Source organism: Cygnus olor, chromosome 1 (genome assembly GCF_009769625.2).
Source record: "Cygnus olor isolate bCygOlo1 chromosome 1, bCygOlo1.pri.v2, whole genome shotgun sequence".
Taxonomy (NCBI): domain Eukaryota; kingdom Metazoa; phylum Chordata; class Aves; order Anseriformes; family Anatidae; genus Cygnus; species Cygnus olor.
In genome coordinates, this window is record NC_049169.1 from 23,947,615 (window position 1) to 24,019,703 (window position 72,089).

The 72,089-nt window shown below is 38.9% G+C and overlaps 1 protein-coding gene across 1 annotated transcript; it reads left to right on the top strand.

Moving 5' to 3' along the window:
- Positions 1-17,564: 17,564 nt before the first annotated feature.
- SLC13A1 (solute carrier family 13 member 1) lies at positions 17,565-41,257 on the top strand. Its single transcript, XM_040545386.1, has 15 exons — positions 17,565-17,663; positions 20,101-20,229; positions 20,929-21,065; positions 23,926-24,113; positions 24,704-24,761; positions 24,851-24,917; positions 25,414-25,577; positions 30,117-30,236; positions 31,468-31,566; positions 31,656-31,757; positions 38,101-38,204; positions 38,858-38,967; positions 39,613-39,774; positions 40,717-40,854; positions 40,987-41,257. Exons 1-15 carry the CDS (start codon positions 17,565-17,567, stop codon positions 41,125-41,127), a joined length of 1,818 nt encoding a protein of 605 aa, XP_040401320.1. The 3' UTR covers positions 41,128-41,257.
- Positions 41,258-72,089: the final 30,832 nt, after the last annotated feature.

Below are 72,089 nucleotides of genomic sequence, written 5' to 3' on the forward strand. Positions count from 1 at the left end.
AATGTTGTTTTGCAATGATTAGGTCTGCCCATGACCAGCTCTGCAGGTCTGCAGCTGGCCTTCTCAAAAGTTTGGGGGTGCACTTCAGATTTGGGATTTTATTTTGGGTAAAATATCAGCCTTTTTGGAGTTTGGCTGCAGGGAATGGAGCCGAAGCGTGTTACCTCCATGTATGCATGGGCATGGGGAGGCCTGTGCTTCTGCCTGCGTGGTCAGGCTCCACATGACCCGTGTCCCAGGCTGGTATGTCTTGTCCTGGCCGCAGGCTGCCCTGTGCCTCAGGTCCTGCAGAGCCAGAGCAGACCCCGACCAGAGCCAGAGCTCTGTCTTCAGAGCTGGCTTTGCTATTTGGCCTCTCAAGAGAGGAGAAGGGTGAGGAAGATATTAACAGGGTTAGTGGCTTTTAAGTGGGCTGCGGCCATTCCCAGTACGGTTCCTTTTCCCTCCGAGGCTGAGCAGCAGTGTCCAGACAATCTCATCCTGAGCACTGGCCACCAAAAAGCCATTTGGCCAACACTGTTGAGGAGCCGTGAGCCAGGCAGATCTGAGGTCTGATTTGTTGGTAGCGGTGTTTCCATGCTGTTTCTTTAAATAGAAACTAGGGCAGCTGCAGCCAACTGGAAAGAAGGAAAGGTGGGGAAAATTGCTCCAGAGTAAGAGTGCATCAGGATGAGGAAACTTCGAGAGCAGGTAGTGGGGGAGCAGGGCACAGGGTTGGGAACCTGCCAGGGACAGAAAGGGCTGCGAGGAACAGAGCCGGCCCTGCAGGGCCTGAGGAAAGCCTCTCCAGATCACTGGGGTCTGCGCAAAATTTCCTGCAGACAGGAAGCCACAAAGATGTCTGAACCAAGCCCAGAATAAAGGACTGAGTCAGAGAGGGAGATATGTATAAAAATCAATGTTATGAATGTCTTATCTAGCTGTGTTTTTTTTTTTTTTTTCTTTTCTAAGTCTTAGAGCCTTTTGATTGCCTTTGAGGAGCCCGCTCTAGGGAACTGGCCTAGGGAGGGAACTGCAAAGCTGAGGACTGCTTTCAGTCTCCTCACCCAGCTGTGCTCAGCTATTCCCCAGCCCCAGCAACACAAACTTGAGTCTGGCTGAAGACCAAATCGGTGTAATGCAGCGCTTCTCTCCTTGGTTGCTCTGCAGCCTTCCTGTTGTTAGATCACCCTGACACTTTGCGGAGGAATGTGGAGGCATTGGACCTTGTGACGGAAGAATTTACAGACTGCTTGATTAGCCAGGAGAGAGTTTTCCAGAATCTGACAGAAAGTCTCATTAACCCCCCGTTATCGTTTTTCAGAATACCTTGGGAAATGGGTGTGTGTGTCTGCATACACACACCACGTATATATCCTGTAAGGGACAGCTGTCATCGCCACCCGTAGCACATTTGGCTGCAGTGGGTTGACGGTGCTTGCTGTCAGTCTGCTTCCAGAGCGTGAGGACCCTAAATGAAATGGGACGTGGATGCTGTTAACCCACACAGCAGAAATATCCACTGGAAACTGTCTCAGCCTCAGCAGCAAGAGGAGATAGATCTGGTTTCGTAAACCTTAGTTCAGACTACCGTCCCTTCTCCTGACTGGGACCACTGCCCACAGCTGTGGGCAGGCAAGAGGAATTTGGCTATTTGGCACTGACAACTGGGGCTGACGTCCCATGTGTGGGATGAGCCAGCCTCGAGCTGTGCCAACCTTGGTAGAGGAGACTGAGGTGAGAACATGGGAGGTGTATTGTCCCCCGCCAGGGACTGGATATAGTGAGTGTGAGTGGCTGGTACAGTGTCAGGCTGGCCTTGAGTGCCAGAGTTGGGAATGTCGTTCTAGTTTTCCAGAAGTACTTTTGTGTATTGAACAAATAGGCGTGTTATAATGGGATTTTAAACTGTTGACGCAGGTAGGACATACGTTTTTTCAGAAAATAAGGGAAACTTATCAGGGATAGTAAGTTGGGGTTTTTGTTTGTTTGTTTTCTGTGAAAGTTGCCGCATGACATAACAGGAAAGGGAAGAAAGGGTTAATTTCATTGAAATGTGGACAATTTGTTTAAAATGTATCCAACAGTTGGCCAAGAACTTAATTTAAGCTGCTGCTGTTTAGTTTGCTTTGTAAGAATGCAGCCCTTTGGAGCCCAGAGCTGCTGGTATTTTGCTACCTATCAGCATACACAAATACAATCTTTTCTTCCAAAGTGTTTCCTTCTGCCTGTTCATAGGTAAAGTAATAATCATTCAGGACATGCTTTAGAAAAAAAAAAAAAAAGGATCCTGTTCTGAAGAAGTCTTACTATTTATTTATTCATTTATTTATTTAATTATTCCACTACGGCTGGATGAAGATTTTGTGGGGGGTGAGGAGAAAGAGAACATAATCCAGAATTTAATTTGCAAGAACCAGAAGGAGGGGAAGCTTGTGGGGATGTCTAGAGCTCATTCCTACAATCTCAGTCTGTAAATCTTTTACAGAGCTATATATGTAAGTTGGCTGGATGTTAATCTTTGCAAAGATTAAGAGTAAAGGTCATGACCTGAAGCCAAGTTGGAGGGCACAGTGATTAATGTCTCTCCATAAGTAATTTCAATAAGGAATTCCAGGGTGCCACACTTTATATGTTTTTGGAGTTGTAATATATCTCCTCCTTCATATTTTCTTGGAAATTGGAAATACATGGCTAATGAAATCTTTCATATGAAAATTGATACTATTGATTTATAAGACACAAAAGACATTTCTGTTTTCTGGTGTGTTAAGTATGCTTTGTGTCCCTTCTGTCCTAATTTACACCCACTAGATCCGGTGATCTGAATTCCTTGGCCTAAGCAGATCCTCCAGGCAAGTAGGTCATTGGAGCGGAACAGTAGAGCTGGCCAAGGCCGTGTGTTTCCAGTTCACATGAGAAGTTAATATCAAAACTTACCTTTGTTTTGAATCAGAATGAAACTAAACTAAGAGCAAAAAATGCTGCAGGTTAGAAATTAGGGGGGGGAGGGGAGCCATCTATTCCAAATTCCAAAATTCCATCATTCCAAAATTAAGTTGTCCATCTGTTGTTGGCATTGGCTGCTGCTGAAAATTTAGCCTGGCTACCTGAGCAAGTTTCTATGTGTCACTCTTACTAATACTGCAAGACCTAGTGTATGCACTCTCCTTCAGGTAAAGGAGCAGTAGTTCATTCCTGCTTCATCTCTGCTGCACAGAGGTACTAGCAGACATGCTGTAGACCCGCCTCCAAACTTATGTTGAAATTACTTGTTGGAGAAGCCTTGCCTACTGCTGATGTACTTTTGTGAGCGTCCATTGACCCTGGAGCCTGGAGACTCGGCTACGCGTGGCCGAGGTGCCTGGAAGCCGGGGAGCTCCGGGCTCTGCCAGGAGTCCAAGTCCTGCAGAATCCTGCTGAGGACTCAATGAAAACACATCACAAGGACCAAGAGGCTTCTGCAGAACGTTTCAAGAGATGGTGTCCAATTAAACAGCATATTTCAAACGTCCTAGCTCCTGCTCCTACAGCTTTTCTTACACAGTTATTTTTGTGGGGAATTGCCGCAGCTTCTCTTTCCCTCCATCATAATGAATTCTGGGGGTGATGCGAATGTCCCCTAGTTCTGCACTATAACTGATGAACAGATTTGTTATTTATTAGGTGCTGGCACCACTGTGTACTTGGAGCTCCTGTTGGGTTCAAAGGATGACATGGATAGGCTTTCAGTGAACGACTGCTGAAGTTGTGAAATGCACACACAGGGAAAAAGAAACTCTTAAAACATCTTAAGATCTCAAGTACAGGCTCAGAATTACTTCTAATAACAAAGTAATATCATTTTTCTGTGGTTTTCATGTATGCTGTTAGGCATAATTAAGAAGAATTCTGACTCTTTCCACAAAACCAGCATGGCCCTACAATATTAATTTACAGTTTGCTTTGAACTTGAAATAAGTAATTATTTCAGAATAAGGGAGAATGGGTGGGTGCTAACCAAACCTCATGATTAGTACTCCCTGATCTTTCAGGCTGTTAGATTTCAATACTGATTCATTTTCAAATGATGCAAATTGGAAGAGCCTTAAAATATGGTTCAGTGCAACTCAGGACCTGCTTTCTGTATTTGGTCTGTTTTAAAAGAAAATATTAATGGTTAAACAATTATTAATATTTTCTCTTATGTACTTTTGCTTTATTATATTAATAAATACATTACTGGATGCAGAGAGAATCCTGTAATTCTATGGTGAGTTTTTACATCAGTCTTTGATTATTGAAATATGTTTTCTTGGAAATATATGTTTCCATTGAAATATGTGTTTTCCTGCACTGCTGATTAAATAACACTGATACAAATATTCTCTCTTGTTATGTAACTGCACTTGTATCCCACAATAAACAGTTTTCTTGAAATAAAAAACACTTGCAGCATAGCACAGGAAATCTCATGTTGCCTATCTTATAACATGTTAGGGGGATTACTTCCAAATTCAGTGAAACTTCTTGTAAAATACTGAGTTGCAAACACTTTGTTTAGCTAAGTTAAGGTAAACACTTGTTAATTCATGCAGATTAGTTCTGTGGGTATAACAGAATTTACATCTGGTCACTTTTCATCTCAGTAGAATTAGCCATTTTAAAAATTACTCCACGGATGACTTTTTGCTAACACTCCATTACTTCTTCGGGTAGTCCCAGTGATAACACTGAAAACAATCTATGAATCTATGCAGACACGGCTGTGAAGATGAGAGCAGAGCCAGTCTCCATCCCACCCCAGTGGAAGGTTGTGTCTGCAGCCTTCTTCCACTGCTGCAGTTTCAGCCTGAAATTTAATCAACTTTGTTAGCAGAAAGATTCTTCGCCATACTGAATGAGGCTGATGATATGATGTGTGTGCTAGTATCTTACTCTCTCCTCCAAGCAGTGTCTTGCTTCACAAGCCTGTTCCCTTTCACTGGAACTGCCTGACTTAGGGCATGCAATGTGACCACGTTGACTACTAGCAAGGCACTCAGCCTCCTGTTTGCACAGGAGACACTCCACCAAGCCAAGCTTGTACGGTGCTTACTAGGTACTGAGAGAGCTCCCACTGAAAGAGTGAAAAAAAAAAAGAAAAAAAACAAAAGAGTATCTTCAGAAGGCCCCCAAACTGCACAAGTCAATTTTACTTTAATTCTAGTTTGTTGCTACTGCATGGGGAGATGGGAGTACTTGTGTGCTTTGTTTTGCTACTAGATTTCATAGATTTTTTTTTTTTGAGAGTCTGGATTACCAAGAATCCCTGAGTAAACATGTCTGTGTGTTTATTGTCCAAAATTAGTGAAAGATTAGGAAGTAAAATCTTGATTAAGATAAACCTATCTTTGGTGTGACTATGAAAAGGAAATATTCTCAGGACTGTATAAACTTAAATGACTGCTCTGGTTTTATTGTTGATAAATCCTGGTCACAGGAAAAGACACAAAGGATGACTGAAAAATGAAGGAAGAGATTAGAAAAACAGTACTGAAGATTAGCCAAAATATATGCCTGTCAATGAGAATACTTTGGATGAGCTCATTTAGCAGTTTGATAAACTTTATAATGACAAGTACATAAGATTATTGGAGGAGAAGATATACTTCAAAACTCAGAAGTATTACGAAGTCAAAACTTTACACATAAGTAAGCTTGTAAGATTATTTTTTTATGTGATTTTGCATGTGGATGTTTAGGAAAAACATACACCATTTTTGGAGAATAAATTATTAATTTCAATTTTGGAGCCAAGGCAGGAGAAGATCTAATAAAGAATTCCAAAAATCTGTACTAAGAAGAGAAAATAGAATTAGATTCCTGTGGCATGAATGTGGAGAGCATGTAGGTAATATAATAGAAGATTGATCAATAAAATAGCTCTTGGGAATATTGAAACAAACAAAAAAAACACCAATATTTATTTTCTCACAAGGTTAAATTTGATGGAGAAAAATAAATCTTATGTCTTTTAAAGCATATTAATAAAATGGAACAAAAAATATCTTCTATGGAACAAGGCAAACTGCAAAAGTTATTAGTGACTGTAAAATGAAAAAAATAAGATTAAGTTTAGGAATGATCATTTAAGGATAATTAGTCCAAGAAATTTTACTCAATGACATTGATCAGTTAAAATTTCTTACACACATTTTTTACAAACTATCTTGATTCAATTTTGTATTTCCCCAGAATGAATGTAGTACTCTTCTTTGCGATAATTCTTCTTCTGTTCTTCCAAGGAAGTGGAAGTTGAACATTGTTCTGAGTATAAATCAAAGATAATAGTCAATGGTTTTGCCTGATTAAGTTCTTTCCTCAACAGTAACACAAACTGATCAGTCATCTCAGACAAAAGTCAGCATGGCTTATGACATTAGCATGTCATCAACACACAGACAACATCAATTGCAGAAAGTATAATTATACCACTTCCAGTTAGCTGTCATCACTTGAAATAATTAAACAACAAAAAGCTGTTAAGCTAGCAAACAACTGATGAAATGATTTAAATATTTTCCCTTCTCATATTGCTTCCCAACACATATCATTATGGTACAATGCTCAATATGACTCAAATTTTAGTTGATGGAAGACCACATCAAGTAGATTTTGCTGTCATGAAGGAAAGCCCCCTGCAAACAAAGCCATATTTTATAGTCAACAGTGCCAATCTAGGCAGACTTTTTTTCCTGCTTATTTTGCATTCTGTATGAGCTGAAACATGCAGCCTTTGAAAAAAGAAAGCTCTTTTCTGGGAATCATATCGTGCCATTAATTTTAAAACAAAATACATCCTCCAAAATGATGAAGATCAAAAGCATAGGATGGTTTTTAATCAGGTGGCACCTGAATATTTCTAGCTCAGATTGTCTGCTGAAAAAAATATGAACTAGTTTCACAAACATATTTTGAAACGTGTTGTGTAATCTAGGAGAGTATTATTAGCACCTCATGCTCTGAAGAGGTTTACAAATTCATATTTGCTCTAGCACAGGCTCTGTCACTTTATTACATGAGGAATGTATACCATTGAGCGGGGAGAAGTCTGAAACATCTGTACTAAAAACTCCAGCAGACCATTAGACCACGCATGGCAGTTAGCCACTCTGGTATGCACACGTACTTGACCAGACTTTGGGAGCGTCTGTTCTGACAAAAAGATTTGCCCGTGCAGATCCTCTCTAGGTTAAAGATTTTGGTCCTCTTGATGAAGGAGGGTTCATACAGCACAAACTACATGGCCATCATTCAACAAGCATAAACATGGAAATCATATTTTCTTTATAGGCAGCTCTGTAAGGACACTTTTCATAGAGTGCAAGAGCTCTCAATTCCCATGTGTAAGAAATGAAGCAGGAAAGGCAGGAAAACAGACTTCACCTTTGAAGAAAGGCTGAGAAAGCTGGGGTTTAGCCTAGAGAAGAGAAGGCTACACGGAGACACACTGCAGCTTTTCAGTACTTAAAGGGGGCTTATAAGAAAGATGGAGAGAGACGTTAGAAGGGAGTGTAGTGATAGGACAAGGGGGAACGGTTTTAAACTGAAAGAGCATAGATTTAGAGTTGATTTAAGAAACAAATTCTTCACTCTGAGAGTGGTGAGGCACTGGAATAAGTTGCCCAGAAAAGCGGATGCCCCATCTGAATTTTTCAAAGTCAGGTTGGATCGGGCTTTGGGCGGCGTGATCTAGTGAGAGATGTCTGTGCCCATGGCAGGGAGGTTGGACTGGGTGATCTTTGAAGATCCCTTCCGACCCAAACAATTCTGTGATTCTATGATTTGATTTTAGGGAGACAGAAAGTTGTTAAATGGTGAATTAGGTCTATATATGATGTAAGGTTGGTGTTCTGGTTTTGTGCCAGAGTCGCATGACAGTAGATCAGAGGAAGTGTCTCTTAAAGAATGATACTATTGTCTTTTTGGTCACTGAGAATAATATGCAGGAAACTGGAAAGTTTATGAGTTTTCTTTCTTTTTCTTTTTTTTTTTCCCATTATGTATTGGTTGCCAGCAAAGAAAGTTTGCCAAGAGCACAAGGCAGAATGATTCTTCCTTAAAAGAAGCACATTGGACAACCATGTACACGAGCCTGGGACATTCAGTGAAGCCTCTAGAAAGATGGTGGAGCAAAACATGGCACAAAGTGCAGGGATGGTGGTTCCTTCATCAAGAGGACCATACTGAACACAAACGAGAGGTCCTAGACAAGTAAATAACTGAAGTTGTGGAAGCTGAGTAGCAGGTTTCCCAGGCAGGTTTCCAGGATGGTCTTGGAATCAGTCTCATCCGGTTAATGTCATAGCATCATAGAACCATATAATATTCTGATTTGGAAGGGACCCATAGGGATGGATCATCAAGTCCAACTCCTGGCTCAACACAAGACCACCCAAAAGTCAGGCCATCTGTCTGAGAGCACTGTCCAAATGCTCCTTGAACTCCAGCAGCTCAGTGCTGTGACCACTGCCCTGGGGAGCCTGTCCCAGTGCCTGACCACCCTCTGGGTGCAGAACCTTTCCCTAACACCCAGCCTGACCTTCCCGTCCCAGCTCCATGCCGTTCCCTCGGGTCCTGTCGCTGTCTCCAGAGAGCAGAGCTCAGCGCCTGCCCCTCTGCACCCCTCGTGAGGGAGCTGCAGGCCGCCATGAGGCCTGCCCTCAGCCTGCTCTGCTCTGGGCTGAGCAAACCCAGGGACCTCAGCTGCTCCTCATACGTCTTGCTTCATAGACTCTTCGCTATTTTTGTAGGCCTCCTTTGGACACTCTCTAACAGTTTTATATCCTTATACTGTGGCACCCAAAACCGCACACAGTGCTCATGGTGAGGCTGCGCCATCACAGGGCAGAGCAGGACAATCCCTTCCCTTGACCAACTGGCAGTGCTGTGCCTAATGCACCAGGGTATGGTTGGCCCTTTTGGCCAAACATACTACACCAGACAGAAAACAACCTTCCCAGCACAATGGTTGTGCCACTCATTGCTCCTTCTTGGTCAGTGCCCTTACAGTTGTAACAGACACTTCTGAAGTGCAAACAGACAAATCAGAAAAATACTGTGTTAGATGCATGCTACTTTTCCTCATACTAAGCAAGTGGGAAAAAAAGAGAAAACAATAAGGTAAACACTAGCTAGGTTTGCTTTGTGAAAATAGGAACTGAAAGTTGTGAAGTGCAGTTTTGTCCATAACAATAGGTTTTCAGTGCATCCTCTCTGCAACTCCCACAGAACACCTTCTGAGTTTACAAGCAAACTCAGTCAGAACCCAAGTCAAAATTTATTCATTCACCAGTGCCAACCACGTATCTTACAGGCCAAATTCCCTCAGAAACATGCTAGCTCAGTGTCTCAGTGTGCAAAAAAACAACCCCAAAATCTGTGATTATAACATTTAATTTATTCTTAAGTGATCAGCTCAGCCCCATGAGTAGTATTCAGAATAAATTTAACAACAAACCTACTCTCGTGACTTTAAAATATTAATAACTAAAAAGAAAAGGTAGCCTTTGAAGGCTAATTTACTGTTTTTTACTGTTACAGAACAGACAGTTCTGTAGACAGAAGTATCTTGTTCTATGTTTAAGCTTTCCCTTCTAAAAGCAAGAAAACATGAACAAGGCAGGTTTCCATCAGACGGTGCACTAAATTATATTGATCATACATGAGAAAAAGTTGTGCTGAATAAAGACCAAAATAAGTGAAGATACTGCATAGGAACAAAGGGCATAATTACATAGAATTCACATCCTCAAAAAATATAAATAAATTAAAAAGGAACAAAAAAAAGGAGTTGTGCCTAAATGATTTAATTCAAAACTGGAAAAGTCACAGGAAAAGCTGAAGGCAAAATAGTCGTGTGCATGTGTTTATATATATATACACATACATATATATGTGTGTGTATATATATATATAAAGCCAATTCAAAATAAATCTTCATGTACTTGATAAACTTACAGACAATGAATCAGTTCCAGCCAGGAAACACTCTCAGCAGAACTAATTTACCAAAGGCACTGATGAAGCTAATTTGCTTCCAGTTCTGAAGCTAACTTGTTTACAGCTAGTTCAGAGGTGGAGATAAACATTATCAAGGAGTTTGTGAGAAACAAATTCATATAGATACAGACTTTGTATAATGAGTATACTCAAGTAACTGGGCCTTTCTAAGCTTTCAGGGTGTGCTACATATATGAGACCATTATCTGGGCTATTGCTTTAAAATCATCTGTATTTATATTATTATACATTTGTATTTTACATTTATACAGGCAATATATATATATATGTAGTTTACATGTAAATTGTGTTTTGGAAAAACTACTTCATATCACTATATTTGCTGCTGGCCAGTGATTCTGGTGGGAAGACATATAGGAATGGAGGCTACCAGGATGAATGAGTATAGCAGAGGATCTCAGCACTATCTAGCATCATTAGAAGAGAGGATTCAGCTTCAGAAGGAAGAAAGATTACACAGTAATTGCTGAAGCACTTGAACTGATTCAAAGAACAAGACTGTGAGTACAGGTCATCTTGAAAAATCGTGGCAATAATGTCCTTCAAGCACAGTGGGTTTCTATTCAAAACTAAAAGGAGTAATATACTGTGCTTACAATGAATAGTGAAATTTTAGTCTTTAAAATGTTTAAAGTCATTGTGTTTTGCTTCTTTTTATTTTGTTTGCTTTTATGCAGTAAGTCTGGAAACATACTCAACACATGTCAAATTCTGTCCATTCAGAAATACAGCCTGAATGTAGGTATGAAATGTGTCTCTTCTTTTCTCGCTACATGATGAAAATAGATTTCATCTGGTTTCTATGAACTGCTTCTCCAAACATTGTCAATAATCTCTTCCAAAGAGCTATCACTTTCCCAGCAGTTCTGTAATTTAGGAGCAGAAATGCAAAGAAAATTGGAAGGAAAAGACTGAAGGTATTTTTTAACTATGGCTCTTTAGCAAATCAGGACAAGATCACAGGAACACATCAACCAAACTATTTCAGAAGTTTCCATCCTTAATTTGGGTTAATGTCACATGTTGTCCAGAGTCTTGAATCTCATGCTATTAGAATTCTTTTTTTTTTTTTTAATTTATTTTTTTCCCTCTGTGTGCTCTGCATGTTGGTTTACCCCCTTTTCCATACAAATCACATTGTCCCTGATAGCATTCTGCTAAGGTTAGAAGATACTGTTCCTTAAGAGACAGTTTAAAAAAAGACCAAGGGGTGGTAGTGGAAGGAGTTTTAAATACATCAAATCACATTTCCATAAGGATTTACTAACTTAGAGAGTTTTTAGGGCATTTAGAGTTTGTTGGAGCAGTTGTTTGCCATCTTGTTGGATATGTACTTAGAAATGGGAACACTTCAGGATGTGATTTTATCCCACCAACACCCCTAAGTGCTAAATCTTAGATATACTATTATATTTTCCCAACATCTGGTGCTTTGATTCCTTTGTGTTTTTTACAAAATCTTGATCAAGGCCCAGCAGATTCATAGCATCGTTTCTCTTCACCACTGATTTGATGGGAGGCCCTGTGTGGTGGGAAACACCTGTGAATACACATCCAATTCTATCACTGATCCTCAGCGTAATACTGATTGTTTTTACTTCCCTGCTTTCATATCTGTAACAGGGAGAAAAAGAGGGAGAGGGAGTTTCTTTCTCTTCAAATGTGTTTTCTGGGGATGTGAATTAAATTTTCAGTCCCAAAAGCTGTTAGGCTTTTCAGGAAAAATAACGAGGTGTAAAAATGGGAAACAGCCAGGCAAAATTTCCTGAGGTGGTTGAATGCCTTGCAGAATATGGAAGATCTTAGGAAATTAGTACTTATGATTTAATTTCCTTGCTTTCCATTTAGTAAACATTTATTCTCAATACCATCTTTCAAAATGTGTCAGTCAATGTTGGGTTCATACTAAAGATATTTATTTCTTCTCTAGCAAAAAAAGAAACCCTGTGATCCCTGCCAGTGGTAAATAAATACACAAATAAAATTGGAGATGTTGCAAACATGAGTGAGGGAAAGTTAATTATTCAATAAAAATTAAGTTAGTAATTCTGATGCAATCTTTTTATTGATAGATATTTGCTATATCCTGTTTGTTCAAACTTTTTAAGACCCAAGCCAAACAGAGTTATTTCTTTCTGCAGTGCCCCAAGTCTTTTGCAGTCAGTCATTCTTGACTCCATAAAGCTAAGTTTTGCTGTTGGTGGTGGTGGTGGTTGCTTTTTTTTTTTTTCTTTCTTTCTTTCTTTTTTTTTTTCCCCAAATAGTCAAAGGATAAAACACATCTGTCCTAGCATGAACATGTAAAAGCTTGATATCTTGCCCTAACGCACTTGCCTAGGGCTTTTTATAATCAGTGAAAAGAAACAGCCATCTTAGAGTGAAATTCACCTCAGCCTGCTATAGACAGCTCAGTTAAGCAGGCTGGGAGTACTTATATCTCTCTGCAGATCTTGAAAAAAAAAAAAAAAAAAGGTTACTGTAACTAGTTTAGACGGGTCCTTGTAAAATTATGAGAAGTGAATCCCACCACAGTGCTTGCTCAGACCACTTCTGGAGCTTTCTTCTCTGCATTACATTTTTCAGAATGTGGTAATTTCAGAATTCAAGCTCTCAGTTTCTTATATGAAAAAGTTTACATTGCTGATAATGCCTCTTGATTTTGTTATCAGTGAATATCCTCAACATTTTTTTTTGAAAGCATAAATGACTCAAAACCTTTGAGAAGCTCTTTTTCAAATGTTACTTTGCCTGGGTTGTTCTTCCACTGATTTCTTCCCTTTGGTCAATAGTTTACCCCACCTTATAGCTCTTGTAGTGATTAGTACATAGCCTTCCCATTACAATAATTATTTATTGGTATAACAAATGCTTTGCTGCTAGATTAGAAGTGCTGCTGTAAAATGTTGCTTTTCGTCTCATTCTGTAAAGGTATCCTGTTAATCCCAGAAGATCAACATCTGATAAGGATTTTTTTTCCTGTTTTCTATCCCCATGTTTCCAAGGATCCTGCCCTGCAGAAACTGAAGTGTTTCTTTTAGTTTTGGACAGTAGTATTGACATTATATCTGTGATGGTCAAAAGACAAAGGCAAAGTAAGATTGAGAGTGTCAACGTAACTTACAAGGCCTTTGGCAAGGTGTGGTGGATTGACTTGGTTCAGCAGCCAAGTACCACCCAGCTGCTCCCTGTGCCCTCCAGAAGGACAAGGGAGAGAATAGGAAGAACAGAAGTGAGAAAAATCATGGGTGGAGATAGTTTAGTAAGCAAAGAAAGGAAAGGGGAGGAAAGAACAACAAAACAAAACAACAAAAAAAAACCAAAAACACAAGCAATGCAAAGGCAGTCGATCACTGTCCACCTCCCCCAAGCAGAGCAATCCTCAGCCAGATTCTGAGCAATGCCTGTCTTCTCAAAACATCCTTTCCCTTAGATTTTATTGCTGAGTATGACATCATATGGCATGGAATATCCTTTTTGTTATGTCCTCTCCCAACTACTTCCACACCCCCAGCCTGCTTGATGAGAGGGCAGAGTGGCAAAAAGTAGGAAGTCTTGATGCTCTGCAAGTACGGCTCAGAAATAACCAAAACACTGGTGTGTTATCAACTGTTTTACTTACAAATCCAAAATACAACAGCATACAGGCTGCTATGAAGAAAATTCCACCCCAGCCACACACAGTACAATCTTCACCACCAGCTACATCATGCTTAGGTCCCACACTATCTAGTACTTCCCCTTTAACAACCACCCTCTTTCCTGTCCGTTGATATATATGCAAATATCATTCCATCTAAAGGCCACACTTGTAAATTTTTCTTTAAATGTCCATTGACATTTTTTATTCCAGGACTTTGGCTCCATCTGATATGGTGGTCACTCAGGACAGGAGGAGTGGCATGCTGTGTTGAACTATTGGGCACCAAAGCCAGGTCAGGTTGGGTCACTGCTGCACTTGGCTGGCTTCTTGCAAGTCTCATTCTCTGCTGGTTCAGGTGATTCCTGCTGTAGTACTTCTGATTATACATAACTCAAATCACGTGCTATTTTCCCCCAAAGTTTAATCTTCTTGAGGTACACACCAGAGCTCCCCATCCTTCCACATTACCCATGAAGTGCACACAGTTCTTTGAGTGAAAGCAATCCCGCTAATGTGTTTGCCTTTTCCCAAGGGAAGAGGGACACATGCTGTCTTTCCCAGTCAGTTCTCTGCATGTCCTAGGGGGACCTTATCTCCTTCCACAGTACAAAGGTTTTGGGAGGGGTGTGTAGGGGCAGGACTAGGTTGGTTATTTGATCCTCTGGCTACTAAATTTGCATCCCAATGCTTGTATGTTTCAGCGCTCATCTCTTTCAGTGTAGTCTTTATCAGTCCATTTTATTGTTCAATCTTCCCAGAGGCTGGTATATCATAGAGAGTGTGGTACACCCAATCAGTGCCGTGTTCCTTGGCTCAGGACTTAATGAGGTTCTTTTGGAAATGAGTACCATTCCCTGACGTGATTCTTTCTGGGGTACTGTGCCGCCACAGAACTTGCTTTTCAAGGCCCCGGATAGTGTTTTGGGCAGTAGTACAGGTTACTGGGTAAGTTTCTAACCACCTGGTGGTCACCTCCACCACACTAAGTACATGACCCTTGCCTTAGAGTATGCAGCAGTGTGATTTAATTGATCTGCTGTGCATCCCCATACAGGGACAGATGCATTCTCTCCCCAATAACCTAGATAATAATCTACCTGAGCATGTCTGTTGATCCATTCTCAGGTTACTTATGAAGGCTTAACTGCTCCAGAAATGTGTCTCAGCAGAAACACGGAAGGACATCTCTGTCTTTCTTTTTAGCTCCCAATTTTGCTCTATCTCTAGTGGTTGACTGTAAATCTCAGACCAGGGATCTGGAAAAAGGCTTGCGAATTTGGATGCTAATTCTTCAGGCCATTTTCTACTGTCTCATCAGGAATAATTCACCTGGATTAGTATTGATTGGAAGTCTCTTTCTCTGTTTTGTTTTAAAATCCATAAGCCCATTTCCATGCAACATTTTGTTATAGTCGTGATGGTCTGGGAATACTGGATAAAAACAGCCTTTTTGGTCTAATAAGAGCTGGAATGTATTACTCTTGTGTACAAACTTTGTTCTCTCCATTGCTAGATTATGATTCAAATAACTAATGAAAATACGGGCTAGAAAATTAATCAGAACAGACCACTTCAGGTATTTGGAATGTTGTATAAGTACGAATGTGAAATATTCATAAGTACTCTTCAAGAACAACTTTTTTATTTTTTTTTCCAGTTGTGCACCCAAATGTAATTTCCCCCTAGAGCATTTCTTCGGCATTTGTTTGTGAATTTCTATTAGTTCATCTAAAAGGTGTATTAAAATCAAATAAAATACATATATTTGATATTTGATTACTAAGCTAGTTGCCCCATAAATGAAAAAGAACATTAGATTGGGTTTGCCTGAAATATATTAGCCGTATTTCATTTCCATGTATGCCTGACCAATTTGCTTGAAACTTGTAATCCTCCACAGTTTTTCAAATATATGGCATATCAGAAAGTATTCAAATACATTGTAAAAGTTCTCAGATTACTGCATGAATTCTCACCAATGAATTATGGGTGAATTTCATCTGGAACTCTTGACTTATGTATGAATACATATATTAAATCTAAATGTTCATCACTCCCATCAGCACCATGCCCATATTGCATTCCTTTTCCCTTATTAAAATTAATTTCATTAGAGAATTGACTGTCATTTACCTTTGTGAATACTCAGGCAAAGAAAATGTTGAATACTTCAGCTCTGTCTGCAGTTTGCCTTCCCTTCTGTTTATTAAATCCTTTTACTCTCCTCTGTTTTCTTCTTACTTCTGACATTTTAACAGAAATTTTCCTTGACATCTACAACTGAAATATATTTCACATATGAATCTACATGAATTTATTCTCCCATATTTATGTTGTTCCTTTATAGAAGTCCTCAGACACATGCCATTTTTCCCAGATCTCATAAAATTCCATTTGCATTTTCAGATATTTGAAGCTTTCCTGATGCAGGAACCATAATTTCTCTCTGTGCTCACTGTCTTTGAAGTCTTTGAGTAGGATAGTTTACCATTATATACTTAGAATAGCCCCTTTCAGAACCTACCAGTTCACCCAAACTCTATCCCTTACGTTATCTTCTCAGGAGGTCTCAGGCTCAGTTCTGAGTTGCGTCAAAGCTGTTTTCCCAGTTATTTCTTTCTGTGCATTATCAAAGGCTGTTATTTTACAATTACTTTCACCACCAAATTATTTTCCATCTTTGGGTTGTCAATCAATTCCTTCTTGTCAGTTAGATTTGAAATGCTGCTTCACTAGTAAAAACAAAGTCCTATCTTCAGAAACTGAAACTTTGTCCCCAACACTGGCAATCTGTGCACCTGTTTTGTCTGTAACCTCATACGAGGGATCCATATAATCAAAAGTTATACAGATTTTAAAAATCTGCCTTATTAACTGGCCTTTTGATGCTTCTGATTGTAGTTCAAAGACTCCTTCTCGTCTCCTCTTCCAATCTTCTGTTTCACTTAAGATCCTAAGCATGAAACAGTGTTCTTTCCCCTTTTGATCTTTACCCACAGATACAAAACTCTTTCATACTTTTTCTTCCCCTTTATTTGATGCTATTCTGTTGTATAACAAACACGGTACAATGTTTTCTTTTACTGAAAACAGGAAAATTCAGGCAATAGGATTTATTCATTTTTGATCGTCTCATAAACTCTCCCATTCTTAGTCTTCCTCAGAGCTTTATGTGATGTACATGGAACATCTTATCCTGTTTTCTCCTGTTTCTGTGAGAAAACAGGATAAGATGAGATGAAAAAAACAATCATACATTCTTTGCCAGACAAGACAGAGAGAACCTATTTTTCTCATGTATTTCAAACTCTAGGAAGACAGAATCAATAGAAAGAATAAGGCTGGAAAGGACTTCTGGAGGTCATCTAGTCCAAGCTTTTGCTCAAAGCAAAGTTCAGAGCTAGATCAAGATGCTCAAGACCTTGTCCTCTTAAGTTTTGAAAATCAGAAGATTTTAACTCTGTCCAGCAAAATGATCTTCTATATGTTTTCACTTCATGACATAATTGGGCTTGAACATATATGCTATGTATATTGGATGTTTCAGTTTCCTACAGTAGCCAGCAGTGACTGGGAGAGCACCTGAAATGTTTGGTTATCTAGTTGCCTAAAACCTGTTCTAATTACATAGATTTGTTATGAGGAAAGGCAGGGGGAGAAAGTCATGAGGAGACAGGCATCTAGCCTTGGTTTATGATGAACACTTATCTTATCAACCTACTGTTAATAAAGTCACTAAAACCATAAAAAGCAAGATTTAATTTTAACTTGGTTTACTGGCCTGCTTTAGCAATGGCTAAAGGTGATAGTTTGGAAAAATATTAATCAGAGTTAGCTATTTAAAGTCAGACCTATTTTTTTCAGCAGTTTCTACAGGAAAGTTCATCATCAGCCATCAGCCATGAAGATTCTTAACTACCTCCTGGTCTACCGAAGGTTTCTGCTCATTGTCCTCACCCCACTGCTTTTACTTCCACTCCCACTCATCATCAAAACCAAAGTAAGTGACCTGCTGTGACAGGTAATTATTTTGCAGCTGTATGTCAAGCTTGAGATTCCCAGATCTTTTCAAAATTACTTCATTATGTTTGCACTGTGGATTTTTGTTTGTTTGTTTGGTCAACTCGGAGTATTTTCATAGAAATGTATAGAAGACAACAGCTTTAATGTAAGATTCTGTGCTGGTTGCATGAAGCTCTGAATTATATATATTTTTTCTTGTTTAGGAAATGTTTTTCTCATTTAACATCACCCAGACCACCTTGAAAATCCTGTCCTTACTATTACATTTTGGCTACTTTTAATCAGCTCTGTATGTTTGACAGTGGAGTTGAACTGACAGATGAAATTACCTTTTTATTTGATGATAGATTTTGTTAAGTTCATCATATACTGTGTTGTCTGACAGCAAATGACTGGAATGAATGTTCTGAGAAATTCCCTCTGGTTCCTAAATATAGCATAGGTTATGGCAGAATGCCTTAGTTTTATTTCACTTGAAATAAATTCTGCTGGCATTCAGTAACCCTTGTGACAACTCCAGGCTGATGGAACAGCTATCTTATTGTATTAGTGCTTCCATTTGGCACAGCCTGATATCAGCAGAACGAAATGGAATTCTCCTGTGATGCGTTATCACACATGCATTATACATAACATGTATAACGAAAATACATTAAAGTCCAGTTCAGAAGTCCTTGCATCACATATAGATAGCAGATACAGAGCAACAGGCTTCACACTGTCTCACTTCACAGTTTCACTGTTCCTCTCAGAGCATTAAGAATCTGCAAAGTTCTTAATGTGGTAGTACTTAAGTGAGATAAATATTTGTTAGATGATAAGTGAATTGGCATTCTTAAGTTGTTTCATATATAACACAAGCTTTCCCAAAAATAAATGCTAGACATAGATGACTGACTTGGATTTAATCTTGATTTCAGTAAGAGGTTCCCATCCCCATTTCATTCAGATCCTCTTCTACTGTAAACAGTCTCTGTTGCTGTTAAGTAGTTTCATATCCTAACCATTGACATTAAAAGATCTAAGCCATTTTCTTCAAGAGCAGAAATATAAATCAAAACTACAAAAAATGGGCTTCTAGAATTCTAGAAGAAACTAGGTTCACTTAATCTCTTTATATTTGGCTGCATCCTCAGTTGTTTCCATGTTGTTTACTCTGCCTCAGCCTAGACTTTTCTCATTTGTTCTTTATTAGCAAAGAGATGGCTGCATTTTACTGGCAGCACTGAAATAAATCCTGTTTTCCAGAATTCTGAATGAAAGTCACTTACTAAAATTACAAGTCTTAAGAACAGTAACTGTGTTTCTTGTCAGGCTTGGACAATGTTTTTCATATTAGATGTTATTCTCACCTTATTGATACTGGTGACAAAATTTAATTGATTACAGAAGAGCCAAAATTTGACTTATTATTGACTGCAAACACTCCAAGAGGTTTAAAAGTTGCATTCTGTGTGCTTGCAGCTGCAGAATGTTTGTTATGTTTGCTTGTAACAGAAATAGTACATGTAGCCAGCAGGAGCAGGAAGGTGATCATCCCCCTCTACTCTGCTCTGGTGAGGCTGCACCTCAAGTATTGTGTTCAGCTTTGGGCCCCCCACTACAAGAAGGACATTGAGGCCCTGGAGCATGCCCAGAGAAGGGCTACGAAGCTGGTGAAGGGCCTGGAACACAAGTCCTGGGAGGGGCGGCTGAGGGAACTGGGGTTGTTTAGTCTGGAGAAGAGGAGGCTCAGGGGAGGCCTTATTGCTCTCTACAACTACTTGAAAGGAAGGTGTGGGGAGCTGGGGGTCGACCTCTTGCAGATAACTAGCAATAGGACTAGAGGGAATGGCCTCAAGTTGTGCCAGGGGAGGTTCAGGCTGGAAATGAGAAGACATTTCTTCTCAGAAAGAGCAGTCAGGCATTGGAACGGGTTGCCCAGGGAGGTGGTGGCGTCACCGTCCCTGGGGGTGTTCAAGGAAAGGTTGGACCTGGCACATGGTCATGGTTTAGTGGGTGATATTGGTGGTAAGGGGATAGTTGGACCAGATGATCTTGGAGGTCTTTTCCAACCTTAATATTTCTATGACTCTATTATTTATGTTCATTCATGGTCCGAGAAAGCTCCAGAATGAGCTATACGATTAATTGTGCGTGAAGGAAAAGGAAACTGTCTTTTTTTCTGCCCTTTCATAAGTGGTAGAATTTAAGTCTTTCAAAAAATTCTTTAGAAATATTTACAGACTGTTTTGTACCTTAGCAAGATTATCGATAGAAGACAGTAAGTACCCTGAATCCAGGTCCCTTGACTCATACTAGTTCCAGGTGGAGGTAATCTCTCAGCTGACATAGCTGTACTTTTTGCAATTGTGACTTTTTTTTTCCTTCTGTGTGATCCACTCCTGTTTTCACTAGTGTTATTTGTATTCTAGGAAGCAGAATGTGCATACACACTGTTTGTAGTTGCCATCTTTTGGCTCACAGAAGCTTTGCCGCTGGCTGTTTCAGCTTTGCTCCCTGCCTTTATGTTCCCATTGTTTGGTATAATGGAATCCAAGGAGGTAATCTTTTTCTTTTTCCCTATCATACTATAGATTTCAATAACAAAATCTGCAAAGAAAGAACAGGATGGGTTAAATCCATGGATTTGCTGAGTGCCAGTCACAGTAGGCCTATTTCAAACTCATGTGATTTGTCCTTAGGACTAGTCCATATTTCTTTTTTACTTTTTTTTTTCTTTTTTTCTAGGTTGTGATTCAGTGCTTAGATGCCACTCAATGGGAAAATGCTAGATAGATTTAAGATATCCTTAATGTTACGGAAGCAGTATGATACAGTAAAGACCCCGTGTGCAAAATCTATCTGCACATCAAAGAGACGACACCACAGATGATGATATTTTAAATCTCTATGTTTAAAGGTGTTCTTTTCTCTGTTCAATAGGTGGCTATGTTAATAAAAAGCAGCATTTCATTGGTTATTTAGATTGTATGTGAGACGTGACTGATGATCTTAGGTTGTTTATACGGCAAGCCTTATTTTTCTTTGGGTTTTAACACTGTGTTCTTTAGTGCATTGTTATTTGGTTTAAATTAAATTAAGAACTTTAATGAAATTTTACATGAAACCTTTAATGAAAGTTTAAACCAAAAATCTGTCTCTGTATGCATTTCAATACATATCTGTATTGAACTGATAATATCAAATACTAACAGAAAGTCACCATCTAATTAACAAAACTTTTTTTGTTTTTATTTCAGGTGGCATCTGCTTATTTTAAAGACTTTCATCTGTTGCTAATGGGAGTAATTTGTTTGGCAACATCAATAGAAAAATGGAATTTCCACAAAAGAGTGGCTTTGAGAATGGTGATGTTGGTGGGTGTCAACCCTGCATGGTACGTGCTAAACAATGTCTTGGAGGACATTAATACTTGTGGAAAGCTTCAAATTCCAGAAATAATTGCCTACTGATTATTCTGCAGTAGATATCCACCCTTTCTTTTCTACTGAAACAAAGCAGATATTTGAAATGATATGATTGATTTGTAGGTGACACTTTATTATTTTGCTGAAATACTAATTATAGCACTGAAAGTTCCCTACAGTGATTCTGCTCATAATAAGGAACCTTCTAAACAGCAACAACAACAAAAACTGATGAATATGTGAATAATGTAAGGGTCCTGTTTCCTAATAATGGTTAGTACTTTCCATACCTGATGCCTACAACCAAAAATCTGTGCTATGCTTTATATTTATCTGTATTTCAGTACTGTTTGCAAAATTCTGGAAACTTCACAAATACAAGAAAGGAGTTGAGATACAGAAGAGGGAAAATAAAGTCATAAAAGTTGTGTTGGCAAAGGAAAAACACATGAAGCACAATGCCTCTATTTGTGTTTTTTCTTTGTCAACTTGTGAAGAAAATATCAAAGGAATAGGAACTCCCCCAGCTGGATGAGGTGATAAGAGAAATGAAATCTTGCACTCTTTACTGACTTGCTATCAACATATATCTTATGAAGTGAAAACTTTTCTTTGCTTGCAAGGAAAACTTCTAGGAAAGCTTTAGGCCCCCAGATTCATCTGTCAGCACACCAGTGAGGCTGCAGATAAGATCTGTAAAATGAATCTGGCTTCCCAGAATATACAATGCTTATGACTTCTTGTCAGAAAACAGAAAGTGATGGGAAGTAAAAAGTCAGAAACTTTCTTTCTTTCTCTCTTTCTCTCTTTCTCTCTTTCTCTCTTTCTTTCTCTCTTTCTCTCTTTCTCTTTCTCTTTCTTTCTCTCTTTCTCTCGTTCTCCCATTCTCTTTTTCTCTCTTCTTTCTTTCTTTCTTTCTTTCTTTCTTTCTTTCTTTCTTTCTTTCTTTCTTTCTTTCTTTCTCTTTCTTTCTTTCTCTTTGACAAAATACTCCTTACATTCTCTTTCTACTGTATGCAGTTATCTTTTGGATGAAATCTTGAAAGGGAGAATACAAGTCAATGGTGTGCTCCACTAACCGAACGCTGCTGAGGAACATGCTGTGGATACAGAAACCTGCATCCAGCTGCTGAAGATACCTGGAGCAGTTCCACAGATAGCTTTGTAACCCTGAGGAGGCAGAATCCCTCCTATCTCAGCTCTATCACACTTCCTAATTATGGTAACAGGATAAGTTTATGATAAGATGATCTGTGAAGGAGAGGATCCTCCTGCCTCTCAGCATCTGTTGCTCATAAGCTATATGCCACTGCAAAGTGATGCACGCTGTTCTTTGTGCATGACCCCCCTCCTCCACAAGCAAGAGTCCCCAGACAGTTTGTGCACACTGGAGCCACATCCAGCCCAAGGCAGAGATATCACTGTAGAAGTTTCCTGCAGTAGAGGACATGGGGAATACAGTAGTGGGTGTAGGATAGCAGGAGTGTTTTCAGCAGGACCAGTGTTTTCTGCATAAATGTTTCTCCTGAAAACAGAATTCTTCCCCAACTTCCATCTGAGGACCTAATCAAGAACTGAGTAAAGTTAATGGGATTTATAATAGTGCTGACAATTTGTGTTGAATCAGGTCTGCCACTTGCAGTTCTGCAGATCATTTTGTCGTTATGCAATTAAAAGTGCACAGAGGAAAGACAGGGTATCAAGGTATTGAACTTTTTGTGCCCATATTGAGAAAAAATGCAAGTTTGAAATGTTTTTGCCATTAGCTGAAATGAAAGGCTATAAGAGAGGCATTTTGAATGCTATTTTTATGTCATAATACATTGCTTACATTATTTTCATATTAAATCTCATTTTCATGTGCTGAGTAATCAGCACACAAAGCTTTTGATCTAGGCCAGACAAAGAGCTTTTCAGGTTGCACAAGTGACTTCTCATAAACTGCTGTAACACCACAGTCCCTTCACTCATGTTTGCTGCCTTGCTATGGTGATGCATGGCAGGTGTCCTGTGACATTGCCAACACCTTGGGACAAGAAGCCAAGAGAACTACTCTCATTTACAACTCCAAGAGATGCATTTAATATGGCAATGTAGTCTGTATGTCAGATTTAACCTAAAATCACCAGATGTGACAGAATATTTGTTTGTTTGTTTTTTAGTGCAAATCTAGAGCGACTCTATTAAGGTAGATGCAGTTCCTATTTTGAAGCAAACTTAGCACAAGCTGCACCAAGAACAGACCAAGACTTATAATGACCTTCTCTTATAATGACCTTCACTTTCCTATTTAATATGAAATAAAACTTTTATCGAAGACTTTGAGGTGTAGGTTAAAAACTAAGTGCCACCTACTGAATTGCTAGTACTTCTCCCTATAACACCTGGACTGATGTCCAGAGGACTCACAGCCTAAGCGACTCACAGCCCAGAGTTTTGAGCTAGCTTGTACAATACAAGACTAATAGCATTAGCAGTATAGCCATTTTAAGTTTTATCTGAATTTGTGACATGCATGGCGCTCTTTCTTCAGAGGTGATTCATATACAGCATTATTCTGTAAATAAACATTATTTCTTCCATTTCCATTTATATTTATATTTTCCATTTTATATTTATATTTGACCCGTATAACTCTATTTCAGTGTGAAAATATCTTTGATCAAAATCATTCTAATTCATCAGCTTCCTCAGGGGTCAGTTACAAGCTGTAAATATTTACTGTTTCTTACGTTCAAGCTTTCTGTTGAAAAAGCTTTCCATTTATATTAAACAGCCTGGTGATAGGAGGTGTTGCTGCAGCAAACAGACTCATCTCTCCTGTTCCAGGCTTACGCTGGGTTTCATGGTGAGCTGTAGTTTCTTGTCGATGTGGCTCAGCAACACCTCTGCGGCTGCCATGGTGATGCCGATTGTAGAGGCTGTAGCTCAGCAGATCACCACAGCTGAAGCAGAAGCTGACGCACTGGAGATGTCTTACTCTAACGGCTCCACCAACCTGGCGCTGGAGCTCGACGGTAGGCATACGGTGCAGTTTTCGTTTGCCCACCCTCACTCTGCAGCACGCCATACACCACATAACACGAAGTTGAAGGGCTAGGGAAGTAATAACATCATTATGTGTTTTGTTGAGAGACATCTCTTTGATTACTGTGCATGAGGCCTCTCACATTCACAAAGATTAATTAAAACTGAACAGGTGCAGAATACGGCAGGAGAGGAGAAGACAAGAGGCTGGCTTGTTCAGCCTAGTAAAATGAAGTCTGAAAAAAAATATGACTACAGGCTATAAATACACAGAAGGTTGAATGTTAGCAAGAGAAAAGAGCTCTTTAAGCTCTAGGGTAACATTGGAAGAACAAATGAATCTAAACTGGTTAAATACACAGCTGAATTGTAAATTAAGAGAAGATTTCTGATCGTTATGAGATTGAGACCCTGGGGTAATATGAGTTGTGGAGGATTAGGGCACAACTTAGCTGTTTTGCACTTGTAAATGTATCCATGGGATGATACAGAGCAGTTGCAAGGAATGGGACATGCTGATAGAGACGTTCCAGTTTTGTACCCCTAAACACTTATTTGTCTTTCTGTCAATGTCTTACAGAAAATATAGGAGAATGTGAAAACAGCGACTGGACAGAGAAAGGCAAACAAGTTAATGGGTAATAGTTATTCATTTCCTAAGTTTTCTCTTAAGAATTCATCTAAGTAGAACATCTGTTTATTGCAATTAATACTTATGTTTTTGCAGATATGACAACGATATGAGTAGTACTGTGTGCACAATTGAAAAGGAAAATGAAAAAGAAAAGGAACAGGTATGTAAGGTATCTTTTCTTATGCTGCTAATGTGTGCAATTTGGTTTTAACACAAATCTCACTCCTATGTAACTCCTAATATGGTGCTGCTAGCAGTGAAGCTAGTTTTAAGTTAATAAATATATGTGTAGATACACATATACATACAATTTGCTTACTTTGTTATTTTGTTAGTGGGTTTGTGCCTCCAAGGTGTTTTATATAATTAAACCAACCTCATCAGAGAACAGATTCCATATATCAGGTGTATATATATCAGTATTTATAAAGGAAGTTCCTATGTAAAGACTGAGGCAGTTCAGGCAAAGGACTTCAGGGTTTGACTCTCCCTTCTTTTCCTTTGCATGAATAATTGCACTGCCACTGCAAACCAAACCACACTTCGTATGGCTGTGTTACCAGCAAATTGTTTGACTGTTCTGGGACATCCTTGAATCCTATTTTTGTGCTTGATGATGAGCCCTTATATGTTAATCAGTCTGTATTCTTACTAAGCAGAACCTACCACCTGCTGAAACAGGGAGAAAAAGCAGAGAGGACAAATACAGTGGGATTTTCAAAGTGATGTGCTTATGTATTGCTTATTCTGCTACCATTGGAGGGTTGACAACAATCACAGGAACATCGACAAATTTGATTTTTGCTGAGCACTTCAATACGTAAGAGACTATATTAAATTATTTGTATTCTTCTTAATCCAGAATTTTAACTGATCTTCCTTGAGTTCTCAAATGGCTCCCCTGAAATGCATTAGAAACCTTACCCTTTGATTTCATCGTACTTGATTCTGTTACTTTCTTTTCTTTATTTTTGTTAAAGGGTTAAAATGAAATTGCATGGTTGTATTTGACTTACATGGAGATCTGTTAGCGATTATCCAATGCATACTAAAGGATGACCATTCTTTGGTTGAGGAGTACTCCACTCTTTGAGTATCTGCGTGGAAAAGAATGGGATTTTATGAAGAGAAAAACACTACTAAGTTCAGGTCCACTTAGCAAAAAGAATCAGGAGACTTCCAGGAGACTATGCTTAGTGCATTGCTGAAATGAGAAATTTAGGTCTGTTAATCAAAGAGAAAGCAAATCATTTCAAGCCAATCTGAAACTTTATTTTTTAAAGGAACACTTTGGTTTGAGATTATTAATTTTTTTTTAATATTCCTTTTCTAATTAAAAGTACTTCAAAATTAAATTTGGCAGGTGTTGTTCCAGACCTTTTGAAAAACCAATAGTTCTTGTTTAACTTTTTTTTTTTTCTTCTGCAAATTACTCATTGCCAGAAATATTCCTACTCTAATTTTAACACAGAAAAAAAATAAACCACAATCCTGTTACTACCCTCTGCCCAATATTCTGTACTGTAGACAGCAGAACAGTGAAACCTGTATTCTGTGAATGGATGAAATTTGCCTTCAACATACTGGTAAAGAGAGCTGAAGTGGTACGGTCTGTAAAACAGTCTGCACCAGACCTTGTAGCAACATTGTTGATAGCAACAATGGAACAGTACGGAAATTATGAGAGATTGCCTGTTATTGGGGCAAAACAAACAGGGCAGATTGTGGCATTGTAAGTCCTTCAGACTTTTAAACATGTAAGTTTAAACATATAAGTTATAAACTTACAACTTTTAAACATACAAGCGTTTCTGGTTCAAGCAGGCTTCATACTCAAAAGCCTAGGAGAGTCCAAGATCAATTACTAGGCATAAGAACTGTTCTTGTTCATTTCCCTGAAGTTGTAGGAAACCTGAAAAAAACTGGCTTGCAGCTGGTTTTTCAGTTTGTCTTAGCTGTTAACAATCTCTTCAAGAATGCATAAGCAGATTGCTGTTCTCTCCCTGGGTCTTCATCCTCTGCTAGGAGCATGAGGTGTACATGGAGCACTGTGTGTATAATCCAGTTTTATACCCCACCAGGTTTTTGTTTAATCTTTACACAACCACTGGGCCTAATCCTTAACTTAAGCTGTATCTACCACCTAACTGTGCAAATATTTTTTCTCTTTAACTGTCCTGCACCCCTCCACTAAGAGGTCTCAATTGTATTTATGTCCTGTCTGAAGGGGGAATTGACCCATTAGCATGACTTGGACACATCTGCAGTCTACCTTTTTGCATTATAAGCATCATAAGGAGGATAATTCATAAGCATCATAACAAGCATCATAAGGAGGATAATTCAGCAAGAGAGCTGTATACACCAAGAATATGCTTGGGTCTCCACCTCAGTGACAAAACACTGAGGAATTCTATATTCTTCATAACTTCTCAATTTTAGTATTAAATAAGCTACGATCAGTGTTTATTGTTCTCCCCCTTCCCTCCTTTTCATTTGTAATATGAAAAAGATGAAGAGGAAGATCGTATTTCTGTGTTAGTGTTGCAATCTGTGCCTTGCTGGGAATCCTCAGCCTGCTGTTGATTTAGGACATGCAATTAAGCCCTGTTCCACTGAGCAGAAGCAAGCACTGGCAACAACGATGCTAAGCATCCCTGCCAGTGAGACCAACTTCCCCAAGGGCTGCTTTTCAAGACAGAATTGTTACTGATCCTCTCAGGGTCACTCTATTCATTCTTTAATTGTGCACAAAGAGACACTACAATATAGTGTCTAGAATATATCCAACTGAAAAAAATATATAGATATTGGCTCTGATACCAAGAAGCTGATTAGAGAGCTGGTAGGCTAAGCATTACTCTACTCACCACTTCCCACGAGATACCCAGAGGCCTTTACTTGCCAGGGGGCATCAGTGAGGATAAGTTGGTCCTCACTGCTCCCTGAACAGATCCTTAGTGGTGCTGGGTCCCTTTCTTCTGACTCCATTTTTGTTGTTGTTTAGTATTTTATCCCTTTCTGTATTGGTATGTTTCCTGTTGAATCATTCAGGCTGCTACAGTCTGCCAAGTACCTCATATCTGCAGTTTTACCTCTCTTATCTTACGTACCTGTGCTGTACAGACTTCCTCACAGCTCTTTCACATGACCAAGCAGTTTCTCCTGAGCTGCAATCCAAGGTTTGCAACTGGGCTGTATCAGTGGCGCCACGGATCCTAGGGCCTAGGCAGCTGCACCCAGGGGAAGGCTGTGGAGAGGTTACAGAGGGAAGCCTGTCATACACAGCACTGCCAAGGAGAAAACTGAGCTCTCCTGTGCTTAAGGAAGAGTAAATCCTGTAAGGAAACCTTTGATTCTCCAGTCAGGCTCACTGACAGTTTCCTCAATTTCCCCAATGCCATTCTGATAACTGAGTTTGACCTTCCAACGTGAAGAATCAAACTTTGCCAACATTACATTATTTTCAACCTCAGCAATTTTATAAAAGTCATGAAAAGAATAATCAATCTTGTCTGGATTTGTTCTATGAAACAAGTTTGTTGGCATTTGTACTGTTTCCCTGGAAAGAGTGCACTGTTACTGACCACATCACTGCAATATAGGAATTATTAAAATCAATCACATTTTCATTTTCTGCAGAAAACAGATCTGGAAAACAACTAGTTCAGTGTGTCCTGTCCATCCTTGCCTCAGGCAAGACCTATAAGCCAACTATAGCAGATAATCCAGCCAGTGCTACTTAATAGATATTTTTTGTAACCATTTATATTTATTATCCAATCTACCTGAGAAATATTTGCTACTGAAATGAAGATTAGATAACTTTATTATTAAGATTACTATAAATGCTTAAATATATGTTCAGCACTGCACAAACTCACCGTGAAACCTGACCGACATAAATTAATATTTTATAATGGAGTTGACCCTTTAGTATAAAGTTGTCAAGAGCTTGTTTTCTGTTCAATAAAGAATTATCAAGCATACGTCAAAAAATAAGATCATAATACTTAGCAAGTGATGAAATGCTAAGTCATTGCTGTGCTGATGTCATTTTTCCTATCTTGGAATACGTACATTCAAAAATCAATGTGGCTAATCATGTAATAAAAGCTAAATAGCCATGTAATCTATAAATTCTAATTAATAGCCATTTTCACTGTCTCATCACTATGTACAATTGCAATTTACCACGTCCATCTCAAGAAGTGGGTAGGCGTTGTAGTTTAGTCCCAGCTGCCACTTTAATTGCAATATATGTCAACAGCATAACAAATATAGATTAATCCTAAAAATTGCATAACATGTGAGATAGCAGTTATAATAAACATTTATTGTCTCAATGACCTATGAGACCATTGCATTTGTTTTTCTTCTAGCAAGGCATGAAATACAAAAGATTGCATAATAATTGAAAATAGTCATTGCAGCCTCCTTCTGGACATTGTGTTTTCCCTTCCATCTGATTTCTGCATGAAGGAAGAAGACTATCCAAGAAGGCTGGAATTTTCTCACTTGTAGCAGTAGAAGCTCTCTCAGCAGAGCTGCAGGGGCTCAAAGATGAAAAGAAATCTGTTCATAAAGTAAATCGACAAACTAAAGATAGGATTCATTATTCTGGCCTTCTTGCCTATCTGGCATCTATCTCATTCAACAGTAAATTTATTTCTTTCAGAAGACCCAAGCCCATTTCTCCTTTTTTGAAATGCACATGGCAGGGAGAGATGTGGTTGTCAAACCCACATCTGCAAACAGCAGATGAAGGCAGCCTCAAAGAGACAATGTGACTTGAGAGATAATCTACCTGACAGATAAACATCCCCACCTTTTCTGGAAATTAGTAATAACAAATTTCTTTCTAATGAGTTTTGAATACCTTATGGAACCTTCAATAATAAACGTCTCAACATTGTCTCCACTGTTGTCTTCTAAGTTCATTGGAGATTCAAGCATATTTGCTTGTGCTAAAAGTCTCCTTTTAGAGAGCAGCTTTTCTTCAATTCTGCTTCTTTCAGTCCCAGTGGCCCTTAACACTGTGAGTGGCCCTTCCTTGCCTCCTGAACAGGTTAGACACACCTAGATCAGTGGCATATACACAGATCTGTTGATGATCTGATGCTAAAGCAACTGTGGCACAGCTGCAGGGACAGTTCCTGTAGTAGTCATGATGATCAGGAACAGCATAGGAGGGTGAAGGAAGAGGCCACCAGAGGCCACCTCATGCTGAAGGCAGCTGCCAGCCAGAAGCACTCTCTTGCAGCAGAGGGCTTTCTGGCACTTCTCTCAAGTCTTCATTCCTCATTCCTTTGCAAAGCTTAACTAAACTTTTTTTTTTTTTTTTTAAACTTTCATCCAGACGTTACCCAGATTGCAAGTGCATCAACTTTGGATCCTGGTTTATCCTTTCTATCCCCATCACAGTTGTTATTCTGGTGCTCTCCTGGGTCTGGCTCCAGTGGCTTTTCCTTGGGTTTGAGTAAGTAAACGATGTAATCAATAAAAGTAAAGGTTGATGATATAAAAGATGCTTTATACCAGGAGTAAATATTCCACCTAAGTATAACAGGCTTGTTAAAAAGATAATTCAGCAACAGCGATTTTACATCCTTGATTAGTAGAGCTGCATCTCTGGAAGGGATAAGAATGCTCTAAAATAAGGATCCTTGACTACTCAGCCCAGTATGAAAAGTCTATATCATAAATGATGATATCCCTTCCTTTAGAATACACACACATCACAATTAAATATTGCATGTGTGCAAGACTAAAGAATATGGAAATTATGTGCATTTTCGTCTAAGACCTGAAGATGTTAGACAGGCAGGATGTTGCTCTTTGCTGGAATCAGGGATTGACTTGAATACTTGAGAAATACCTGTGCTATAAGCTGGGTGACTCCATTTCTGAATGTAAAGTAAAAAAGTCCATTTTTTCCAAAATTTTTATGTGGTAGCATGTTTTTATTTCTCTTGGAGTTTGTGCTTTTAAGGTTTTGCAGAGAATAATATTTATTTTTGGCTGATTCTTCAAAGTCTTGTTTTCCATGAATTCACTAACACCTGCAGAGATAACAATGGGGCCTCCTGTCTTCCAGTTACATGGTTACGTATGGTTCAAGAGATGAAAAGTGAGACTGCCTACTCTTAAGCAGACTTAGAATAAGCCCAAGCTTACCAGTCTGTATCTGAACATTTATTCTTTCATTTTTTTCTTGATTGTTTTGATAGTGTTCTTTTTAATATTATGGAAGAATGAAAACCTAGCTTGTAGCAACTGTTCTGCTGATCAGTATGCAGGCTACTTACGTAATACTAACTTTTTCATTAAAAAACAGAGTAAAGCAGAATCATGTGTGACTTTCATTAAACAGACAGATTATGCTTTTGATTGTTTCAATTACTTCCCATGATTAAAGCTTCACCCTTCTTGTGAGCAACATCTGAAATGTCCTAAACCCATTATAGGATAAAACAAATGAGCTAGTCAATAGCAGGACACATTTTGTTGCTGCCTCTGTCAATCTCCCACTGGACTTTTCCAATTAATTCCAATGCGCTCAGTTTAGTATGTGATAATTAAATGGGAGACACTGCATTGTAAAGTGAGAAATTTTTGTAAAATGCTATTGCTAACTGGAAAGGGTGGACATTTTTTTCTTCTGCATACACTGTTAATCCATCCTTCAATATTGCTGATTTACCTTCCAGTTTTAAAAGCATGTTCAAGTGTGGCAAGAAAAAAACAGCTAGAGAAGAGGCCTCAGCAAAGGTGATTCAGGCAGAATACAAGAAGCTTGGACCAATGAGGTATGTCAAACTATGAACCTGCAAACAAGAACAAGTAAACCCAAGTGTGAATTCAAGGAAATGTATAACCCATTGTGTTTCTGCTATAGTTACCCAGAAATTGTTACACTTGTCCTATTCATTTTAATGACACTGCTGTGGTTTACCAGAGAACCTGGCTTCATCCCAGGATGGTCTTCACTTTTCCCAAAGTAAGTAATCTTTTTGATACACCAGTGAGAACTGTACCAGGTCTTAATTGCATACCTTCTTTACTTCACAATTAAAAAAAAAAATAGAAAAGAAAAAATGGAAAAATAATAGAAAAAAATGCATTTAATACTATGGAAAGATGCCACGATGACATTTTTTAAAACTTTTGTAGTGTATAGAGAATAGGTACAACTCTGGCAGTTCCATAGAGGTATGTGCTGCAATATCTGAAATGTCCTAAACCCATTGCAAGATTAAACAAAGTACCTTCTAAAAAGGATTATGCCTAGCTTTTAGACTTGATCTGGTGATGGAGAAGGCATGATTGGTGTTACTCTTTCCTATTTCCTTGCCAAATCTGCAGTTGCAAGAACAAGATCTTTGGTTAGGATTTTTTGATCTGCTGCCATTAGTGACAGCCCAACTTCTGTGCATACAGGCCAACATCCTCTGCTTTGATAGCTTTAATTATTGACATAAATTACTGTCTGTTCATACATAACTCTCACAAAGTCACAGTTAAACAAACCATCAAAAAGCAGGAACTATTCAGGAACTACTACACTTTTTTGTCTTTTTGCTTCAGCTTGCTTATGCAGTCCCTTCCCCAGGATCACCTAGATGTATTTTCACTAAGAAATTGCTTGGTCTTCCAAGAATGTATAATACAGTGATGCCTGTAATAGCTCCTGTTCTCTTGCTGTAATTACTGTAATTTTGGCATTGTTCTGTGATAAAGGTCTGAATTTTGCTCTAGAGTACTGGGAAGTAGTTGGAGGACTGGGAGGAGGGACTGGGAGGAGCAGGACTTTGTGCTGTTTAGGCCCTTGTGGATTTAACATTTATCACTATCTGAGTCAAAGGCCAGAACTAGACTCAGATGTTAACTTGATATTAACATGAATGACATGTGCACTCACATCCATCATCCCTCCTCTCTTTAAATATGCTCCCACCATTCAGGCAGTCCATCACACACACACAAGCATGCACACACACACCAGTGCTCTGCTAGTACATCTGGCAAGGAATAATTGTAGCCCTTTGGAGATTTAAAGTGGGGAGATTTTATTTATTTATTTATTTATTTTTGGTAGAAATAGCATTAAGAAGTGCATAAAAACTAAGATTGTTTTAAAACGATTTACTTTTTTGTTACCCAAAAAATTGCAAAGGAACATTTTTTCCCTCATAACAACAATAGACCTGATGATCATTGTCTCATATGAACCACAGTAATCTTAAAGGGTTTTGGAGTGTTGACCTAATCAAGCAATCAGCCAGCTAAGCAATCAGGCTGGCTTTGCCCCCCTTTCTGCCTCATATTAACATTCAGTGCTCATTGAGCTCCATTTAATGAGATACATCTGATACTGAAAAACAGGCCTAGTAAACAACCTTTCAGATTTGGGTCTTATTACTCAAATGAATTATTTTAGTCCAGAGATCTACATTTTCCTATTTGAAGTTGTCTGTTTACTGTTGTCTGAGGATTTTGTTCACTGACAGGGAAGAGCAGAATATTCTCATACGAAGCGTGGTTATAGGTTCCGTGTGGGGATGTTACTTTGTGGATGCTTTCCTCGGAAGGAACTGCAAGCACGTGTCATGTCACATCAAGCTGAATCACGTTATAATTTCTGTGAGGTAACCTGAAGAGAAACAAAGCATGTGATATTCTCTAACAAAACCTTTAAGGGGAAAGAAAGCACGTATTACTCTTCAGACGTTTCCTATTTCTAGATAGCTTTAATTTATCCATCAATTGCGCTGATAGGCATCACACCAGGAATTTACAATTTTACTTTCATAAGCAACAGAAAACTTCCCAGTCATGATGAGTGGGGTAAGAAGCCAGCGCAGGTACAGCTCGGAGTAGTAGTTAACCATCATCTTTAAAGAAAACAAAGGAAAAACCAGGCAAAAGGCATCTATCAATGCATTGCACTTATTGCTGTCATGTCCAACGGGCTTCTATAGTGCATGAACTGTGGCTTACATCTCTCATGCACTTGTTCACTACTGCCTTTGTGCACACAACTGTTCAGTGTTTTGGATTTCAGTATAGAGTGACAGGCATGTGCACAACTTCCTTAAGTATATGTGAAAGAAAGCAAATGTATGGAAATATTTTCTGCCCTTACATTTATGATAGTACTTATTTTCTACAGGATTTTATCCCAGTCTTGAGTCAGCCTGAAGGAAGTTCTGTCACCTGCACAGATGAGCTTTGACCTTACTATAAAACTGTCCATTAGACTAGAGGAACAAAGCTGCAATGTCAGAGCTAAAGTAACTTTGAGAACCCCCTGGGCCATTAAGTGAGGACTTTTAGGTAGGTTGCACAACAGTCCCAGGGTCTTAAACTAGACAGGACCATCACCTCATTTCTTATAACATGCTAAAGATCAGAAGCTGCTACATGTTTCTGCGTGTCAAGCCTGGTAGAGATTTATTTTATTATAACATGAATTCCCAGAAAGCAACCAGACTTGATTTCAGGGTGGAAAAATATAGGTTCCTCATATTTTGGCATTTACCACTTTCTTTGATAGTTCTGGTAGATACTCATCTCTGTTGCCAAAATAAACAAGACTAATTTACACCTTGTTTGCTGTCTGCGTATAGCTTCCAGCCATCTGTTTTTGTCTTTCCCTGCTAGATTACTTTTTTTTTTTTTTTTTTTTTGGTGATAATTGCTTTAAGGATATACTTACCTGGTTTAATTATATCACGTTACAAGCTTCCTTTTGACAAACCAAATGGAATGATTCAAGTTTTGCCTTAAGAAACAAATTCTTATCACTCTCACTATCCATGTTCATGTTTTCTGCCCCTCGTGTGCATCTTCACAAGTTACTGAATACCCTTTTAAAATATAGACACTGATTTCTTTGAAATCCCAGCAGAAGGATTGGTATTCAGTGATGATATCCTCCCCACTTTTTGAAATGTCAGGCAATTCTTACCCACATTTGTGCTGTATCAGACTGAGTAGAGTTCATTTTTAAGAAACATTAATAGCCATACTAAATCAAATGCCTTTCAAACACACTTTACATTTATAAGTTAATTTTTCTCAAGGAAATTTTATAAGTCTATCAAAGACTAATCCATTACTGTGCTGCCTTGAGCCCCTGTTACCTCCCTCTGGAGGCAGATAGCAGAATGTTTTAATCAATGTTTATAACACTACAGAGGGAAGTGCAGGGTAAAAATGCCTGTTTCCTCTCCATCTGTTGACAGCAAAGGATCACACATCGCTTCTGCTACAGCAGTTTCCACCTATGTCCTGGCTTGATTCCAGGTTGTAGGGTATTAGCTTCAATTAGATGAATTTCAAGTTGGCCTTTGGCTAGCACTTTATGAACCTCATAAGAAACAGAAATTTCAACACTGGGCTGCAGCTGATTAGAGCTGATGTACACAAGGTGGGTTTCCTTCACTGTTCCTCAGGTTTTTGCCTGAATTTGTCATCATATTTTCCTTTTTCTTCTTCTCCTTCCTTTTTTTTTTTTTTCATGGTTTATTCCTTTCTTTACTGCTAATACAAGGCCACTGTGTGTTTTTTGTTGTCCACAGTCCTTTTTTCTACAATGATATCAGTTGGAGTCATTGTGCATTTTCCTTGATCAATGGATTTTTTACTTCCTTAAATAACAATCAGATTTCCAGTGTTACAAGCAAGTCGATATTTTATATGCAATTGCATTACAGCTTGGATAAGTAGACTTTGAAAATTATTAATCTCAAAATTCACCAATTATTGAAGAGCTACTGTCTGGAAAGGTCTCAAGTGTGTCTCCATAATAGTATGACCAACAGTAGGATGGTGTGCGTGTGTGTCTCCCAAGCAAGTTTTCTGAGAACAGTGTTTGGCACAAGGAATATTTTGCTTTTGTTTTTGTTTTTGTTAGCAAAATAATTGCACTTTCCTAGTTGAACAAAGGGGTATGCAAAGTCCTGCACCTGGGGAGAAATGACCCCAGACAGCAGTGCATGCTGAGGGTTATCCAGTTGGAAAGCAGTTTGGCAGAAAAGGATCTGGGGGTCCTGGTGGACACCAAGTTGAACATGAGTCAGCAGTGTGCTCTTGTGGCGAAGGACAGTGCAGCAAAGGACAGTAGCCAACAGGTCCAGGGAGGTGATCCTTGCCCTGTACCGGTGAGGCCATACATGATCTGAAGAACTGTGTCCAGTTCTGGGCTCCCCAGTACAAGACAGACACAGAGCTACTGGAGATAGTCCAGCAAAGGGCCACAAAGATGAAGGGACTGGAGCACCTTTCCTATGAGAAAAGGCTGAGAGAGCTGGGACTGTTTAACCTAGAGAAAAGAAGGCTCACAGGGGATCTTATCAATGTATATAACATTATATAACCCACACACATATATATATAGTATTATATATATAATTTATATAATATATGTATTTTTATATATATATACATATATAAAGTCTTAAAAGAGTGCAGGATAGGATGCTAGAGGAAGGGATTTTCTGATTTTTAACCCCAGTGTACCTGGACCTAGGCTAAAGTTGATATATAGGCAGAACCCTCTGCCTTAACAAACCATTACAAACTTGTTTTTTAAAAGCATATTCTGTGCTAGCAGACAACAGAAAACAGGAGACAAAATGTATTAGTGAGCCACTTCAACTTTTATGGCAGGTTCATTTTGTGACAGTTTTAGCTAAAACTATACTGGCTGTGATATCAGTGTGCTATACATATTAAGGTTTTGTGAATCTCACCTAATGATGTTGTTAAAGAAAAGGGATCTACCAGAGTACACATTTGTAACCTATAATTGGAGATGATTTTTCCCTTTCGGTGAAAAGCCTTGATTTAATATAAAACCTTAAGCCTGAGATCTGCTGGGAAGCAATGCATGCACCTACTGAAAATGCAGAGAATTATGTAGTATGAGGCTGAGAGGACTAACATATTGGTTCAGGAAAAAAGAATAATTTACAGTAAATATTAAAAAATGACTGAGCTTTAAAAACTGTTGGGTTTGACTTTCTTAGCAAAATTTTTTAATTCTATTGAATGACTAAGACTATCTTGACCGAAATAAGATGGGATATGTCACCATCTAACAGAAGCAGCTGGATGTGTTAAAATGGCCTTAGAGGTCAGCTTTGCACTTTGCCTGGTCTTGTACTCTGTACTAGTTTGAAGGAAATTGGATCAGCTGAAAAAACACTGGTGCAAGGAATTCTCACGCACAGGAAATGTTCAAAGTAAACACGGCCCTTGTGTCTATGACCACAGTGGTGACAGCCAGAGGAGGATAATAAAGTTCTGCTGTCTTCCCTTAGCTACAAGAGCATCATTCTTTGTGGGTAGGCACAGTGCTCTTAAGGCCTGTTGGACTGGATCTATTACAGAGCATATTAAAATTATTAAATTTACCACTGAACTGTGAAAATGAGTTGTTTAAGCAGCAGCTAATCCCAAGCATCCCCATCCCCCAGCTTATTCCTGCATGACAAAGTAGCGCACATTTACTCAGGACACAAACAGATGAATTTATAGGGCTTATATGTTCTGTTTCTGCAGATGTGGTGGGCTGACACTGGCCAGCTGCCAGACACCCACCCAGCTGCTATCTCAGTCCCCCTCCTCAATAGGGCAGCAGGAAAAAATATGATGGAAGAGCTCACGGGGAGAGATAAAGACAGGGACACCACATACCAGTTACCATCATAGGTAGAACAGAATCAGTTTGGGGAAAATTAATTTTATTTACTCTCAATTAAAACAGATTTGGACAGTGAGAAACAAAGACAAATTAAAACAACGCTTTCCCTCCTTCCCTTTCCTGAAGCTCAAATTTACTTCTTCATCCTTGACTCTGTGCCCTTCCACCCTGAGCAGCACAGGGGGTTGGGGAATGGGGGCTGTGGTCAGTCCATCACAGCTTCTCTCTGCTGCTCTTTTCTCCTCACACTTTTTTCCACTGCTCCACCATGGTCTCTTCCTCACGTCTGCAGGGGGATCTCTGCTGCCATGCCTGCAGCACCTCCTCCCCCTCCTCCTTCTCCAACCTTGGTGGTCACAAGGCTCTTTCCCTCATTTATTTTCTTCACTCGTCACATCCTATATGGCATTTTTTACTCTTTCCTAAACACATTTTCCTGAATTTGCTGCCATTTTGGCTGCTGGGCCCAGCCGTGCCCTGCGTTGGGCCCATTGGAGTGCGTCCAGCATGGGGTAGCCTTGGCCTCTGCTCACAGGGGAGCCCGCACCTGGGCATGGGCACATAACATAACAGACTGTTGTCCTGACTGTATATATGTACGTGCTTTTTTCTTCTGTTATTCTTGTTAACTCAGGTATAAAGGCTATGCTACGGATTCAACAACTGCCTTAGTGATTGGCCTCCTGTTCTTTATTATTCCTGCAAAAACATTGTCTAGGACTTCAAATGGAGAAAGCAGTTGAGTATCTTTTGATCTGGGTTTTATTACAATAAGGTGTCGAAGGTTTGGCTGTAAACACAACTCAATGCATTCAGTAGAGGAATGTTTTTAAATACTAATGTCACAACCTTAATACAGGATAATGCCTTGTGGGGGAATGAAGCCTCCCTGAAGCAGAAGTGGGTGACAGCATGCAGGCAGTGCAAGCTCCACGAGCCAGTGCTGTACAGGAGCCCGCTGTCTGCAGTCCTCTGGCACCAGTGAAAAACATCTTTCCAGAGACTGCTACAGGCTTTGAATTGGGCTACACAGGGCAGAGATCAAAACCTAAATGAGCCTATAGAGTGTTACCTTGGCAATCTGTATGAACGGTAGAGTTTTGTTGATAAAGTTTATCTTACTGATACTCCATAGCAGTCTTCCACACAGGGAAGGAGGGGAGAGGGGACTGCTCCGCTGGTGGAAACTTTTGTAGCTGTCGTCTTCAAGCTGTGATAGTTTCCAGCAGCCAAGGATGTACAGGTTGTTTCTGTCAAAGACTTTATTCAGGTTATAATGATTAGATTTTGCCTTTGAATATTTTCAAAGTATTTCTTCAGAGAAATAATTTCAAGATGTTTTTCAAGATGTTTTTGAATGTTGGTGGTTATGATTTTTTTTCTTCCTCTAGCTGCTTATGGTTACGCTCCACTGATTACTTGGAAGGAATTTCAGTCATGCATGCCCTGGGAAATAGCTATTCTTGTTGGTGGCGGGTTTGCATTGGCAGACGGCTGTGAGGTAATGCAATTTATAGAAGATCTGTGCAATTAGTATGACCCACATCAGACACAATTCAGACATGCAGTGGATTCAAGGTTATTCTCTTATTTTAACAAATTGTTCTGGTAGCAATATTGAACAGGATAAATGTGAATATGCAAGATTTTTACAAAGTGGGGGTGAGAAAAAAAAAGTTTTCCTTGACTTCAGATGCTATGAACAATGATGATTACTGTTAATTACTTGTTTTAATTTAAGCCCGATGTGGTAGGAGTTGTGTAGAGGTTTCTGAGGTAATTCCTATGCAGAGTCCTGCTGGCTACTCCAGTAAATCAAACAGGTCTCGGCCCAAGATTTGTTTATGAAGCCTGACGTATGTGTAGGACAAATTTTCTGAGTACATCTCCTCTAACCTTCTCAAAGGTGCAAATATAAATAAATGGAATATAGCTTGCATGGGTGCCTACAGGACAACAGTAACTTAGAAAAATGCACTTAAAAACATGTGGTAGGAACATAGAAATATTTCAGATGTTTTTTTTCTATTTTACACAAATACTTCACAATTAACAGATGAGTAAATTCCTGTTCAATACCATTTCATTATAGTTTTCTGTTCAGTGCTTTGTAAAACATAATCATGTTGTCATATTCCTTATGCAGGTTTCAAAACTGTCTGACTGGATAGCAAGTAAATTGACCCCTCTAGGATCACTACCCCTGTGGCTAATTATCCTGATATCATGCCTTATTGTCACTTCAGTAACAGAAGTGGCCAGCAATCCAGCCACCATTACGATATTTTTGCCTATATTATCTCCTTTGGTGAGTATCATAGAGGTTGCTTTTAACCAGAATGTGCTCTGTCATCCATGTAATAATACAGCTGCTCAAAGAACCATTTTTTTAAAAGTCTGCATAAAGTACCTCATAACTTTTTTTTTTTTCTTTTTTTTCTTTATTGCCATGTGCATTGGATAGCTGGTTGTTTTGGGACTTTCTTACAAGAGATGCTTAAAATTCAGTAAAATTAGGATAAAAGTGCAAGACTGAAAAATTGAAGCTGTTACTCCTATTTGAGTATAATGGAAACACTTGAAAGGACAGCGCTCTCAGTGTTTCTTCAAGACCAAATCTTCAAAAAAAACGGTTAACACTGCACCATTCAAGCTGTCGCCAAAAAGAAGAGAGGTCTAATAGATGTGCCTAGACGTACTTCTCATTTCTTCTCTCCTTTCCTCAGTCTTGTCCTTTTTTTCTCGTTATCTTTATCAAAACACCCAGTTCTTCTTCTTCAACACTTACCATGGCTATCTTCTAGTCTTTGCCACTTGACCAGTCTAGTCACATACTAATCCCCCTTCCCTCTCTCACAAGAAAACTCAGTCCTCACTACATTGAGTACCTCCTGCGCATTATACATAAATTCAACTTCATCATCTTTCTGGCAGTGTTTTGGTTTTAGTGCTTGTGCTGTGCCCACACTCTTTGCAAGAGTCTTTCATATTAGAGACTCAACTACAATTAGAGAAAAATCAGGTGTGAATTTAGGGTTCATTAACTATCCTGTGCTAGAAATACCTGTTCTCCTCTGGAGCATTCTCAGATATAATCTTATAAAGGAGTTACCAGAAAAGGTTATTTTTCACTATTTAAGCTGGCAGTTCACAGTTTGCTTGTGTTAATATAGTAAGTTTGCATTTATGTATTTAATTTAGCAAATGCATCCCCTGACAGTTGTTCTCTCTTTTGTTTTTCTTTCTGCAGGCTGAAGCCATTCACGTGAACCCACTCTTCATTTTGATACCTGCCACACTATGTACTTCCTTTGCATTCCTTCTTCCAGTAGCAAACCCAGCCAATGCCATTGTATTTTCATATGGTCATTTAACTGTAATGGACATGGTGAGTTTTAAGCAACACTACCCAAAGGGTTCTGATAATCACTCTGCAACATTATTGTCTGCATTTTACCTTTTTAAAAACTTTCTTCACAGTCTTGATATTAGTCTTTGCTTTCCTTTCTCCCTCCTTTAGGTGAAAGCTGGTTTGGGCATTAACATCATCGGAGTTGCTGTAGTTATGCTTGGAATTATGACATGGATAGTGCCTATATTCGATCTCTATACTTACCCAAGTTGGGCACCAATCATTTCTTCAAACAGCACGGGGTTGTAAAAAACAAACAAACAAACAAACAACAACACACCACCACAAAACCTGGGGATTGGTTTGGACTGTTTTTGTTTCTTTTCTGTTCCACTGGCATGTGGTGAGTCACTTAAAATGCTTTTTGTCACCATAACAATAGGGATCCACATTACCGTAAATGCCTTATTCCACAATCCAAGAGACTGATGATCTGGTCTGAGAGTCTAATCAGGAAGAATGCTAGACTTTCTAAATATCATCTAGTCAGATCAAGTTTCTAATATAGTTCAGCTAGTCTGAACGTTTATATCTTCATGTTATGAAGGAAAAACTAAATGTACATAGCCATTGTCACTGGCAGTTTGCCCCCATGCTCAGGGTAGAGAAATAATGAGATTTAAATGTTATTATTTCAAATGTCTATTCTTACTATGACCCCTGGTGACATTTGGGTTTTGTCCAAGAACATACTGTTTTTCTCTTTTCTAGATTCAAATGCTATTTGAAATGGTGTTGACCATAAACAAAAGATCAGGTTGGGGGATTGTCTTCAATGTATGGTTTACAGACTTGTCAAATGTGCAAAAAAGGGAGAAGAGCAGCATGGTCACTTAGACAGCACTTTATCTGTTAAGCACCTTGTAATCTGGAAGGAGAATATATACTTAAGCATATGTTTAAAATCTACCTCCTTCCAGGACCTCACTGAAACGCGTCATTGTAGTTGTATATGTTGTCTAGAATTTTCCTGTATAAACATGAATTGATAGATCTGAGTTGATCTATATGAATGGAGACTAAATTATCATCATACTTCTCTGCCAAAAGTAGAGATATATCCTCTTGGTGAATGAAAGCACAAGATAGAGTGCTGAAGATGTAACGCTCAATCCATCAAACAAGACAGTAGTGCATCTTCATCAGGAGGCGCATGACCTCTACAGGACAGGTGGCAGTTTAAGGATTCTAGTGTATGAATTTTAGAAACAAAAAAGTGCAATGTAGGCAAAAGAAGCTTGCAGTTCAGAGATATCTTCAACTACTGATGTTTTATATATCTGTTGTATGTTTTTCACAGTAAGGACTATGGAGTTGTTTTTTCACCTGTTGGGAGGACACATGACAATTTGTAAAGAGTGTTTAGTTAATAGTCTGAACCAAATCTGCATGTATTTAGGTTGGGTCATCCCTTGGGTCACCTCAGTGATGGATGTAAGCCTTAATCTGTCTTTTACGGATCCTGTAAATTATCAAATTTTCCAACAACAACAACAACAAAAAAAGCTTTAGTTTTTTGATTAGATGTTTTACTTTTTTACATTTATTTTTGTTAGTGTGCATTTAGAGCAGAGATGTCAGCCATGATGTCTATAATGCCAGAATGCAATGTATAGGATTGTTATACATATAGTTTCTTCTATTAGCTATAGGTTGCAGGTTCAGCTGCGATGAATTATTGGAGTAAAGATGCACTTTCTCTTAATGATGATGGTTCTGTGTACTAATTATTATCTGTATGTGCCACCACACTTTGCCAACATGGCTGAAGCTGCTATCTCTTTAGGATGGCTAACTTCTTCTTTCTTTTCTTTTTTGTACTTTTTGTACGGTGCCTAGCAAGATAGGGATATGTTAATGACTAGGCCAATCACGAGCTGCCACTGTATGAGTGTTAATTGATACACTGCAGTAATGGTTATGGTCACAGACATGCAACACCTAGCTAAAGGAAGCCTCTAACTCACCAGGTATTATAGGGGAATGTATATGCAAATAGCTAATCAAAGACATAGGTTTTACTGTGTCTTCGCAGAAGGATGTGCAGCAGAGAAACAAGGAGTTCGTGGTTTATGTAGTCCCTTGATCCTGAAGGCATAGAGAGGAAAACCAGCTGAGACAGTGCTCTTACTATAAGGTTCCCAGGTATTACATTTCCAATTGAGTCAGTAATATCCAGATTATTCAAGAGCACTGGAAGCAATGAATCATAGAATATTTCCTGTGGGAGGGACCTCCGAGGACCATCTTGTCCAACCTCAGTCAAAGCAAGGTTAGCACTGATTTTGGGTTGCTCAGGGATTTGTCTAGTCACATCTTGAAAACCTCCAACATGGAGACAGCACGGCTTCCCTGGGTAATGTACTTCAGTGCTTTTCTGTTCTCTTGGTGAATATTTTTTGTCTTTAAACAATGAACAAACATACTGTATTCATTTTAGTATTCATTTTAGTGGAATAGACTTTTTTTTTACCTTTTATTTGGGAAATAATATTTTCTATGGAAAAAAATGCTTTTATTTTTTAACAAAACATAAGGGTAGGGGAAAGTCCTCTTTGTGGCTTGACATTCACTACTCTCAGTGAAAGTGGTATTTTCAGCCTCTACTGGTCTGCTCTGCAAGGAATTGACAGTATTTTAATCATGTGACAACTGCTATTCAGCAAGAGGAAATTTGTTAAGTGCTTATGAGCTGTCTCTGGTTTTGTTAATGTTCAGAATACAAAACTGATTGTTGTAACCTCAGCCTTGAATATGACATTGAGGCCCAGAGAGGTCCACAAATGCACTGTGCAATTAAATCATGCTTTGACACCTGTATTCTCTCTTCAAGTTGTGTGTCTTCGTGGAAGAAAATAATCACTTTGAACCATTTAAGAGAACTCTGCAGAAGTTGTCAACTCTGTAGTAAGTGACATTGTTTTCAGCATAAGCTGAAGCTCAGTTTATGCTGGATAATTCTCAGCCATTCCTTTGCTCTACTTTTTGGTTTATTCATAGGATCATAGACGATATGTTGAGAAAGGCCCATGTGTGAATCTGAACTCCCACATAATGCAGACCACAGAATTTCCCTAAACTAAGTAATTTTTTTCAGGATCTGGTAGATCCTGAAAAAGATTGTTGCTTAGCAAAAGAGAAAGAAGATTTAAATTATTTAATGAACAATGCACTTTAAAAACTATTTTTGCTACAATCTGTGTACAGAGTGAATTATGTGCAAAGAGAGAAGGAAGGGATTTGTAAAGTAATGAAAGTTAAAGTTGTTTGCCGTGCCATGTGTATTTATAAGTTACCAAAATGAAATGCAGAGTTATAAATAAACTGTCAGTGACCAGCGTATTAACTGTCACAATATGATAAACTAGTGACAAAAATGAAATGATTGAGCGTGAGGTTTTTGACAGATTGTATGCTGTATGCAAACCAGTCATGAATAAACAAGTTGGTAGTAGTGGAAAGGTAGTGTTTCACTAGCATTTTTCTTCTTGTTTTGCTAAAAGTGTAAGGAATGGATCAGACACAATCTTTGAGCTAAGCTGACATTATTGCTAACTTATTTTTAAACCTTCTAAGGATGTTTTTCAGTCAAAATTAAGATCTCTGCAGCGCAGAGACTAATACTGATGGAAATTCCTCACCTGAGAGTGTTGAGATGGAGGAAAAAGGAGCTCAAAAGGCTTGGCTCTCTGGGTACCTGGTGGGTGGCAGGCACAGAGCGCCATGCTGGCTGTGTGCTCCTTACAGGCGCTGTGAGATTCCTTGCTTTGCCCAGAGTTTGTCAGTATTGTGGCAAGTGGTGGAAATGCATCTACAATCGTTTTAAGAGTTGATTAATATATGATGACTGCATCGACTATTTGTAAATTGCTTTGTGCATAATTTCCATATAGAATGTTGTATTTTTTCTTTGTCTCAGATGAGTCTAATTAGACAATTGTATTATCACATAAGTAATATTTATGACTTACTATTTATTTGTGGTCTCATTCCTGCTGAATTAAATGAAGCCTTTGTCATACACTTCATCAGGGTAGATGTGCCAGGTCTCTGTTCTTTCCTATGGCGGTACTATATCTAATATATTTTCACTTTGCTTTTGGACGATGTGTTTTTAGATTACCAGTAACCACAAAACAAGTACACCCTGGAAAAAGCTTCTGCACTGTTCCATTACTACACACATCAGTCAGATCAATCTTGCAGTGTAAATTCCCTTATGTAATTTTAAAATGAAGTACCTGTGTTTGTTTACTAGTTTAAAGCAACCGGGTCTATAGCCTGAGGCCTGGCTGAGCAGCAGTGCAGCGCAGCAGCTCTGGAAGGGTGGAGTGAAAAAAAAACACCACCCGTTTTACCCTGTTTTTTTTTTTTTTTTTCAACTTTTTGATTAGGATAACCAAACCAGTTATCATACTAATTGCAACAATCTAAAGACTGTTGTATCCTATGTGCAGTTGCTGGCAGGACCTGAAGGCTGTTTCTGTGGTTAGTGATGACTTAGATATACAGAAATCCATTCCTGCCACTGTCTCCTGTCCTGCTGCTGGCAGCCCACATGTATGCCAGCTGCCCTGATGGAGACACGCTGCTGCCCCACATCTCTTCGGGGCTGGGGGGATTCTTCAGAGGTCAGGTCTGCACAGACGTCAGATTACTTTGCAGCTACCGCTGATAAATGATAACTAAGTTATCAGCTTAGTTCTTTGTCTGTGCAAAGTTGATGTCATGATTTGTGGTTCTCAACAATTACCAAACTCTTTGTCAGTGCTATCCTTTAACACTTTTGCATTGTGTTCCTGGAAGCTGTTGTATGTTGCTTTACTTGTTCAATGTTCAATTGCTGTATGACATTTCTTTACAAGACTGATTTCCTATTTTTAAAATAAGTATTTCCCAAATGCTGTACAGACCAACATTTATTTTGTGATAAATTAACAGGATCTAAAACTGTGGTGTGTGAAGAAAGGTTGTCTTTCAATAAAAGTGCCTGAGATTTCTTAAACCTTTTTTTATTGTATGCTATCTTAACCCCTGATATATATGGTGGAGAAGAGTACCTGATGAGAATAATTTAAACTTACTGGATATTGAAAACCGTCCACTTTTAAAAAAATTTGAAGAGGAGAAAGGACTTTGAGCTTTATAAAGCAATTAAAATAAAAATTCTGCTTCCTGGCAGTTTCCTCTACAAATACAAAATAAATATATCACAGTCGCTAAAGGCTTGGTGCCTCATAAGAAAATCAGAAAGCAGTGTATATACCAATGCGAAGTAGTCCCTGAGGGCCCTAGTGCTTGATTCAGTGCCCCTTGAAGTCAGGGTGTATCATTTTAGGTCATGGTGCTGGAGCAGCCCCTCAGGGGTGTCTGGAAGAGTCGCCTCCAACTATTTTATTTGGTTGTCCTTTATGAAGAGCTTCAGGTTCTGCCACATCCATTTGTGACAAATGTGGAAACTTGGGTGTCAGGCTCCAAGGTGGGATTCATATTGCTGTCCTAAGTTTTCAAAACTCCAGTACAAGATACAGGCATAAACAAGATATCACTGAAGAAACAACAAGCTAATACACCCAAACCACCCAAAATAAAACACTAACAAGTTTGTGCCTGAAACTCTCTTCTCAGGCATCAATCCAAGAGTGCTGCAGGGCATTTTTGTGAAATCTGCTTCCTTCACTTAGAGATTTCTCTTTCCATCCTCCAACATCTTCTAACAACACAGGATGCATGAAAACTTCTTTTGTGATCCCTCCTCAAATGCTGAGAGATTTGAACCCGCAGTATTTACATCCCAGAAGAGAGCCCAAAGTTACCAGGTATCAGATGTATTCTCCTCCTGACAGACTCTGTGTAGGCAAGAAATTTATAATCATGAGCCTAAAAAGGATAGCTATAAGCCAGTAGCATGGGCAGCCAGGTGTGAGGGGAAGGTCTGGGTCTGGCAGATGGGACCAGAATCACACTTTTGCCCTCTCCCACTTTTTACCCTCCAAGGAGTGGGGAGAGACCTTTGCCCCTGGGAGCTAAGGATTAGAGTGTCTCACTGTAGCAGGATCTTTGTCCTACACCCAGCAGAGAGACATGGGCACAGTAACATCAAGAGATCCCTAAATTATGAATCAGTGTGAACAGATTGAGAGAGTAATTTAATATTTCTAGCACTAAACAGGCAGGCAGATTCATGGATTTTTCTTCAGCTTTTGGGCACAGAAATAAAAAATGAAAAAAAAATCCAAAACGTTAAAATACAGAAGTTTAGGGCAGGTGGATTTTTTTAAACAAAAAATAAAACCAAAACTTTTTAATATAGGTGGCTTTTTACCACAGGATTCACTGGGATTTATTAGGCTACGACTCTTGGCCTTTACAGTACACAGAGCATCATTGAGATTAATTGTTCTTCACACTGAATGTTGTAATTCCCTCTGTGATGTCCATCTTCACCTGTGCACATCATGAGCATAGCTAGTAAAGCAGACATAAGCATATGTACTAGAGCTATACAACATAAGCATTCCAGACACGTGCAACTAAGCCACAAACATTTCATAGCATTTACTATTTGGCTCAGTAGAAGTAAACAGAATAAAAGTACCATGTTTATTGTAGCACTTGCTTGAATTCGTAACACACAACAAGAAAATGCAAAAGAATTTTCTACTGTACTAGATAATTTCTCTGAACAATTGTCCTTTATCAGTCTTTTATTCTGCCTTGCAAGACACTGCTTGTTATTGCTAAAATATATAAATAAAAGGAAGAAGGGGAGGGGGGAGTGGGGGGGGGGGGGTACACACAACCAAGAAATGAGCTGGTAAAGGGAGCAGGGAAGAAGTAAAGGAACGGATGGAGAGAGAGAGAGAGAGAGAGAGAGAGAGAAGCTAACCTACAATTTGCAGTTCTGAGTCTCACCTTTCAAAACTGGTAATGATCCATGTATAAGACTGACAACTTTTGCTGACATCCTTCACGGATTTGAAAAGTTCAGTTTGCATAATATAGAAAACCATGTGCTGGCTAGTGCTTTCTTTAGATGCTATTATAATGCATCAGAGGAGAAGGAAATGGATGGCATAGATAGTACCATAATTTTCCCTGTTCACACTGTGAAAGCAGATGGAGTTTTGTGCCCATTAAGAACAATTCTTCAACTCCAATAAGCCATTAAACCTTTCCTGGTTGCACTGCACAATTTCAGTGTAGCAATTATAGAATTCATGGCTTAAGCAATATCTCACTGATGGTATTTTTAAACACCACTCTTGAAATTCTTAGGTGTGGAACACAGTTCATTTAATAACGGATTATGAGTAAAGCCTTTTAATCAGAGCCAAACTTCGCAGTGCCTTCCTGCAACCACTTACCACCTCAGTCTTGAGTTGTGTTGGACTTCCAGGGTGGTTTTACAGACCACATGGATAAAATAGATGTATTATGCATGATGCTGACAAGGCCAATGAAAGCTATTATACAAAGTTACCAGAAGCATGGGAATATTCCACTTCTGCTACACAGCCATGTGTGGAATAAATCACAGGAAATCTCAACCTCCTCCTAGCTAATGAACAGATAGAATTTCCCCTTGAAAGCTGGCAAAGCACAGGAGCAGACAGCAGATATTGGTTCAGCCAGAGAAGCATCATGTCTACAAAGCTCCCTCAAACTGTATCACAGTCAAAGTTAGCTGGTCTCTAGAGCAGCCTTTCCCAAGGGCTTTACCTCGCTCCATCACCTGGGAGTACAGCTCTTGAGGTGGTCTTCTGACAGTGGGTACCACTACTGGCAGTTTGCAGCCCAAGGATGTGTCCTCAACCTGACTCAGCTACTTCATCAGGCTCCAGAATGAGCACATCTTGGGACCTCTTCCTTGTCCACAGCTGACAAATGCCAAGCTATCTCTGATTTGAAACCAATGGGGTGTTTTCATGACAAGTTGATAGTGTTAGCATAAAAGTGAAAAATACTGAAAGAAAACAGTAGTACTAATTATTGCTAGCTACTGTACTGTGTAGGGCCTTAGCAAAATTGAAAAACGCTTCTAGGTTAGCAAAGCAAGTGAAAATAAAAAACCTTTTGAGAAAATGGTGAAAGACAACATTAATGGAAGATTTGAGCTAGTTAGCAATGGGTCAGAGCTGTAGAAAATCCCACTCATTTTACCCCAAAGAATAGTTTTACGCCTTTTCACTGTGATTACCCAAGGTAGAGAGCCACATCCTCCTGCAATCCATTTGTAAATAAAATTCATACACTTTTCCTATATAAATAAAATCACATCACTTGATTATGGTTGCAAATTAAATAGAACTGTTTCCCAAGATACGTGCTCCCCTAGGATAAAATTATGCCTCTCAGCAGGACTAAGCAATTCATTGCCAACATTATATTGGCTTGTTTCTTAATTGTGAAAATAGCTGAAGATTGATTAGAATGAGGAATTGTTGGGTTTGGGTTTTTTCATGATTTTTTTTTTTTTCCTGTGGCTACTAAGACCTCAAAGCACAGAAACAAATGTTTTTGCAGCTACTTATTACTACAAATTCAAAAGGGAAATATTTCTTTGTAACTTAGATTATAGCCAAGACAGTATTGAAACTATATTAACAATACTTGTAAATGCAAAAAGTGTAGTAAAATAAACAAATGGTTTGAATTCAGTTAACATACTAGCATTTATAGGTGATAATGCTGCTGTTAACTTCAGGAGGTACCACTACAGCTAGAAATTAGTGAGAAAAGAGCTCTGCTTTCAGCTAATTGCCAAGTTCTTCTACAGAATCATTCAACAAAGTAGAGTTACAAAAAACTGTGTAATACAGATTATAATCCCTGATATATAATCTAAATGTTCCCCAAATAAATTAATCACATCTCAGCTAGCCCCAAAGCACCTAGTGACCAATTGATGATCATTATTCTCCTTATAGGATTATTTTTTGTCTGTTTTTAATATGCAGAACTGCCATTCTGTCACTTACTCAGACTTTTGCTTTTTAGCCTAACAGTTACGCTGTATCTGTATGTTCATAGGCATAATGTCAATGGTCAGTCACAGGTAGAGAAATTCAGCATGTGAAGAGAGACAATTTGTAACATACACCATGTGTGATTCTGATTAGCTGTACCACTCATGCCATTATCTGTGTATGGTGGCAGTAGATCCTTTTGGAAATTCATTTTTTCCATATAATAATCATTTTCTAAATATTTTATCATTTCTTCACATGTTCGTGACACTTCCCATTATAGTCACATCCCTCCTGAACATGGGGATGCCCACAGAGGTGGGGGTCCCTGTGGATCCACCGTGGATTCAATAGTATAGGCAGGTGTAGCAGATAAATCTATCTTAGACCCCAGCAGTTCTGACTGCAGTGCAATAACTGTTTTAGACCTCACATTTTTGTTCATGCATACCAAAATGCAGACAGCATTTTTTTTTTCTTTCTTCTATTTGGAGAAGCATCTCACTCTGTTTCTGATCCGCTATAGACATTGAACCTTGAACATGCTGCCCAGTTAAGTCCTCATTTTTCATTTGTGCAGTCGGTATTGCCTTGCTAAGTAGAGCTCTCTGCACTTATTTAACTTTTTATTACTGTTATTGTTATTATTATTGTCATTATTATTATTTCAGTGCATTTATACAGTTCAGCAAGATAGTTTTGGATTCTAAACCTGCCTCCAAAGAGCTCACAACCTGTAAGACATTTCTGTTGACAGATTTTATTATAGCATTTTCTTATATGTGAACTAAATCACAGATGAAATTAAACTCACAGAATCAGGACATTCTCCAAGATAACATGTAGGATATATGCTGCCACTTTTTTAGCAAGCAACCACAGTTTTTTCAGTGCAGACTTTGAACACAGACGTATGCCTACACTTTATACTTTTCTTTAAGTTTTATCTCCCTAATTTGCTTAGGAGTATGTCATGGAACAAAAGCCTTTCCAAAGCCAAGATACATTACTTTTACTGCTTCTCCATCCACTAGACCAGTCAAAGTCACCAGGTAGTCAGAGAAAAAAAATGATTTCTTTGACATGAGTTGCTCTTGACAAATTAGTGCTGTCTGTTTCTTATCAAGTTATTAACTTCTAAATATTTAAAATTGATCATTTAATTACTTATTTCAGTAGTTTTCTGGATACAAGAGTGAATTAGACACATTAGATTGATCTTTCTTTACTCCTGGCATACCTCACCATCTGCTATGACGTCTCGCAAAAAAATGCTAATTATTCTGAAGTTGTTTCATGTAAATTCCTTAAGTACTCACGAGGGCAAGAGTCAGTTGTCACTGATCTAAGTACATCTTACCTATATAAATATTTTTTCACCTGTTCTTTTCCTATTTGGGCTTGCTTCTTATACCCTTAATAATTTCAATTTATTGAGCATCTGGTCACAACTGACTTTTTGTATGAAAATTAAAACAAAAGTAAAATGACTTAAGGTTTCATCTTCTCTGTATCATCACTAATTGCTCCTCTTTCCCTGTAAATTATGGCCTATGCATTCCTTGTTATTCCTTCTAATTTGCTTGTTAAACAATTTTTTGTCTTATCTTTTATGTCCTTTGCTACTTGTAAAGCATTCTGACCATGGCTGGGGAAGATTCCGAGAAGGCAGGTACCAGTAAATAGGTAGCTATCAATAAGTAGTCCAAAGTTACGGCTTCTGCTCAGCTTGGTGGCTCTGTGCTTGTGTTGCGGCTTAATCTGTCAGGCAGCTGACACCACACAGACGTTTGCTCACACACACACACAGTGTGATGGGGGAGAGAATCAAGAGATAAAAACTAAAAGCTCTTGGGTTGAGATAAAGACAGTTTAATAGGACAGAAAAGGAAGAGAAATAATAATAATGATGATAATAGTAATAATAACCACAAAGCAAGTGATGAACAATGCCGTTGTTCACCACCCACTGAACGATGCCTGTCCCCAAGCAGCAGTCACCCCTGACCCAGGCCAGCCACCTCATATCAATTGTTCAGCACAACAGCATAAGGTATGGGACACCCCTTTGGCTGGTCTGGGCCAGCTGTCCTGGCTGTGTCCCCTCTCAGCTCCTTGTGCATCCCCAGCCTCCTCACTGGCAGGGCAGCATGAGAAGCTGAAAAGTCCTTGGCTACATGCAAGCACTTCTCTGCAACAACTAAAACATCAGTATGTTATCACCGCTATTTTCGTCCTAGCTACTAGGAGGAAAAATAACTCTAAAAAAAACCTGCCAAAAGCAGGACAGCTTGTCAGGCAGCAGAAGTGTGGGGTCTATCAGATATCTAAACTCCAGGACCCTGACATTGCAAAAGCCAAGGGAACTGAAATGTTGCACTCAAAGCCATAAAAAAAATATTGAGGATGTACCTAGGTACCATTCATGAGCTTCAAATGCACGCGGCAGTGAAATGGATGTGATCTGTTGCTAATTGTTCAAAGGAGGCAGGAGGTGCTTAAGTTCAGTTTGTCTGTGGAAAAAAAATAATTCTCTAAAGTTTAGGCAGTCTTTTCAATATTTTACATTAAGTTCTACCCATTTTGTTTTGTTTTGCCATTTTTTTTATATATTTTTTTTTTTTTTTACTTCATACCTTTTAAGCTATGGCTTTGCTTTACTGATTTCTTCTGCATTGGGCCAACCATGCTAAAGGAATTTCACTAAAATGAAAAAAAAGAAGAAACATTCCAGAGCGAAGCTATACATAAATGGGCTTTCCCCCACTTCATGTGTTCCTTCAGAATGCACATAATTTTTGAATTAACTATTTGGGAGCATGTTGGAAGTTCTTTAAAACATCCGAGCAAAAACTTAGAAGTAAGATAACTGGGATGCAATGGAGTAGCAGTTTTGTCTATTATATTTTTGAGGAGTTTCAATATTTATCCATGCTTTGCTGGCTTCACAGAACCTTGATGAAGTGCCTCAAAGAAGCAAGCAATGGCATCTAAATTATTTAAGGGAACATTCACAGCATTATAATGACTACTAACCCATCTGAAGAGTGAAGGTCAGTACATCTATTAGGGTCCTTGCGCTTTGCCTTGCTGATATTTCCAATTCTGTTAGCTCATTTCCTTCTTATTTTTAAGAAAGATTGTGCAATTTGACCTTGAATTTATTAATGGCCTCTGCCACTAATTGCACTGCAGGTAGCAGTTAGAAAAACACAAGAAATATGAAACTAATAAATGTCTACAAACTTTTTTTATCTCAGTTTTAATTGGCATTGCCTCAGTCAATCACAGTTAAGTAAAGTGACTATACGATATCACATATTCAGTTATAAATGTATTCACGTCAGAAAGTGTTGAATGGATTTTTGACCCATTAATAAATTAAATTCATTTAGCAACATGGCATTCATCATCCAACTCTCAACTAGTGAGAGAGGTGGGTGTTCTGTACCTGTTCACATACAGAAGTGTGTATGTGTTCATGTCCAGAAGTACAGTGTAGCAGCTAAAAGAGGACCCTGAGGTAGGGAGACATGAGCTTTCCTACAGCATTCTCCTGGAGAAGTTGGCAGCCCATGGCTTGGACAGGTACACGCTTTTCTGGGTTAAAAACTGGTTGGGTGGCCGGGCCCAGAGGGTGGTGGTGAATGGAGTGAAATCCAGCTGAACCAGCAGTGTGCCCAGGTGGCCAAGAAGGCCAACAGCATCCTGGCTTTTATCAGGAATAGTGTAGCCAGCAGGACCAGGGAGGTGATCATCCCCCTGTACTCGGCTCTGGTAAGGCCGCACCTCGAGTACTGTGTTTCGTTTTGGGTCCCTCAGTACAAGAAGGACATCGAGGTGCTCGAACGTGTCCAGAGAAGGGCTACGAAGCTGGTGAGGGGCCTGGAACACAAGTCCTGTGAAGAGTGGCTGAGGGAATTGGGGTTGTTTAGTCTGGAGAAGAGAAGGCTCAGGGGAGACCTTATTGCTCTCCACAAATACCTGAAAGGAATATTCTAGGTGTATCTTCAAAACGCATTGGTAAAATAATGTGTTTAAATCAACTACATATAGGTGTCCTTAAGAAGCAGCAGGACAGTATTTGTTGCATAGCTTTTCAAAATACTAATCTCTGAATTATTCCAATACACTGCTGGGTACTCTGGCTTGAAACCAAGGCATCACGTCCTTAAAATTAAGCCATGTGTAAGTGCTTTACTGGACAGCTGCCAATAATACCAGGCAAGATAAAGTCTATTGAGCTTTTAGTGCTGCAGTTGTACAGTTTAAATTTACAGATAACATAAATTAGACATACCCAAGAGTCTCTTCATTTGTTTATCATATTTGGGAACCTATCCAAGTATTGTCCTTTCTATTTATAATGAATAGATTTACTCTGAAGACCATGATATCTATTCTTTTAAATTTCACCTGTCCCATAGGGGAGCCAACTGCCTGACAGGCTGAATGCTTTAAAAACAAAAAACAAACAACAACAACAACAACAAAAAAACAAACTACCTAACAAGTATCTGTAAAAAGATATATTCTCTTTCAGTACTACTGGTGACATTTTTAAACCTCAAAACCATTTCACTCAGCTGTGTTTTTTTGTTTTTTTTTCTTTCCTTATGGTTGCAGAGACTGCAGCTACATAACTACAGGGGAAAATGAGTTAATATTTTTTCAAAACTTATCTAAAAACTGTAAAGTGATGGCCAGAGGCAATTGTTCTCCCGTTTCCCCATGTCTTTCATTCTCTGTTTCTCATGTGTGTTTTGATTTTGCTTCTGTTATTGGCCTGCTGCTGGGCTGCTTGCACACTTAGTGCAAATAATACACTTAAAAATCAAAAGCAAACAAACAAGAACTTTTCATATTAATATTTAAATATTTAATGAGTGGGATCCAGAGGCACATAAATATTGCTGCTATGTACTCCCTAACCCCCAGGTATTAGGGAGTTCAAGAAATCGATTTGAAATAAGCAGGAAAATTCATGTAAAATCATGGAATCATAGAATGGCCTGGGTTGGAAGGGACCTTGAAGACCATTTAGTTCCAACCCCCCTGCCATGGGCAGGGACACCTCCCACCACACCAGGTTGCTCAAAGCCCCATCCAGCCTGGCCTTGAGCACTTCCAGGGATGGGGCATCCACAGCTTCTCTGGGCAACCTGTTCCAGTGCCTCACCACCCTCTGAGTGAAGAATTTCCTCCCACCATCTAATTTAACTCTCTCCTCTTTTAGTTTAAAACCCATTCGAACAGCCCCACATCCTTCTTGTGCTGGGGGACCCAGACCTGGATGCAGTACTCCAAGAACCCCAAAATCATGGAATGTCCTTTATGAGGGTATTCCTGCAGATTCAAACTGGAGATTAGAGTGACTCTTTTGTTAGCTGGATTTGGAAGAGAAAAAAATGGCTCTTGCACATTCACTTTAAATATTATGCATTTAGAAGTCCAGATCACTTTTCCATTAGAAAACTCCAGAAGACATCTAATGTTTGTCAAGGAGCATTTTCCTTAAAATTTCATGAATATTGTGGATGTGTTTTAAAGAAAAAATCAATATGCATGGAAATAGACTATTGGGAGCTCTTCTCTGAGCTCTGTTGGATGTCAGTCATGAGTGAGGCATTTAATGGGGCACTCTTCCTGTTCCAGGCTTCCACAGGCTCCTAATGGAGCCTCAGAGACAGCACTCAGTTTTGCTTCATGCACCTCCTGACCCCTAAAGCTCTTCATGATTTTCTCCTCTTTTTCAGCCACCTCTACCTATTCCTGGTGTCACAGTTCTTGGGCTTGTTTCCCTTTCCCAGCTTTCCTCCTCTTTGGACACTGTGTGTACAGAGCAGGGGGTAGTATTCAGGAGCAGGCCCTCTTCCCTGCCCTCCTCATGGCCACAGAAGGTCTGTGTTTCTTCCTGAAGCCCTCAGCAGGAAGAAGGATTATCTCTGAGCTGCTATTGATTAAATGCAATAAATGATCATGTATGCCATGCTTAGATAATCATGGTGCAGCCATGCTTTGCAGTTGCAGTTTTGATGCCCACCTGAGCTTTCTATCACAAATAAATTAAATCAAGAACAGCCCATCCATATGAAAATAAATATTATCCTTGCAACACAGGAACCATGCTGTCTGTAATATAGCGATTAGTTGAATTGCAAATTATCACTGCCTGAAGGCAGCTTTATTTCATCTAAAAAAACTTTTTTCATGTCTTCATATAAAATTATACAGAGAGACTAGAGGCATGCTGCTGATTTTAGCTGAGTTTATTAAGAACAGCTTTGTAGCTGCTTTGGACACTGGCCCCTTCTTTACACGTACAAGATAAATACCTCACCTTTAAATCTACAGTCACTGTTCAAAGGAAATCAGAGTTTGAGGTTCACCAAGCAAAAGTATAGGATGAAGTAGGAACTGACATTTTTGAAAGTCTGGTATTGAAATGGAGGATTTTTTTTTTTTTTTTTTTTCTGCATGAAATTCTTATCACTAAATATGAGGCAGCTACATTACAGGTGTTTCAATTCATCCACTGCCCAGAGTCCCTTTCCAATTGAGATGGAGAGACCAGGGTCCCCAGAAAAAGGTTCAGTTGACTTAGTGTCTTCTGAAATGGCACTTTCCAGAGACAAGGGAGAGAGACTGGCAAGAGAATGTTTCAGCTTATTTAACAGTAAGATGGCTAAAAGTTCAAACTGCTTCAGAATAGTGCATCAAGTTATTTATTATAAAGAACCAAGAAATGTCAGCTGATTAAACCTGGTGGGAAATGTCATCAACCCAAAGTTCCTCACTGGGACCAGCAGGTTGCAGAGGATGGCTGGGCTTTGCAGACCCTGACCCACCAATACCGATGGGTGTGGCTGTGGTCTGGGAGCAAAGCTGGTAGCCCTATAGCTACTGGTTATTACCTTCTCATTTTTTTTTGGCTACAAATACTCTCCTGGCAATTCTGCAGTGATATAGAGCTTATTACTGGGTCTTTATGCTTCCCTTTCTGCAATTCCTTTAGGGCATTTTGTAGTTTAAGACAGATAGGAGAAGCAACTGCCAGTCAGTAAACTATGGCAATTTTCAAGGAGCCGATGGCTCCTGAAGTGATCATTGTCAGTTGGTTCAAATTACAGAGATCTTCAGGCTATTCTATTCGTGTCTGGATTTTGCAGGGTTATGAGAAAAAAAATCTAGGATATTTTCTCTTCTGCTCAGTAAAAGAAAATTTCTCCCTATAGGTTAGCTTAAGACAAAAAAGGAAGCAAAGCACTCTTTCTCATGAATTTTGTTCATATGAGCAAGACATCAAAATCTTAAGTATTAACATTAGAGTCTTTTTGATCTGGTCTCTGGTTCCATGAAGAGAGAGAAGAGACAGATCATGTACAGCCTCACACAACTCTCATGGTCCTAGCTCGTTCTGAACACTGCCCTATCAATCCCGATTCATAAAGGCAGTTCAACAGGAGGAGGGAGAAATTCATGACTGATTTTTCATTGTTTCATCCCAAGTTACACCCTCTCATAAATAATATTTTGACCCATAATGAGCCTACTCAATGGTGCTTACAGAAACAAAAAAAAAAGATGAAAGAATTTTTTATTCAGTCATCTGACTTCACTATACTACTCCAATATTCACCCAATAAGCATAAATTTTATACCTGCCAGCCGAAGAGCTCTTAATAAGTGGAAGTGACACAAAGGCAGAAAGACTGAGATTAGCTGACCAGTTCTTTTCTCCACAGAACCCATAGCTCTAATTTTAAGTCATATCATATTAATTTGCTTTTCTTTCACAAATTATTTTTGGTCCCAGCCCTTTCAGATTGATGTGTATAGATATAAAACAAGGCAGGTGCATGAACTCCCTCCTTTTTATTTCTCAGTGTTACATTTGAATATTTACCAGTGGAGAAAGTAACAGCCAACAACAAGATTTCAGTGAGGGATTTTGCAGTACCTCTATGGAAAGATATTTGTGTGATTAATAATGGTTGTTGGAAGTACAGGATATGAATCAGTCTCTATGTCCTGATGATTGGCTCTGTGAAAAGAAGAAAAACTCATCATATCAGGGGAAAAAAGTATTTATGAAAAAATTACTAGAAGTGATTTAAAGTAATCTCCTTGCTGACTTACTTGGCTAGGTAATCACTACAGCTATGGTCTAAGGAAAAAAAAAAAAAAGGATTTCTGTCCGGGCTATGGCTTAAAAATATAAATTGATACTTCAGAACAAGGCTCCTGAGCAGGCCACTTATGCTTCTTATTCACTGGGCAATTTAACTGCTTGGTGAAAGGCATAATTGCTCTGAATGCAATGTCCCCAGCATATAAAGAAAGACAAAAACTGATTGCAGAAATGTGAAAACTGAAAAAAAATATATCAACAACATATCAAAAACATATCAACAACAACAACAAGAAACAGATGCTGCCTTTCATTTCTCTCGGATCAATAGTGAATCTCTGACTATATACTGCAAAATAGGTATTTCTGTGCATTCTGTGATACAGCAGTTTCTGCTTGGTTTTCCTCTGGTAATAGGTCTTATCTTGAGAAAAGTAGGGATGAACATATTCAATTAGCCTCCTGAAATATAGTGTCATTGTTTCTTTCTCCTACCTTTTTACGCATGGACATTTTCCCAGTCATTTTTAGTTACTGCCTCCTGTGGGCTTGTGTAGCAGACATGCTGACTCCTTAATTAAAATTGCATGCCAGGAAGTAAGTAACTGCCAGCTGAATGCTTGCCTCCTACTGTTGCATTCTGTCAGCTCAGGGATGGTTTTCTTTCTCCTCCACCCTTTTTATTTTTTGAAGGAAATGTCAGTTGCTCTTTCTGAATGTAAATCTGGGAAACTCTGGAAAATGCACTTAATCTGGTGATGAAATCTAGAAAATGTCATGATTTTTTGTAAAAAAAAAAAAAAAAAAGAAAGATCTGAGCACATTAGAAGTATGTAGTCAGTTTTCTGGATGTGAATAATCCATAACCCATACAAATGAATTTGTGATTAAAAAAATGGATGGACAAACCAGAGTGATTTACGTTGCAGGTTGGTACCCATCGGGGAACATACCTGTGGAACACTCCTAGAATTAAACAAGAACCTCCCGCATACATGTCCCGTCGCATGGGTGTTTCTCTGTTTTCCTGGAAGTAAGGTCCTGTTCAGGGAGGAAGCATGAAGTTTCTGCAGACTACTGGCAAAATGGTCACGGCTCAGAGGCAGGCAGGAGGTTCCCTGTGCTTGCACTCTTCTGGAGGCTGCTGCTTCGAAGTGCTGCATGTGGAGCTTCAGCTAGGATTCTTCCCTTTGGAAAACAATCACACAACCTTTGCCCTGAACCAAGGTGGGGTGGAGAATTAAAAGACATTTCTAGAGTGGGAAGACTGAAGATACCACCATTAGAGTCAGAATGAGGCTCTAATAATACTAATGTCCAAGGAGACATACACTCTTCTCTGTTTACACTAACATTTGTTGATTTTCACCAGTGCTTCCTATGATGTCAGGCTTAGGCAGTTGCCCTTGTGGCTTAAAGAAGACTGGGAAAGAACAGAAACCTTCTCCCAAACACTGGGAAATAAAATGAGTTTGGCAAAAGTTCCTCTTACCCTTCTTCTAGTTCTACCTTTCTTCATATTCCTCATCCCATGAATATAAACTCACTGTTCCAAAGCCTTCCAGATATCTATGGGAGTTTGAAGCAGGCTGGTTTGTTTGCCCTGATAAGTGGGATCCATCTCTGTTGGCTGCCTGAGATTCTGAAATTTCATCTTCACTAATTAGAAGCACACATTCCCGTACGGACCAAGACCCAGTGCATACACCAAGCTGCTGAAGCACTTGTGCTCCTTAGCTTCCTCTATTTCTTCAGGCTCACCTTGCTGCTATGAGCAGAAATAGATGTGTTGTCAGCACAGCAAAAATTCCAAAATAAGCATCACAGGACCTTTGGAATGGCTTGTACAGCTCTGCATTCACAGTCATTGCTGAACACCATTGATGTTAGAAAGGACAAATAATGAGAACCGCCAAATTCCAGGTAACTTCTGATCTATCAGCTCACAAGAGCAGAGCTCCTGGGCAGACGGAGGCCTCAGCAGCTGGCCGTTCATGTGCATGCTGTGCTCCACAGCTTCCAGGGAGGAACGAGGGCTTAGTAGCTGTAATAGCTAGCTGCTTTAGCGCTTTGTACTTTCAGGATATGATTTTTTATTATTATTTACAATATTTACAATTATTTACTTTTTTTTTTTTTTTTTTTTTTTTCAAACTGTTAATGTTTTTCACTTACAAAGTAAAATCTTGACCCCAGGATACTCTATAAGAAAGGTCTCATTGATTTTACCTAGTTAGGATGTCAACTTAATATTGTAAAATGGGTAAGCAAACCAAAGCTTTCAGAAAGAAGTAACATCCTTTATAACAGCAACTGACATAACCGGAAAAAGCAAGTAACCTTTTGGGTGTACAAGCATTGCAGTTCATATTGCATTAGGTTAAATATTTGTCTGGTGTTAAAATATACACGAGCATAAGCTAAACACAGTAGTACAATATTTTAACTGATTCCCACATTAATCACACTTCTCAGAAATAATACTGAAAATATACTCATCTCAGGCTTCCATGTTTAGGTTGAAACTGATAAAGCACAAAGCTCCACCACAACCAAAACACTGAAAGGGAAAATAAATAAAACAAAGACTAAAAATAACCTTGTGATTTGCTTTAGGTTATTTTCTCTGCCATCACAGTGCAAATTGAAAACCAGATAAGAATAAATCTTCATGCAGATGAGAGGCTCCATTTTGTATTTTATTTCTGATTTTCCATATTTCTTGCAAGCAGGTAGGAGCAAAGATTATGAGTTCAGATGGTTGGCTACATTCAAACTTTCTTGCGTTTGAATTCCAGTGAGAAAAGAAGCAGAGAAAAACATGGATAAATGCATGATATAATTTAAAACCAAACTTTTAAAAACTAGGCATGGTTGCTAAGTAACAAAAATATACTTAACCTTTTCTAATGATTAACGAAACTCAAAATTCACATAAGCCAGGAATCAAACAGCAAAAGAGTTTTGCAGACGTTCTTTTGTTTTGGGAGTTTTCCAGGTTGCTTACAGTTTTTGCTCTTCTAAGATTTGTAAGGAGATATCGGGGGAAATCACCCAGCTTACTGAAACAAAGAAGGTGCCATTCCCCTGTGAACTACTAGCAAGTGGTATTTGTGTTTCAAAGGTGTTTTCTCCGAATGATACTTGTCCTGAAATGAGATCTGGGTATGGAGCTATCTAGCTTTTGGCTAGGGACCTATTTTTGCAAGGGTTATGTCACCTACTCATCACTGCAAATACACTCTGCATAACCTTTGCTTTGACTGGTAAGAGTCAATTGATAAGAGTCTTCACAGAATATATTCCCTGTCAGGTCTTTATCCTTTTTCTCTCTGCATAGATAACCACATATATTGCTTAAACACTTTATTATTCCTGCCCTTGGAAGTGTCCTATTGCATGTGCTAAAGTTAAACACAAGTTATCTCATCTTCATATCTCTAGCTTCATTTGTAAAGCCTTTATCAGTATATTTTGCTAAATGTCTTGCAAACTTCCTACAGAGTAGTATATAAGGGATCAAATTCACTTCTCTCTAAGGGTCAAGCAGTAAGATAACCCAAGGCTGTACACTGAGGTACAAGCATCAGGCCATGAAAAATACATTCCAGATTTGTCTTGAATATTCATGAGACCATAGTTCAAACCACAGCTATCAATGCCTCAAATGCATATTACTTCCCAAGTAGGTTTTGTCTATAAAAATTTCAGGAAATCAGAGGCTTTATAAGACAATGTCCTCTTGCTTATCTAATGAAGCTTAGGTAGATTAGTACAGATTTAACCTTCATTTATGGTTCCTCTAAGTCTGCCATGTGTGTCTGCCTATTTAAGTGTGGGAGAAGCAGCAACCTGCAGTTATGAAGGTAATGATTTTGTGTCTGATTGCAAGATCCTTGATCTCTGTGAATTTCTGCTGTGAGATTCCTTTTCTGCATCCCATGAGATTTTTACTATTTTCTACTCTACCTTCCCCTTCTGTCTTTTATTAGCAGTCAGTACATCCTCACAGGGCACATTGGCATCATGGAAGAAGTTAGTATCCATTACTATCACACAGTCTTTGTTTGGACTGTCAAGGACTGGGGCATAGGACAGAGTTTTCTTATTATCTAGAGCTCAGAAGAGGATGTCATATACCTGTTTACAGGAAAAAAAGGTACTCAATAAAACTGGATAGCTATTTTCAGGGTGATATGCTTCGTTCTCAGGAAAATACCACAATGTTGAAATAAAAATGGTTAAAAAGAACAGAATGGAATATTTGGATCCAATTTATTTTATAAAGATAAAAATTCAAATTTCCTAGTTTTAAATTATATTTAGCTTCATAATTTAAGATGACAAGAGTAAGAGAGATATTAAAAATGAACCAATATCTAAAAACCATTCAGAGTCAATTGGAACAACATGTTTTGATCACAACAATCAAAGTAACAAACACAAATATGATCATCATTGTGCCAGAGACTTTGAAGATGTCAACTACATTTCCCAAGCTTGGAAAGGGAATTCTTTCAATATCAAAAATAACATTTAGGGGATGAAAGATCATACTTCCTGGAAAAGTTGAATGAACTTTCCCATCACTGGAAGTCTTCAAGGCCAGGCTGGATGGGTTTTTGGGCAGCCTGGTCTGGTGGCAGGTGGCCCTGCCCATGGCAGGGGAGTTGGAACTACACGATCTTTAATGTCCCTTCAAACCATTCTGTGATTCTATGATAAAAGTTTGTCAGTAGATTTTTTTTTTCAAAAGTAAGCTAAAGGACAAAGAATGAAGAATAGGAGTACCAGACAGATAATAGCTAATAGCTATTATATACTAGTAGCTTGATAATTTAAGACTTTCTCAGTTATAAATTTAACTTGGGTGACTTAAATCACCCATGGAGTAAGACACTAAAGAGAGACTCCTCTGCTGATCTTTAGAAGACCCTTTGAAGATCTAGATTTGGAGGATGCACTGTGTATCAGAGACCCAGGTGTAAAAACAATTTTCTTAAATATGTTTAATGTGGGTAAAGTTCATTTCATTGATTTGTGACATCTCTAAATTAGCTGCTTAAGCCTCAGCTGATGTTGTGTTCCATCTCAAATCAAGAGGCTCTTCCTGTTGCTGGTTTATCAGGCTTATACTAGAGATGTATCTTAGAACAAGCTGAATAGTTCTGTTTGTACATTGGCTTGTGTAGATGGTTAAGGCAGTCTGGGACATTTAGCTTAGACTTAACATACTAAGTTTTGGGCACCTAAGTACGAACAGCTGGTTTCTCTAGCTTGTTTGTTTCATTTTGAGAATATAGGTGGTCAAGGTGATGATGTCATGTCTCAGATTGTTGTGGTGGTTCTAAATGTCTCTCCCTCATGTACATGCTTTACCCATGGTACTGAGTAAACACAGCAGTGCACACTGCCTACTCATCTCTGAAGAAATTAGTGGATCTTCATGTAGCTATAGTTATGATTAATCACAAATGCAAGTGTTTAATTAGAACTTACAATATACCAAGATACTTCCAGTGTAAGCAAACTGAAATTGGCCCACGATTATGGATGCTATCATAATAGCAGCGAAGTTATTGCATTACTTCATAACGCTGCTCTTTTTAAAAGCATTAAACATAAAATTGATTTTAAATGCCACGATCTGAAATCAAGTTGAAAGTTATAATATTGATTTGTTTCACATAAATATTTTTGGAGTTTCAGAATTTCAAAGCAGAACAGAAACAGGTAAATACAATCTCCTTACTGATATTCACAATTAAGAACTCATATGAAACAGAAGACAAAATTGGCCATAGCCTGACTGGGTTAGTAAGGTAGACAGAATCATTGAAATGAAGCAGCAGACTCTACAGACAATAAAAACTATATGTTTTAAAATAACTCTTCCTTTTACTGTGAAAAATTATATGATACTAGCTGAGGGCACTGGAAAATGAATGCACTGCTAGGCTGGAGGAAGCAATGCCTATCAGTCCCTAAGTACCCCAGACATAGGACTTGTACATTTGCAAGCTGTAAGAGACACCTGAAAAGAAACTTCAGGCAGTTAAAAAGTCATGCAAAATAAGTCACCAGGGATGAAAGTCTTCCTATAAAAGATTTCATTAGAAAATTATCAGTGCCGTGGCTGAGATATCTGGCTTTTTACTATCAAAAGGTTAATTGTATAAACTTCTAAATAAAGCATGTCTCTCCTTATTCTCTTAATCTATAAGAAATGCATAGAAATGCTTACGGGTCTATACATTTAAACAGAATTTCAAAACAAACAAACAAAAATTTCTGTATTTAAAATATAGTTACTTATATTTTCAACTGATACATGTCAAGTAAATGGAGGTGATAGGTGGCTAACAGGACACTGTAAATGTCTTGGAGATCCCCTGCTCTCTTCTCATGACACACTCAACATTTTTGAGATATTATGACTTATACTGTAAGTCTTAAATTTGTTACAGAGCTGGAGAATTTTTGTGAGCTTGCAGTAGGTAAGACGAGGGGAAGATGACAGGAGGAGAGTCATAACTGCAATTTACTGGTCTAATCGGCCCCCTCTAGACCTTTATTTCTCAGTTACACCCTGTTGTCCCCTTTCTGCCTGCCTCCTACACATATACACACACTTACATCTTGTTGCTAAAGTGAATCCAGATCATTTCTAAACTTATAACAACTGCCTTTTAATGAATTTACATTTCTGATGGACAGTTACTCATAATACAGAAAGGAACTACATATTAGTTTTTCAAACAAGCTCCCTCCTTCCCATTGCAGCATCTTCACAGAAGGGGGAATTCCCTGCTGGCACAATTCAGTCTAGTTCTGCAGGTATTTTCAGAATGTAAATGGTCTAACAGGGCAGTGTACAGGTGAGACTCATTCATATCCTTACGAACAGGTTATTTTTCAATATTCTTTTTGAAATTTTGCATCAGCTACCTATGTTCCTCATTAAAAGATTAATTTGTTTTCTAACTGTTGCCAGAACTCCAGGTATTATACAAAAGTAAGAAAATCCTCTTAGAAAGGAATAAAGGCTTACTATCCTAAGGAAATATGGCCTTTGAGCCAAAATCCTAGGTCAGAATGGAGGAAGTAACTGATGTCCACTGGAAAATATATGTTCAAAGAAGAGACACTGAGTGATGTTTTCATACCTGACAGAAAATAAAGACTTTATTTACAGAAATTTAACTATGTAATCACAGAATTAGAGACATCTTAATCAGCCTCCTAGTTTGGTACATTCATAAGTCCAGAACCGATACATCTTTTTCTATATAAAAATTCACATGAGTCTGTACAAAGGAAATCTTCTCCATGATGAGATATCTCCTCTAAAATCTGTTTTCATTGCCAAAGCATTGTGGCTATTGGACAGCTCAAACAGAGGCCAAAGAGGGATAGACAGGCTGATTTTAATCATTTGCTTGTCAGAATAGGAAATGAGCTCTTGGTTCTATAGCCATTAGCATTTCAAAGAGAGTGTGACAGGCATATGCAGTTTTAAAAAATAATAATTCTGTTTCTTCCCAGATGCAGAATCCAGCTGTTTGAAACTAGCACTGAAAGAAAAGCAGAGTGCTTCACATATAATCCAAACGGGCTGAAATGCCTGATCTCCACTTAAAGGATATGATATGACAAAATATGATAATGATATGATATGAAAAAATATGATAAAAGATATGACAAAAATGTTTGAAATTCTATTTGATCTTTTTGAACAACAGCAACACTTCAAGAGAATCTGACAAAGCAACCACAGAGGTTAAGTGGCTCTGAAAGTCCTCTTGCCTTTGGCTTACAACCTTAATCTCATGGAGACACCCCTACCACTGACAGCACCAAGTCCTAGAAAAGGCACAGCCTCACAGAAAATGGAGAGGTGGCAATGGTTCGTACTGTTGGCTTTTGGCAAGGGCTATCATCCAGAAAGAAAGATTATGGTTTAATCATCTTCCCCAGTTGAAGGGATTCAAAGACAGACATATGCTCCAGAAGAGTGCTGCAACCATCAGGCGAAAAAAATAATACCAAATGGATGCAAGCATCCCATGAAAAGCCCCAGCTCATGCTTTTGCAGTTCAGATACTGCCTATGCTCATTCCTCTGTTGATTAGCCCTGAGTACCTCCTTTGCAAAGGATGTTTTTGTATACCATTCTTATAAGAGAGCTAAATGCCTCAAGTCACTCATCAATGAATCATCTTTATAAGAGGACAACTATTTTTTCTGACTCCATGATAAGGAATCTAGTAGCTCAAGTCTGACCCCCTGAGTTGTCCTAATGGGGTTTCTAATTTTATAGTGTTGTGATGTTTGATTTATAGAGTTTAAATAACTTCTTTTCATCGCAACCTTAGCACGCAAAGCCCTCAAGAGAATCCTGCAGAGTGGAGATGAAAATTTATTCCCTGTGGCTATAAGGGAGTTTAGTTTTTTAAACATGTCCTTTGGCTTTATGAATGCCTCCACAGGATAGAATTTTGTATGCATTACTCTGGTCAAAATCAAAAGGGATTCCACAGGAAAAAGTCTCATTTCTAAATTGAATGCATGAAAAATGAGTTCCTTCATTGCCTGAAAGGCTACTGCGTGATCTAAGCTTGTTGTTTACTTCTGTAATTGCCACATCATTAATTGCTAATTATCTTATCCTATGTTACATCTGTGGATACTTGGTGGGAACCCTTAGTGTTTATGCATATATACAGATCCTTTCAGCATTGGGGGGAGCTATTTACACTCTTACATTGATCAACATTTTCTTTCACAGAAGGAATTTCTTGCACAGATTAAGTGCAATTATTATGGGTTTAGAAACTAAATGCCTAGGCACTGCTGGTATTTTCAGAGACTGGATACATGTCAAATTCCTGTCAAATATTTCCAAACACCTCATTTGTGTCATTTCTTCCATTTATTTATTGCCATTGCAGTATACGAGCTCCGCTGCTGACATCTAGGTTTTCATGTTGATGAGACTTTTGCTTCACATCAACACATAAGAAAACTTAAAGTCAGCAAGACTGGCCAGCTTTCTACAAATCTCCCCTTCTCACTCAGGCTCCTTACTGTGTTCCTGTTATCTTGTCAAATTTGTATTGAAAAATTTTGTCCTCATTCATACCAACAAAATTCAGTGGAGGGTAGAGTTTTATCCTTAGGCCTGAATGAGCATTTAGGAGCTAAAACCCAAAGCGCCACTGGAATTTTGTATGTTCGGGTTTTACAGTGTATCTTTTGGTGCCATGGGCAGAGTGAAAAATGAAAGCTCTGTCTCCATGCTGTTGATAGTGTGACTGCAGCAGGGTAGGGACATCGGGTTAGCCTAGGTATGTCTATATATGTTGCACATCGAAAGCAAAGGAGCCACAGAGGCACAGACCGAAGTCTATAGCTTGGGCATGAAACCAAAACACCTGCCCAGAATTTGGATAGATCAGAGCTGGTAGTTCAGGCATGTAGAACACAGCTCCTCTTGTATAGAGATAGCCAAAGAGCATGACGGAGTGCAGCATCTTACTTGCAGGAGCACGTCACATCTCATGTAACTTTTGCTGGAACACTCACAAAGCTACTTGCGAGCACTTTGGTTCCTTCTGTTAATTCAACCCCGATTAACCTGAGAAGACTTAGGTTTTATTCCCGGTTCTGCCGTGTGCCGTGGGGAAATCAGTGTTGCTTCCCTGTGTCTCTGTTTCCCATCCTGTAAAATCAATAATAAGACCTATTAAAAGTATTCCAAGAGCTAACATGGGAAGGGAGTACAGACAGTACTGTTATTACTACTCCTTATCTACGTTATATCTCTTCCGCCAAACAGTGTTTTATACTGAAAAGAAATTCATCAGAAGTTCAGCATTATCCTTGGCCCATCATGTTTCTATGGTTACAGAGCCTGTGTTTTTCATCTGTAGAAACTAGCAAGAATTTTCCCATTTTAAAAGACTGCTGTGCCCTGCCTTGCTGACCCTCCTTTATCAAGGACTGTTTTTTCTCATTTTGCCAGCCTCATCAAGCCCTGCACTGAAAGCACCTCCGAATCAGACTGTGGGACAAGGCATTTAAATACAAAACAAGCATTATTTGCAGTAATACCCAGAAATGTCATTACAAAAAAAAAAAATAGAAATGTAGGAATGGATGTTAAACTTTATCCCCGAGGGCTTATCCAGGCTCCATTTCTCAGCAGACTGGGCAAGCCTTCACACAACGGGAGGGAACACAATCCTCTTCCTACCTGTGGCTGTGTGCCTTGGCCTTCCTCTCAAGCCTGTTGCCCAGCTCGTGTCAGAGCCAAGCCGCTAAGCTTTATCTCAGATCCAAACTGCCTCGGAGATTTTCTCGTGTCATTCGATTTTCTCTGTAAAATTTGATACGATGCATATGCAGGAATACATATATTGATGTAGAGTAGCAGTACATGAGTGATATATCTAAACACATACACACAAGCCCCTCAACTACATGAACCTTTAGGAAGCAGTACAGATCCCTTTTTTCAGCCCCACCATTCCCTTCTCTGATATGAAGTTATGCTTATAGATTACTCTTAAACTTCTCTCAAGCATAAGCTTGCAATTCCCTTAACATCTTCCTGAAATACTGTTTCTTTTCTTTTTTTTTACCCCCTATGAAGAAAGGCAACCAGCCCTTCTCAGAAAAGAAGCAAAGCCCATCCCTTCATGGGGTAACCAGAATTTGGATGCAGCTGAGCTTCCTCCTCTTAATTCCCCCTTCCCAACCTGCATACTTCTCATTTTCATTCCTTTCCTTCAGACATCTGTGGGGTTGTATCTGTTGCTGTAACATCAGTGCAAATTACCACTTAATAACTCAAAGTCAGTTTGGTGCAGTGATCTGCCATGACTTCTTCACAGCATGCTTAATGGAGGATTTTGTGATAGCATAGAGAATAACCTGCACCAGTACCGTGGAAGATGTTCAGTGTGCTCTTGAAATACCAGTACTGATGCTGGACCATGTATCTACCTCTCTTCCATTTCAGGGGAAAAACTGTAAGCTTCCCCTGGGCCAATCTTGACCACAGGGCCCCAGCTTGCTGTCTTTGCTGCAAGTTTGTCCATCTAGAGTTGTCTGAATGTAAGCCTTGCTAATGTGATCGCAACCCTGAAACAGAAACCATTGCAGGTACTTTTGAAAAGGTTTTACTTTATTTATTTTTTTTTCAGAATTCTTTGGGAGCTTCCACCCTCATTTTAAAAGCCCTTTACCTAAATACTATTTCCCTGATCATTCCTGGTCTTATCCTTATATTTTACTGGACTACTGCTAAGTCCACAAGGAATGACCAGTGTATAAGAAACCTGCAAAAGGCACATAAGAGAGAGGAACCAGTCAATGCCTATTCTCTGGAGCTCTGGCACACACAAGGGACAGAAAAGATACAGGTTGACAGAAAGCCATTCTTTAAGAATTTGCTGGCTCTGTTAAAGGGGGCCAATAGGATTTCTTTCCACTGTCAGTATCGGGAGGTACTGTACAACAAGTTGGGATGCATTCCTCTGCTAGCCTGGCCCAGAGGTACACCAGGAGGACAGACACTGCAGTGTGGGCTTGGAAGTGCTGAGCTGGAAGCTGTGCAAGGCAGGCTGGATATGTCACCTCTCACACTGGCTCTGGAACAGGAGCTAAGGGTCTCCTCTCCTCAGATGGAGAACAGGGGTTTGGATTAAAATGTTTAACAAGAGCTTCATTCTTATGAAAAAAATAATAATAAAATAAATCAAATCTAATCTAAATGGGGACCTGGCATTGTTAACATGTTAGGGTGTAGTCGGTCTGGTAGGGAAGGAATTAATCTTCTTAACAGCAGACCATATGGTTCTGTGTTACGGATTTGTGATTAAAATAGTGTTAATAACACACCAATACTCAGGCTATTGCTGAAGAATGCTTGCACAGCATCAAGGCCTTCTCTGTTTCTCACTCCACCCTCTTCTCCAGTGAGGAAGCTGGGGGTGGGCAAGAAGCTGGGAAGGGACACCACTGGGACAGCTGACCCCAACCAACCAAAGGGAAATTACGTATCATGTAATGTCATGGTCAGCAATAAAAGTTTAAGGAAAGGAGGAGGAAAGGGAGATGTTCACAGTTATGATTTCTTCCCATGTGACTGGGCATCCAGTAGTGTGTTGGCTGTCTACATTTATTACTAGCCTAGCTGCTTTGAAAATCCTATTGAACATCAAAGCTGGTTTGCCTGGAAGTCAGATATCTTTATCTGAACTAGGGCTCTGAGGTTTCCATCACAGTCACTGGAGAGAAATTCACACTCTCTTACATTACCTATTGACTACACTCTATTGAATACACAGGGAGCACGACTAGTTCAGGTAGGGTCACTTGTATCAGGGATGTCTAGTTAGGTGAGATGAATTGACTTCTACTTCTGTTTTTTCTGTGACTCACTGTCTTTAGAATCAGGCTTGGCAGCTACATTTCATTACCAAAAGAAGCCTATTAGAAACCTCGCTTTCACTGAGCATTAGGTATTGCTGTAAATGACATTTATTCTACCAGCACATGTAGTTTTGAACTTTAAAAACTCTGTCCTAAGACAATGTACCAAAATAGAGCCTCCTTGCTCAAAGCAGTGAACATGGTTCAGCACTCCATCTCTGAACATAAGATTATAAAGACAGCTGTCCTGGGTCAGAAGAAGTATCCAACTATCTTACTGCGCTTTATTTAGGAGTGCCTGAAAGCTGAAGCCTAGGAAAAACTATACAATAGAATAAGCAAATATCCTTCCAACCTTGATTAGAGGAAATGTAGCTTTTCTCTAGTTCACTACAGGCAACTTCTCTATATTAAAGAACTCTCACAGAACTTTTCTTCCATGAACCAACACAGACTCACCTTTAACTGATGATAAACTTTAGCTTCCACAATGTCACCAACTAAGAACTTCTGGTCTAACTAGATATGAGTTGAAACACCTCTTCCTTTCTGTACAAATCTTTACTGTCCAATTTCAAAGTGTGTTTCTTTGGACTATGTTTGTGTGAATTTGCAGTGAAGCAAAGAGGAGTAATAGATCAATAGTCAGCAAGTTGTTCCAAATGATTGGCACAAAGGTTCGATTGAGCAGAACCTGGCACAACCCAGATGTCATGAATTTAAAAGGTATATCAGATAAAACAGACAAATAAGGGTTGTTCACTTTTTCATCTAGACTAGAGTTTAAAATAACATAAATACTTAACTGTGAAAGAAGGCTTACCAGGGGTGACACAATAATTAAACCCGAGTTTTCTACTATTGCTTTACTTTGTACCCGCAAATCCTTGTAATACTGTTAGGGCAAGACAGCTGCTCTTCCTAGCTCAGAAAGCAGCCAGGACAGAACCTGCTGGGAAAGGACTTTGCAGAAGGAAAAAGGACTCTTCTGCTACAAACTTTCTGAGATGGGGAAGGATCTGTTCTACACAGTTGTGAAGGATGACAACCAACTACTCTCTTCCCCCCCCCCCCCCCCGCCCCCCCGCCCCCCCCCCCCCCCCCCCCCCCCCCCCCCCCCCCCAAAAAAAAAATGCAGCCATGGAAAATTTATGATACAACACAACAATTTAGAAATGAGTATTGGTCAAAACTGTACCAACTGTCGGCTTCACCGATATAATTATAATCATTAATAATTAATTACTTTGTTCCAAATTGTTTTCTACTTTAAAATGCACTTTTTTGTTGTTGTTGTTAAAGTCTGTAGATTAAAGCTAAACAAAAGACGTCAATCAATTTTAGATTGAAAGAGTTGAAATATAACTACTTATCTAGAATCTGGATAAACTGTAACACCAAGGCCAAAATATATTTAAAGGGTAAATTTTTATTTCTTTGGAGATTTTCAAGAGGAGGTAATTTTCTGTAAAGTTCTGAGAAAAAGATCAATGAAGCTCATTTTCACCTGGTTGATGTAAATCAGCAGAGAAAGGCTACCTTCTGTTGACATCCATTTGCACCAGCTGTAAACTGGGGGGCATGGCTTTAGGACTGTGATGGTTTCACACCAGTAGGTAGCTCAGCTCCACTACAACCACTCTTACTCCTCCTCCTCAAATGGAAAGGGGGAG

Bases quoted from the DNA above. Each gene is read 5' to 3' on its own strand.
- SLC13A1 (XM_040545386.1), top strand. From the start codon at position 17,565: ATGAAGATTCTTAACTACCTCCTGGTCTACCGAAGGTTTCTGCTCATT. The intron at 25,578-30,116 runs GTAAGAGACTAT...ACTTTCATCCAG, and splicing joins TTTGCTGAGCACTTCAATAC to ACGTTACCCAGATTGCAAGT. The intron at 38,968-39,612 runs GTAATGCAATTT...TTCCTTATGCAG, and splicing joins CATTGGCAGACGGCTGTGAG to GTTTCAAAACTGTCTGACTG.